Below are 72,089 nucleotides of genomic sequence, written 5' to 3'. Positions count from 1 at the left end.
CCATCACCCACTTGCAGTAAAATCTCGTTTGGCACCGACACCTGAACGTCTCACGGTCTTTCTTATCCTTCCAGATCGACGAGGAAACAGAGCTGATAGGCTATATTTTTTTCCCCCTATAGTTCAAATGTGAGTGCGGAGGGAGAGGAGAGATGGAGGGAGAGAGGGAGAGAGGAAGGGAGGGAGGGGGTTAGGTGACGTCAGGTCCCATGAGGCTGGCAGACCTCCTATTGGACCAGTGGAGGCTTTTTAAAAGAGCAGGCAGCAGCACCGGAGGCTCCATCTCCGCTCCAGACGCGCAGCAGCAGCAGCAGCGGCTCCGGCGGCGGTGGAGGAGGTGGAGGAGCCGGACTGACGGGAGCAGCAGCAGCGGCAGCAGCAGCAGCGACGGCAGCAGCAGCGACGTTCAGGTGAGCTCGGAGACTCCCAGCATGTCGCATTTTAGGAAACAGAAACAGATAGAAAGAGTGGAGGAGAGGGAGGGCTGCGGGAGACACAGCATGCATCTGAAGTAAAAAAAAACAAAACAGAGATGAACTCATCTTTTCCTTCTTCACCATCTGCTTCCTCCCTCGTGCTTTAGATACGATGATGATGATGACGGTGATGATGATGATGGTGGTGGTGGAGGAGACGCAGCACGCGGTGCAGCAGACTGAGCGGCCACAAATCAACAGGTAGGCTACGTGAAGCCACCGATCTCTACATAGGCTACTACACTATGAGAAAGTGAATTGATGTCAGTGTTGAGAGCAAGTATTGATTTGTAGGCGACGACGAGCCAATTAACAACAATAATGGCAACGTAATTAGATAAGAAGAAGAAAAAAAAGAAAGAAAGAAAAGTTGTCAGTGTGGGGCCCCTGCAGACAGAGCAGCGGGGCCCCTGCGTCCTTCACTCCCCGATGGATTATCAGCTCTCAGGTCTGGGCCTCCTGGGGTCAAATGACAACAGCTCAATGTTGAAGCCCCCCTGACTCAATCAATACGAGCCTGCCTCCTGCAGACTGCACACATGAGACAGACAGAGAGAGACAGAGAGAGAGAGAGAGAGACACCCTTAATTGGTCTTTTTTAATTCATGGAAACAGTGTGAACTGATAAATGCAGGTATAGAGAGAAGACGAAGAAAAAAAGGAAAGGAAGAATTACACCTGTAGTAGTTAGTTCACTTCCTGTGAACGAGCTGCCGGTGCAATCACAGCTTTTTATGAGCGTGAAAAGAGAGGGAAGAGGCAGACATGTGTGTGTGTGTGTGTATGTGTGTGTGTGTTTAACCAAAGGGCTGAAAAATGATTTCAGCACTGGAGCTGGGCGGACAGCTCCACACATCTGTCCAGTTGCCCCCAGCAAAGACTAGAGAGAGAGAGAGAAAGAGAGGGAAAAGAGAGGGAAAAGAGAGCAAGGGACACCACCTGAATAGGAAATAGCAGAAAAAGAAAAAAGAAGCACAAACACACACACACACACACACAGGAAGTTGTTTTTGTGCCTGATGTTTTGAGGAAGTCGATGTTTTCTGTCTCATATAGTCCTGGTTGTGATTTTTCGGCATGTCAAAAAAAGAAAAAGAAAGAAAGAAAGAAAGAAAGAAAGAAAGAAAGAAAGAAAGAAAAACTGACAGAGACCAGTGACGACTGTGTGAGAAGTGTGAGGGCCAAGATGTATCATGCATATGATTAATTTTTGTCAAAGTCCCAAATGATTGTGGGTGAAGTGAATTGCCTTGGGATGTGTCGGTGACAGGCAGCCTCCTTCTGGCGAGGTCTGAGGTGTCAAAATGGAAACTGGAGCGCAGCCAGGATTTCCTATTAACATACCCCCCACCCCCCCCATCCCCTCCTCTTTATATGAGCCTGCTAGGAAGAGAGAGGGAGAGAGGGGGGGGGGGGGGGGCAACACAATCTGAAGCCTACACACAGATACATACACCCACACACACACATGCACACACACACACGCACTACACCAAATGGTGTGACACAGCACATACAATCTGTAGCCATGAGAGAAATTCAGTGCTAACAGGTGTTCAAACAGGCCGCTCGGTACATTCTTCCAATTATTGCAATTAGATGCTGCCTGGTTACCACTCCATAATGTACAACTGCTGTGGAGGAGGAAGTGTGTGTATATGTGTGTGTGTGTGTAGCCTATGTGTGTGTTTGTGTGTGAATGACAGAGATAGACAGAAATAGAGGGAAAACAGCAGGAAAGCAAAAGCATAGAGAGAGAGAGAGACAGAGAGTGAGGCCTCAGTGTGTGTGAGATGGTTCCGATTGTTGCTTTCTGAAGGGAGAGAAAAAAGAAGAAAAAAAAACACACAAGCAAGTGTGAATTATATATTATTGAGTGAACACTCTCTGAAGGCAAAACTAATCCCTTTTTGCCCTGAGTCATTATCAGCTTTAGCAGATTGTCTAAAAACTGCAGGCTTTTTGCCTCGGCTGCAGACCACAACGGCGCTTGATTTCACATGAAAAACACAGACTCCCACGGTACAGTAGAGTGATCGGTGTGTTTCAGATAAACTGCTTTGTATCTATCTACTGCTTTTGTGTTATTATGTGTGTTATGTGTTATGTGTGTGTTGATGCACGGCACGGCAGGCATACTAATTGCAACGGGCCTGGACTTGAAAAGTAACGCCCGATTGTGTGAAATGGGAATTTTTTGCTTCACTTTATCGATTGATCTTGCGATAATAATCGATTATTTTTAGTCCAGGGTAAAACATTGTGTCATCTTGGTGATGTGTTCAGATGTTTTCTTTTATCTAAACCACGATGCTATTCAGTTTTTTAAACTATATAGCTACAGCAGAGAAAAGCAGCAACACCTCTCAAATATGCTTGAAAGGTGTTTTTTTTTATTTTTTTTATATAGATGTAGGGAAAACATGAGAAAGCTGAGAATGACAAGGAGAGTAAGTGTGTGATAGAGGGCGCAGGTATTCTCCGGTGACGGGGGGATGGGGGGTGGGGGTGGGGGGGGACATGTTGATTTGATGAGCGACTGACTGAGCTGTCACACTTTACAGAGAGCAGAGGGCAATCACAGCATCCGCAGTCTTATCAGAGAGCAAGAGCAAGAAAGACAGATAACAGGGTGCCATAAAGCGGGACAGCAGCGACGAGTGACATCTGAGCAATATCAGTTAGTGTGTCTGTGTGTGTGTGTATGTATGTGTGTGTGTGTGTGTATAGGTGAGCGTTCATGTGTGTCATATTAAGCGGGAGATGTTTGTGGCAGCTGTCGGCCTTGTTTGAACAGCAATCACAATCAGCGGCGACAGCAGCTGAGTGTGTGGTTGTGACAGCGCTGGTGGTGGGAGACTCTCTCTCTCTCGCCGTCGCTCCCCCACTCTCCGCCCTGCAACCTTCTGCTGCTCCTTCCTTCACTCCTCCTCCTCCTCCTCCTCCTCCTCCTCCTCCTCACCATCATCAACATCATCCTCTTCCTTCTGCACCCTCTGCTCCTCTTTAACCTCCCTCCCGCACTTCCTGTTGCTCCTACATCTTCACCCCTTTCTCTCCTCCTGACTGACTGACACTGCATCGCTCTTCCACCACAGCTGAGGCCGAGGATCTGGACTCGAGCTCCGACCTCTGCTCTGCTTTCTCCCGGCAAAAAGTTATTATAGCTTCAGATCTCTTTCAATCCAACTTCAAAAAGCTGCTTTGTAAAAGCCATGAAAACAAGGTGTCCCTCCTATTCCTGTAGTGTGGCCTTGGACGCTCTTCTTCAATACTGCGCTGGGGGAAGAAAAAAAAAAAAAAAAAAACATCTGAGCATCTGAGCTTCCTCTGTCGCCACCACTGCTGAGCTGCCTGTGATGAGAGTGACACACTGTGCAGATGATTTTATTGCATTTCAATGATTCTCTGAGGGGAAACTGGGCCAGTTTGAGCAGCAAAGAAAATGGGGTATAGAAAAGAAAATGTATAGGACAAACGAGGTGCAAAACATTTATCTTTTTAAATTTTTTTTAATCATCTACCACTCATATTGTCTGCAGTCTTATAAATAACTTTCCTTCCCTTTTCTATTTTCACCTTGACACCTTGTAAAAACAATTTGTCTCAATTTAGCATAAGAAATAATCTTATAATTTAGAGCGAACACAGTGAGATAAAGACGAAAAAATCATGTAGTGAGTGAATAAAAATAAATTTGACTCAAGAAATCAAAGTTAAAAGTTGATTAATTGGAAATCTCAGAAAAATATAGTACAGAAGAAGTAAAATATAAATGTACGTATACTTCTAGCTGCTTTTTAGAAAATCATGTGACTTCCTGTTTAAAATGTCACTTCTCTCTCTTTTTCTTTTTCTTAATGTGATTTGTGTTCGATTTCCTACTCACTTGATATTTGCTCCTTCCGTCCCTGTCTCTCCACACCTGGTTCTCCTCCACTCTTCCACCTATTTACCTCCTCCATACTGCACCTCCTCCCACACCCACACCCACAATCACACACCCCACCCCCCACCCCCCACTCCCCCCTCGACCCTCTTGTATCCCGGCTTCGTTTCTCCATCTTCCAATCCGTTGTTTCCCCCCTTCCTCTTCTTGTACTTAGGGAGGGAGCAGGCTAAATCCATTGTTTGATATGGCCTTTTCATTCACTGGAGAAAAGGAACAGAAGAGGAGGAGGAGGGGGGAGGAAGAGGGGGGAGGGGGGCAGGGATGGAGAGGTGAAGGAGGTGTAGGAGGGTGGAGGCCACTTGAGGATGATAGAGAAAAGAGAAAAATTACTGAGGGGGAGGGAAAGAGGGAGGGAAGAGTCCTGGAGCAACAGGCTTGTTAGTGTTTGTGGAGCTGCCTTACAATAAAATCCAGGTCAGGTTTTTTTTTTTTTAGCTTTCATGTATTTTTTGAGCCAGTGCTGTGAGAGATCACTGACAAAATTAATTGATTTACTCGTTTTGCTTTTTCTATTAAGGTTTTAGATCAAGCTGAAATCATCACCATTTGTATTGTATTTATTCTCCTATGCACTGTGCTCTACATTAGAAAAAGGTTCCTCTATATAGGTTATAGGTCAATATGTGATTTTTTTTTATGATTCGCTATCACTTCTCAGTCTACACAGATTATGATTTTATGGATTCAATCACACCCTTATTATATTTTAGATACAAGGCAGAAATGTCACTGACTAACAGTTACATTATCTGGGCCTGAAATGACTCCTATAGTCACCGCTCTGGCTATGTAACACTCAATTGTGAGGATTTGGACATTTACAAATCATAATCATCTCCGGTTGAGAGACTGTCATTTTCTATAAAATGCGTTTGGCCTTGTTATAGCAGAAAGTGCATCGCACCTCAGTGAGAACAGCAAACATAATGTGGTGGATTCGCTTCACGGGCAGATTTCAGACGCTCTGGTGAAACGGTGGAGGGTAAAACGTGGTGCACTACATTGTATAGTATAGTAGCTACTGTACATAGGGAGTTAATGACTAACAGCTTGACACACAGGAGCCACAGACTCACATTTGGTGAATGAACAACTGAACAAACACCCGCCAGAGAAAACTGCACCGCTAATGCTCGCTTGCAGACTAGCTAACTAATTAGCTGGGCCGCTATATATTTAAGTCGGTTTACGATTAGTATGATCATTATTATTTAATACCACCACTAACAAGACACTGTGCACTATTACTTTGTCCCTACATTTGACCACTGAGACCGAAATGCTGTCCAAACACAAGGCATGAGCACTTCCTGTAGCTAATATCTTCATTCTGATGCCAATGAACCGTTAAACTTAATGTAAATACCACATTTACATTAGATTTGATCACATGGGGTAAGTTTAGTGAAGGCAGTGTGATTTCTTTTTGTCTTTGTTCATAGCCATGTTAGCTATTGCTGATAAAATGCTGCTGAAGCTAAATACGCTTTACTTCTAGGCTACTTTACCTCTTATTTAAAAAAAAAAGAAAGAAAATAAAAAGCAGGACTGTAATCTAAATCTGCAACACACACAGACCAGAGAAAATTAAAGTCAGTCAATCAATAATTATCATTAAAAAAAAACCAAGTTTTTAGCCTCAGTATTAATTTTAACTTTGAAAATCAGTTAAAAAGTTGATGTAACTGAGCATTTAACACCTGAAAACTGGCTGCTTGTTTCTTCAGGTGTTTTTTTTTCTGCCATTATATTTTTCTTGGCACTAACAAAGAATTTTCAATAAACTCTGATTTCAAGTGGTTTGGAAAAACAAAAAAACACAAAAAAAAAACAGTGTAGTCTAGTGAACACAAGACACGTTGGATTGGGCTAATGAGCAGGAAGCCGATTATCTGTTGTGAGTGAGTGTATGATGAGATCAAAGTGTCATTGGGACTGAACCTCGTCATCTGCTCTGACAGTTGATCCCCAGCTGTGGTGGCACCATCATCGCTCTTCTACTTCTTCTTCCTCTCTAGAAGAAACGAGGCTAAAATACACATCGTTGTCAACTGACTTGATTGGCTGATGGTCGAATTCATAGTTTTTTTTTCTTTTTCTTCTTTCTTTTCCCAAACGCTTGATGCTTGAGTTGTTTAAAATGTTGCAGGAGAAAAAAGAAAAAAGAAGAAAAAAAAAGAGAAAAGCGCCGCTGTTTAGGCCGAGCTGTTCGCTCCTTGTGACATGCAGGTTGTGAGTCATGATTGGCTCGTAGAATAAAAGATGCGGCTGCTTCTCTCTCTCTTCTGTCTGTTCCCTGACAGACTACAACATCTGAGCTGTCAGGCTTGCCCCTCCGCACAATTATAACAAATGATTTATTTCAATAGCAATTACAAAGGGCTGTCAGCATAAAGGAAAATACAGATTCATGCAAATAAAGGATCATGCTTGAAAACTGGAAGGTCACAGACGAGATCTGCATTATACACACACACACACACACACACACACACACACACACACACACACACACACACACACACACACACACACACACGCCGCTGCCTCTGTGTGTTACTGCTATTGTTGTTATTATGCAAACATCTGGCTGCTTCTGCTGCATGTACAGTAGACCTATGTGCATGTGTTTCAACCTCCCAACTATGCATCTGTCTTGAAATTATATTTAACTCCAAAGAGCAGCAAGATAACACGTATTTCCAAGATAATAATAATGTGAGGGGAAATATGATTAAAGGTCTGTTGATTAACTTTCTCAGTCAGATGCAGACTATAGTTATCTTGTATTGTGATTGTGAACAGGCTGCAACTGGAGTTAGGTGTAAAATCTGGTGCTTTGTGCAGAGCAGCAGAGGTTAATCTATGCAGAAATGGCTGCACACAGATCTCTTTATGTGACCTTATCTGAATGCAAACAACACAGATTGTTGCCTCATTTACATTTCAATGCTTTAGACGTCGTGCAACGCCGTATGTGATTAAATATAGAGAACTACAGAGCAGAGCGCCACTCACACGTTCACACATCTTAATTGGTAACTATTCTCATTCCCATGTATCAGCAGCAGCAGCACGCCGCGCTGCTCGCATTTGATTGCGTTTAAACACTCACATTTCTATCAGGCCCATCAGTCAGTGGAAGATAATAAAAATAATAGCAGCGCTGATGATGCTGCGTTTTCTCTGTGCAGGTTTTTACAACTATTTTTTTTTGAGTGAATGACTGCTGCAGTTAACGATTCACGTTTCTTTTTCTCTTTTTCTTTTCCCACTCCAAGGTCGATGCTGAGTTCTGCAGGGAGAGGCAAAGTGCTGCTTCGTCCACCTGCAACACTGTGAGTAACCGTCAGCATGTCGGCCATCTGCCGCCTCGGCTTTCTCTCTCTCTCCACACACACACACACACACACACACACACACATTGAATTGTGTCGTTCCTCTGATTGTGTGTGTTTGGAGTCAGCCTACGTCGTTGCATGTATCTGTTTATTTTATTTATTTATATTTTTGTACTCAAGACCTTTTCTTTGCACGTTTTTTTTTTCCATGTGTGAAGTCTGCTACGAGTCTGAACGCAGGTGTTGATGATGATGAGCCACTACCTCGTTATGTGTGCGACTTTAGTTTAGTTGTGTGATTTTGTATGTTTTTGTGTCTCGGAGTACAGGTGCGCTTGTGTATTTGTTGAGAGTGAATGTGTGTGTGTGTGTGTGTGTGTGTGTGTGTGTGTGTGTACATTTATAGGTGTGTGGTACTTGCAAGCATGTGTGTTTCCTAAGTTTGCGTGTGCATCCATGTGTGTCTCCGTATGTATGTGTGTTTGTGTGTGTGTGTGTGTATCTACAATCCAAGGCCATTCAATTGCGCCACATGAATCCATCCCATATCCTAGTCGCCATGGTTACCAGGGCCACTTATCACAGAGGGTCCCGGCAGATCAAACAGGTGTGCATCCTGACAGTGTCTCTCCTCGACGACTGTTGCCAGGAACCTTTGTTGCACACAACGCACAGGTGCTTGTCGCCACCAGCGAGGAACCAACATGGTGCAAAAACATTATGTCCCAGTCTGAACTGGTGTGTGTGTGTGTACATGGAAGTGTGTGTGTGTGTGTGTTGTGAGAAACAGCGTGAGGTTTAGTTCTTCTGAGAGAGGATTTTTTTTGTGTGTGTTTTTTTTGTTAAAAGGACGATTTTGTGTGTCGTCAGGTTCAGACTGGAATCAGGTCGGGGTTAAACGTTGTGGTTTCAAATTTTAAGTTTCTTTTTGAAACACCTGAAGGGGGAAGGAAGTGGGACAAGTTCCACAACAAGACAGATTTTTAATTGTCCAAAAGTCCAAAAAAAACACTGTATTAGAGCTGCGCAATTAATGACCAATTATGTTCTTGAAATTGCGATATGGATTAGTGCAGGAACCAAACTGCAGGAGCTGCAAATCATTCTTAAGTCACAAAGGGACCAACTGTTTGTTTGGTACAAGATCGTCACTTCATCAATTTTTATAGATTTTTGAAGTGAAATGAAAAGGAAAAATTGACACGTTCACATTAGGCCTGTCACCATTGTTACGTAATTGCGCGACCACAATTATTTTTTGCATAATCGTTAAAATCTTTTACATTCAACAGAAATGTCACATTTCCATCACTATCTCCACGTCGTTTGAGGTTTGAATGGCGCTCTTTTAATGACATCATCACGTTGCGCACCTTTCTTCATCTTCTTCTATGGTTTAATAACACATGGAGCGCCACAAAACTGTTTATCTCGAGCCGCTTATTTTCTAATATTCGAAGACGGCATTTCGATGAGCATCTATTGATTGATTATTATTAGTATCATGGATTTAGTTGCAAAGCCTAAAGTCAAACAGAAATGAAATTTGTATTCATTCATTCATCAGAAAAAGACAATTAAATCGTTATATGGCAATTAATCGTCAACTAAAATTTCATGATTGCCCTAATCCACATTGAAACTCATATTGCAATATCCGCCCATAATCACAATATGATGGGTTTTTTTGCATATCGTGCAGCTCTACGTTAGATCCACCTTTTCCAATAACCCAACTCAATAATCAGTCACCACATAGGTCAATGTCCTAATTTCTGTCACCGTATATATATATATATATATTTTATAGAATTAGCAAAGACAGGGTTTTTTTTTGCTTCGACAGGCGACTACATCAGATTAACAAGAGTTTGTTGAGGCTGTATAACAAACACTCAGTGGAGTCATTACTGCAGGAGACATTTGTACTGTATGATTTGGATTTTAGGGTTACAGATGAAAAGAAAGTGACAGAAAGAGAGAAAGTAGAAAACAAAGTGAAACATAAAAAGGAAGTGTTAGATTGGAGGGAGATGTGCTGGCGCCGGTCTATTAGATGAAGCCTGAAAAGACTGAATTGTATAAAAAAAACGAGTGCCCAGTGAGGGTTCTTTGACTTGAAGACCCTGCCGAGCTCCCTCTCTCCCCCCTCCTCCCCTCCTCCCCTCCTCCTCCTCCTCCCCTCCTCCCCTCCCTGTGCTCACCTCACTCCTCCTCCCCCCTCCTGTGACTGTGTTGATGCCGCTGCCACCCTCACCCTTTCACCTAACATCCCGCTGTTCTTCACCTCCATCTCTCCCTCTCCCTCTCGCACCTGTCCCCCTCCTCCTCCCCCTCTTCCTCCTCCTCCTCCTTCCCCTCCCTCTCCCCTCTCCTCCTCCTGCACATCCCTCCATCCTCCAGTGCCCACTTGATCCACGTGTCCTCATGAGACATCCCGCTGTCGGTAAAACCCATACCCACGACAACGTCTCCGTCTCCCTCATCCAATCAGACTTCCCCTCCCCTCCTCCCCTCCTCCTCCCCTCCTCCCCTCCTCCCCCCACCTCACCTCTCTCTCCTCCACCATATACGATCTAATAAACCCAAAAGGACAAACATAAGCCCCCCTTTCCACCCCCCCCACCCCCCACCAAAAAAAACGCCTTAAGCTCTTGAACCCCCGACTCCACCTGGCATTAACATAGTCTCATGTGATTCGGAGCAGAGCTACATCTGACATTATAAGATACAACCTCCTCCTCCTCCTCCTCCTCCTCCTCCTCCTCCTCCTCCTCCTCCTCCTCCTCCTCCTCCTCCTTCCACTTCTCACTCAGTTTTGCTTTTCACATGACTTCCCCTGATAATATTTATGAGATAATTAATATTGACAGGAAGCACTTGGTCTTGTGCAGTCAGCTGTTCAAGTCGACAAGTGAATAACCCCCCCGCCCCTTCCCCGTAAATCCTTATTGACAAGACGACGTGGCCTCCTCAGTCTGAGCCGCCCTCCTCCACCTGTTTGTGAGTTTATTTCGGCGTATAACAACAATTGACGCGAGCGAGGCGAGGCCGACCTTCACTTCACTTCACTTCACTTCACTGTGCCCCGGGTGCGTTTACACCTGCGCTTGATCTGATTTTTTTTATTTTTTTTTCCTTCTTCCATCAGATCATGATTTTATTAGGTTGTAGTTTGGAGCCAGATGCAGAAGTGGGGAAGGGGAGGGGGAGAGAGGGAGGAGGGGGAGGGGGAGGCCACAAAATGAAATCTTTCAATAAAAGGGTTTCTTCTTCGTTCGTTCGCTCCCTCTTGTTCGTTTGCCGTTTTTCCTCCTACATGTTCGCCACCTCTCTCCGTCTCCCTTTCACCTTTTCCATATGTCGCTCTATCCCCCCCCCCACATTGCACCTTTCTTTTCTTTCGCACTCACTCCCCCATTTGTCTCTCCTCTTCCTCGCACCTCTCTTACACCACCTCCCTCACCTCACCTCTCCTCTCTCAACAACGCTCCCCCCTTCCTCCTCCTCCTCCTCCTCCTCCTCCTCTCCCTGGATCTCCTCTGCTCTCGTTCCCCTCTAACCCAATAACCTCAGCTCCCGAGAGCTGCCCTCATCTCTCCACCTAACCTTCAATACTGCTCCCCCCCCACCCCCACCTCCTCCTCCTCCTCTCCCACTCACTACCACCTCACATCTGGGGGTTGCTGTTTCCCCTGTGGCGATCCCTCGTCTCTGGCCGCCGTCTACAGGATGTTCCCTCGGTGAGAGGTCAGTGGTCTGGCTGTGTGTCTCTGGGCCTTTCATTTACTCTTGAATAAGCTCCCAAAGGGTTAAATTTATATTTATACATCCTGTTTTTTCATTATTATGATTTTTTTTTGTTGTTGACAGAACGTAGATTATTTTAGGCAGCTACATTCGGTGCTTTGCTTCAGATTTGTTTGCGTTTGTAATTGTAGTCACGCTGACATTGACTCGTAGCGTTTTTAAACATGAACACGGGCTCATCACATCAACTTTGAACCCTCATAATTACCACAAAACAATTCACATGACACCAGCGTCACTGGTGTTGTTACTGCTTCTCAAAATTAAACTCTCAATTCCACTTTGTGAGGCAAAAAGGTTTGCCTTTCATGCTGTTTTTCTCCATTTATATTTCTCTAGAGAATTAACAAAATGCATATATATGAGAGTAGATATGATATACATATAATATTCCCAATTTGTTCTCTTTTAATGATTAACTTGCAGGAAACATTTCGGTTTACATGACAAAAGACTTAAGATCAAAACGCAGCATTGCAACTTTAAGCCAAATCTGACTTTTTATTTTTCCGTTTCATCATATGAGAAGTGTGCTGTAGAAATGTGTAATTCATAGTATCTTACAATTTCAAAGAACTACACAAAAATCAAACTGCATTTTTTGGCTTTGGGTAAAACCAATTCAATTATTTTTCTGTTTCTTGACACACTCTAATATCTCTATAATGAGTTTACTTTATAACATGCAAACCACAATATCTGGATGTAATTATGACAAAGGAAAGAAAAAGTAATACAACTCCTACTGAGCGACAGCTAGCTCTATTTAGTAGAGCAGCAGAAAGTCGACAGTCGTCTCTGTAGAGTTCATGCGACTCATCTGGATAAGCAACATTTACATCACATATTTATTTTATCATATTATATTATGACATATGTTTGATTAAATGCAAGAAGATGTTGTTTGCGCTGCATTCTCCATGTGCTAGTCAAGCCAAAAGATACAACAGGTTACTGTTTTATAACACATCAAATGACGGTTTTGACTTTGGTTACACAGTTTGGTTTTCAAACTGTTTTTTCGGACCAATCCAGTTAAACCACATACTAGACTGAAATGTAAAATTTCAGCACCACTGTGTTCATGTGTTGGATACACCATGGTCAATACTGCCTTTAGTTTCTATGTATTATAAAAATACAGCTTCTAAATTATGATTACACATATTACCACTATGCTACATGGTTTAACCTGGGATTTAAAGTAAGCCAGAAAAGGTGGCGATACTTGAGGCAGAAATATAGGCCCTGTCTTGTCTAGTTCATCCTATAGGGCTAATTAATTTGTAAACCAATTTGAACACTTTCAGTTGTAAAGAAACGTTATCATTTATTATTTTCATCCCAGCTGAGAATGACCTGTAGCAAAAGAAAAAAAATGTAATTGCTGAACCTATTAATTTAACATTCATTTGTTTAAATGTACTTTTGCAAAAAAAATTAATCACAACATAAATTATCTCCAGAATTGCAAATCATAATGTATGCCGTTGTCCAGAGGACACAGAAATCTGTTCTGTCACAGAGCGAATAATGAAAATGTGTCATCTTGGACGAGGAAGGCAGAGGCCCACTGCTCTTCAGAGAATTTCATTTTCTAATTCTCTGACAGACGCAGAGGGGGAGCAGAACACATGTACCTCCCCCTCACATACACCAATTACCACAATGAGCAAATGAAAGGCTGTGTCCCATCAGGGCCACCGTAGGGGGTAGAGAAAGAGAAGGGGGAGTTATACATAATTGCCCCCCCCCCTCTCTTCCCTCCACACACGCGCACACACACACACACACACACACACACACACACACACACACACACACACACACACACACACACACACACACACACACACACACATACACATACACACATACATAACCAACAATCATCATCTGCTGTCACCGTTGTTGATAATCCCAGAGTTGTCTGTTCCGCATTCGTGCAGATTGGCTCTCCCTGCTCGCATTCGCTCTCTTTGTTTTTTTCTATTTTTTTTATTTCATTTTATGTTTTTGATTATTATTATTGTATTTCTCTGTCTCGCCATCAATTTCTTGTCTCCATTTCTCCATCATGCCGTTTTACCCACTCCAGCAGATTTTCCCCTCCTTGTCCTCCACATCAACTGTCATCGTGCTCGCTGACATTTTCACTCACTTAGTTTCTCTCTCTCTCTCTCTCTGTCTTTTTTTTTTTTTTTTTTTTTTTTTTCACAGAAATAGCTCTGACAAATTATATAGGAAGAGTCTGTCAGGTCAGTCAAGATGATTTCCAGCTTTACAACATCCAAAGAAAAACAATGACTTACAGTGATGGCTTTGGGAAAAAAAAAATCTATCGGTGCCTTCATTATTAATGCAGCTGTTGTTATTTTACCTTTTATTAAGGTATCAGTATCAATAAAGAACCTCTGCAGACTTGTGAAGTGAAAGCAACAGTGTTAAACTTAGAATATGTTGCTTCCTGTTTAAATTTTTCTCTGCGTCTCAAAGAGGCCACAACTTTAAATCTAAGTGTAAAATCTCAGCGCATGTTCTTCTCACTGCGGCGCCGAGTCTCCGCAGGCTAATTGAAGTCAACCACAGGGCACCGCTAATGATCAGCCTACAGCGACCCGTGATGGTCTGTCAGCTTTCTGTCTGCAGCCCTGCGTGGTATTTAGAGAGATCATGAAGGTGGAAGGAAAATGAGAGAAAAGGCAAAGAGTGAGGTAGAAAATATATATATATAAAAAGAGTGAGAGAGAGAGAGAGGAGAGGGGGAGGTTGTGGAGGAGAGGTGGAGGTGGAGGTGGTGGGTGTTAGACAAATGACCCAGGTGATGAAATGACCACCACGCTGTGCAGGAAGTAGCCACATCTGGCTCTGTGGACTTCCGCTCAGTGGCCATTATCCCTCCCCCGCTCCCCCCCACCGCTCCAAATTCACTAACACAGAATCGATACGAGCAGGAGGAGGAGGAGGAGGGAGGAGGGAGGAGGAGGAGGAGGAGGATGGGAGCTGTGGATGAGGTGAGAGGAGGAGGAGGAAGAGCAGGGTGGGCTGCACAGAGTGTAGAAGGAAAAAAGGGGGAAAGTCAGTAAAGGAAATAAAAAGGAAAGGTAAAAAAAGGGGGGGGAGAGGAGATAAAATAGGGAGTGAAAGTGGAAGGAAAGAGAAGACAAAAGGAAATGGAAAAGGAAATACAAACAAAAGAGAAATAAAAAAGGAGAAAGGAAGGGAAAGGAGGGAGGATAGGATAGGATAAAAGGGGGATAGATGAGAAGAAAGGAACGAAATAAAGGATTTTAAAGGACAAAAAAGAAGAGACAATAAGAAAGTAAAGGAAAAGGAATAAGAGCGGACAGAGGAATAAGAGAAAAAGGATTTAAAGAGAGGATCAGTGGATTTGTGTAAGAAGGAAAGATAAAGGACAAAAGACAAGGAGGAAAAGCAAGAAGACAGAAAAAGAGGGAAAGAAAGGCCAGAAGAAAAAGGAATAAAACAATGGATAAAGAAAGAAAGAAGAGCAGAGGATCTAGTGCACAGATCGGAGCAAGTTGTTTCTCCGGTGGTTAAATCAACAGCCTGACAGCAGAGCGTTTCAGACAGACGGTTTGTGCTGTTTCATCTCATCAGTGTCGGCTGTTTGTGTTTTACTGCGACGGCGCTCGGCCTCTCGTTTCCTGCAGCCGGTCAGATGAAGCTGCTCCTCTCTGCCACGTCTGCTCTCGTGGCATTTAGGTTTACGAGCCCCCCCCATCTGCTGGCAGTCAACCTCACCAGTTAGATATAACCTTAAAAAAAACACACACACACACACAAACAAAACAAGCACCAAGCGCTCAGCCAGTCAGATGCAGCAACGTCCTGTGCTGTGTTACTAAAGCAGAAGTGTCCATCCAGAGCTTCACAGAGACACAGACCATGATGGTTTACGTCCCTTTAAGTGAAAGGTTAAATCGTTGTATCACTGCTCAATTAGAAGAAGATAAATCTCCTCTTTCTGGAGTAAGAAGACTCTTTTATGGGTTTTTTTTACTGCAAAAAACAAAAAAAAAACTCTTAATATTTCTCAGTTAGGTCATATTTAATTTCTTAAAGATAGACGTGGACTGAAAAAAAAAGAGGAAGTGACTGATATAACCCATAATAACACCTGTAGAATATAATGTGAACCAGCAGAGTTATTAATCTAAACTTGATGACGTTTGTAAAGGTTAATTCTACCTCTTCTACATCTAAAAAGTTCATTTTCAGTGACGCAGAGTTACAGTACATTATACTATATTCAAAGGTATACTTATTAATTTGTCCACTTCCTCCTGTCCATGGTACTATTGCATTTTAAAGCACTAATGCACATTGACCACATTTAAAAAAAAAAAAAAGAAGCTTTGTCCACGTGAAGTGGGAACACGAATTAAGATAAGCTCCTATGGCACTGAGGAGAGTCTCTCTGCATCATTAACATGAAATCTTAGTTGAATTCATCATCATGAATGAGTGGTTAATGATTTGATTAGTCTACCATATATGTAAAGGGAAATTATTCACATTGGATATGATGGAATATGATAAAAGCCCCCCCCCCCCCCCCACCCCCACCCCCATCCATCGCTCCTCTGACAACCTAATTGAACATCAGTTTAATATAGACCATTACCAGAAGAGAAATGAAAGTCTACCAATTTGAACACTCATCAGCTTCATTGTGAACACTATACTGTCTTCTTCTCCCAGTTATTTCTATCTGTGGCTCTCAATGAAAGGACCTTCATCCCAAAGTGAGGAGCATAACTTAGCCCCGCTCTAATGACACAGAACTATTCAGCACGCCGCCCATAATTGTTGGACCAGGGCCGGGGGAGAATAATAGTCCCAAACCCCTCACGCTGCGATCCGAGCTTTTCTTCCACACAACTTTGAGAACATGGCAGTGACCTCAGACCTCCAGAGAGAGACTGAGAGACAGAGATAACTAGAGCCAGTAAGTTATGTGAACTATGGGGAGCCCATTATTTCTTAATATGCTTTTTTAATGTGAAAATTAGAAGCAGACTGGACGTGGAGCTAATTCTCAATGTGTCATTCTGTGGTTGTGAGTGTGTGAAGTGTGTGTGTGTGTGTGTGTGTGTGTGGGTTCATGGGTTTAACCAGGCAGCATGTCCTTGCGAGGCAATCTTCAATGTTCCTCGGCTAATACCTGTAACTCAGTGGCTGATACTGGACGTTAATGAGTACTGAGAAGGGCACACCTCGTCAGGCAGAGAGGGAGAGAGAGAGAGGGAGCAGATGAAGAGAAAGAAAGGAGAGCAGTGCTGGTCTAATGAACTCATAGCCGGCTTCTACGCTGTCACTCTCCTGCTCAGCGCTGTGACGTGGACAATGCCGCCACATTGTTGGGGCCCCGGCATTGTGCACATACTAACTCAGGCAGCCGGCAGCAGACCCATAGAGAATCAATGAGTCCTGTAACTTAAACTTGGTGGCAGCGCAGGGCCAGCGAAGGCAGATGTCATTCTCAGTATTGTTTGCCGATGACAGCCGCCTTTGATGAGGCCATTGTGAGGAGAGAAACTCGACAGAAAACTGCAAGACACGACTCGGTGTTAGAGTATGTGGAGGCTGCGAGTTCACCACAAGATGATAAAGACGTGTACTATAGACAGCTTCAGCAGCAAAGGGAACAGTTAAGGACAGCGATTATTAGTCAGGGGATGGGGGAGCGGGGTAAAAAGAGGAGGTTCGAGTCCGACTCCTTTAACGCACTTATTTTATTCTAGCTTATGTAGCTATTTTATTTTTTGCCTTTCCTTGATAGAGTGGCATAGATCAGGGATATGTAGTTCACTTTATCTATATTTCTATTTCTATTTTATATGTATTTGGATTTTGAAGTTAAGATACCATAGTTCATTTTTATGCAGGTGATAGCATAAATTTTGCAATTTTCAATGTTAACGTTTTGGGAATTCTATTGAACATATTCACAGCGTCGCCATCGTTCCTTACGTCATCACTCGGGGTGGGTAAACAAACAAACAAATAATTAGCCTACTGCTTCCCTGGCTGCAAGCCGTACAAACATCGGGAGTCTGATAAACTGCTTTCCTTTCATTGCTTCCCGGTTGATACAGATTTGAGAAAGGCATGGGTTGTTAACATCCGAAGGGACATGGGGCCATATTTCAAAGTAAAACAACATTTGGGTTAAACTGATTTGAATTAAGTTAGCAGGCATTAGCTGCAACTGCTAACGTTAACGTTATGTGACGGCGCTGAATCTTTCCGTTTCCGTCGGGGAGTTTTTCGGCAAGTAGGCCTAGTCTCTGCTTTTACCTCTAAAACAACATTGTCTCGTAACGTTCTGTTATTATCTCATAGTGTGGTGAATGTGCAGGTCACAACTTGTCCACCAGAGCGTTTTGGAGTTGTTGGATAGTGTATTTGATGAGTTTGATGAGGGAAACCAAGAAATGCCATGGGCCTCCGTAGCGTAGCTCTGAGCAGCTCACGGCTCTGCTCCGCCGTTCTAAAAATAGCTTGTACCGACAATTAAAGGTACTCCTAAAACTATAGGGATTATGGCAATGGGCCACTTTGCCAAAATGTTGAATTATCCCTTTAAGAGGAGATTATAGTGGATGAATGCATCAACAAATCACAGGAGAGCTGCGTTTGATTCCCATGTAAAACCAGCAGATTATAATTGTAACAATGACAATAAAGAGCCTTTAATATTAAAGAAGTTGTTATTTTAAACCATGATATTTTCCTAACAAAGTAGTTTTTCTTCTTTTAAAAAAAACAAACAAAACAAAGCAAGAGTGATCATTATTATACAGTAACCATGGTGATCAAGGCAGGTATGTTGCTGTCAGTTCAGTCTACTACTGTACATGTTTCTTATTGTAACCATGACAATCAAGGTCTGGTATTAGGCCTGTCGACCAATAGGAGGAGGGGTTGTTCAGGGGACAGGTCGACTTACCTCGGGCTGTGACAACCAACCTGCAGCAGATGGTTTTATTCAACCAAATGCCACGAAAAGATGTATCCAAAGGGCAATACTCAAATTGAAAAGAAAAAAAAAAGCAAGAGATAAAAACATGTCAGTCAAATTAATTTAATTTAATTTAATGCAAAACTGACCATTAGCCTACAACAAAAATAGCATATTGCAATGTCTGCTTAAATAATCTTTATTTATTTCTTTATTTTGCATGTTATAGAGTACTGTACAATTTCAGCTTCACAAAAGCAGCTATTAAAAGGATTAAATACCAAGGGTTTTACACATATAACACATTCATTGTTGCAGGATAATACACGACTACTGTATGTCAGGCTTTGGCACACAATAATTTGGTGTTTTGTTGATTGACTGTTATAACATTTATGCCACTTACTTAAATCCCATAATGTAAAGAGGTGCTACACACACACACACACACACACTCTCTTGGGCTGACAAATGATCTGAGGAAGAGTGGAGCAGAAGCTGATTAGCACCCAGGATGTGAAAATCAATTAAAGAAGAGACACAAGGATTTGCCACTTTTTTTGGAGGGGGGGTGGGGGGGGGGTGGGTGTTGAGAAAACAGTATTGTCCTTGTGGAAAGCTGTAATTTTACAGTAATCACACGCTTTTAAGCTTGTGAAACAGCAGCCTGGGTAATGGGTGCTTTATACTAAACACCACACATGCAGACCTCTGTGGTGTATTTTAATATGCAAACCAGAGAAATCCATTTGTCCTGTTGTGTCATTTCAGACATCAATCATCCATGTCACGACTAAAATAGGAACCTGTTACTTCATATCTGGGAGGAGGAGAGTGGGGGAAAAAAAGCCACTTCTCTGAGATATGAAGTTTTCCTCCAGTTTTAGCAATGTACAGATTTTAAATTATACATTTAGCAGCTCAACAGCCGCAGGTCCTGCTCCTTAATGGGCTTTAGACTGAGGGTTGATTGGGTCCTGTAGAGCCCCAACCCCAACAAGGAGCTGAAAGGCTCCCGGAGAGCAGGGATATGAATAGAGAGGTATTGAAGCAGGTATTGAGATCCTAAAGAGTCAGGTTTGTGTGTGTGTGTGTGTGTGTGTGTGTGTGTGTGTGTGTGTGTGTGTGTGTGTGTGTGTGTGTGTGTGCTCTATTCAGGTCTTAAGAGCCCTTATCCCCGAGCAGTAAAACATGGAGCGCAGCACTCCACGACCCTGTCGGTCATTTCATCTACTTCCAAATGTCACCGTGTCACAGACCTTTGTTGAGATCAGCAAGCAGGGCACCAGTGTGTGTGTGTGTGTGTGTGTGTGTGTGTGTGTGTGTGTGTGTGTGTGTGTGTGTAGTGTGTGTGTGTGTGTAGTGTAGAGTCGAGCACACATGAATGAACTGACAGACGAAGGTTAAAAAAAAGAAAAAATAGAGCAATAATAAAAAGAAAAAAGAAAAAGGAAAAGCCTTGAATTGACAACTTTATAGCTCTGCTGTGCTGCAGCTTTGTGACTCCTCTGTCACATTAAAAACCATCAGCCGGGGAAGATGGCCGCCATTAAACATGGAGTAACACATCTTTACCATCTTGGCCCCGTAATTAAAAAGCAGGAGTTCATCGAGGCTTGAAAACAGCTCGGAGCAGCAGATAAAGCCAATGATGGAGAAACATCACAAGCGTGTGTAGAAAGTCCACGTCTTCCAATACATTTTAAGAGGGGATAAGTAATTTTTTTGTTTTTGTTCCTTCTTTTCTCCCGTGGGACGGTAATGAGGTGGGAAAGCCACGTCGGTCAGTGTGTGGCATGGGACCGTTTACGTGGCATTAAATATTAATAGAAACAGAAGAACGGCGGAGAGGTCAGAGAGGCTGCAGCCCGGCGATATTAACAGGAAATAGGATGCAGCAGAGACGCTGTAGGCGGGCTACAGCTAAACAAGCCATTATCATTCATTTACAGGATATTTGTCATTCACAACACAACCTGCAACCCGCAAATAGTGTGTGATGTTTGGCTTGAATAACAGACAGCTGCTGTAAACGGTTATCTCACTGCTTTATTCTCACTCACATTTGCACTTTATTTTCCTTCTCTCTCTCTAGTCCTCTTATCTCTTTATCCCTTACTTACTTCCCTCGTCTCCTCTTGTCCCTCCCTCCTTTTCCTCCCTCTTTGTTATTTGTTTTCCTCCTCTCTCTGTTCTTTCCTTTTTCACTTGTCACATGTTTATTCTCTTAACTCTTCCCTCCATTTCTAGGTTCTTTCATTCCCTTCTCCCCCGTTCCTCTCCTCCTCCTTATCCAACATAGATCCAACTTTATTGACAGAGCTTTACAGAACCAATTCCAGGAGATTAAACTTGTGTCCTTTTTACTCTTCTGTTATTAAAACAGCCGCTCTCTCACAACTGCTCAGCTTTGTGTGTGTGTGTGTGTGTGTGTGTGTGTGTGTGTGTGTGTGTGTGTGTGTGTGTGTGTGTGTCAGCAGGGTCGCTCTAATAAATTAAATCATCAAGGTTGCTCCATCTCTCCTTTAGCATGTTGTTTCCTGTCCCTCACGTGTGATGAATGGATCACATCGCTGTCATTCATGTCACACAATGAAATAAAGCACAAACACATGGTAAATGCTTATATGTCATAAACACCATCAATGTTTAAGATTATTATTCTTCATTATTATTAATCAAACCTTTTCACAAGTTATTTTGCCTCCTGCCTTAGTCCTGTCGATAAAACAACATTTTAATCAAAGAAAAACGTCTCTTGTGAGGTCACAACTTACCAAAAATTAACAACAGCGACTCTTTTGTTATTCTCTCTGCGCTACAGTGTGACACGCTGTGGAAGACTAGTGATTTTGTTGTTGTAAACTCACGTTCTTGACAACAAGTCACAGTCTACCTCAGTGAGTCACGCCCACCACGCCTCCTCCACTGTCAGGTGTTTTCTTTCTTTTTCTGTATCCACCTGCTCCTCTGACTTCCAACGTCTATACTCTGGTTAACATCAGCTCCTTTATTGTAAGTACGTAATAGTGTTGCAAACGAGACTCAAACCGTGTCTTTGATGTATTTCTTTTTACTGTATAAGGACTTGTATGGGAAACTGAGGACTGAAGACTTCACCTTTAGGGTCACAGTAAGTTACAGAGGGGGAAATATTTATTCGATCCCCTGCTGAATTTTGTAAGTTTGCTCCCCCACAAAGAAATGGATGATCTATAGTTTTTATGGTAGGCTTATTTTAACAGAAAGTGACAGAATATCAACAAAACATCCAGAAATAATATCGTCATATAAAGGTTATAAATTAATTTTGATCAAGTGAAATAAGGGATCAAATGCTTATTTTCCCCACTGTACGTCCAGATTTCTGTTCAGTTTGACACATTTTACAATCAGTAGGGGGCCTGAAACTCGCAATGAGAAACACAACAGAGGAAGAAAAGAAACTGCTGCAGCTATATTTTTCTTCACGGACAACATAAACTCTATAAATGGTAACTAATCAGTGTAAATCTATAATGCCTTTATGAACTGCTATAAAAAGACTCCCTCATGTATGTTAAAGGTAAGTCCTCTCGTTTTCCTGCTTATTGAATCATGTATTGTTCTGTATGTAATTGTGTGATGATAGAATATATGGAAAACTAATAAAACATCTGCCGAACTCAAAGGAGAAAAAAAAAAAAAGAATACTGTCTTTCTTTACTGTCGCCTCTTGTACATGACTTTTGTACATACTGTATATGTTTTCAACTCAACTGTACCCTGAAATAAAAGCGACAGCCTGTAGCCGGGTGTGCGTGTGAGCTGATTAACGTGCTGCGCTCCGTATATTCCACCCCATTGTAAACCGCAGCCAGACTCCAACTGTGGCAATCAATTCAATCAGCAGCGCTTATGAACCCATTACAATCTCGCTGAGAGCAGACGGGAGCTGCATCCTTCAACTGGCCTCAGAGTAATTACTATTTAGCCAAGCCAAAAAAAGTATAGATGGATGGATGGATGGATGGATAGATTGATAGATAGATGATAGATAGATGATAGGTGGGTGGGTAGACTAATAAAACATGTCCATAATGACTCGCATGTGACTATGAATATGCATTAGAGCGATTGGGCAAAACGAGTGGGTGTTGCGTTATTTACACCCTACCTCCCCTCCTCCTTCACCCCCCCCCCCCCCCCCCCCCCCCCCCCCCGCTTGGAGGATGCGGTATCGGGTTGCCATGCCGACTGACGTTTACCATAGCAACCACGCTGAATGTTCCATCCCAATTCTGAAGGCCAGAGGTCTCGCAGCGCTGTGAGGACGGTCTACGGGCCTTGAGGGCATAATATATGATGTTGGAAATTCACCGCGGCCGCAGTGCAGAGGCAGAGGCAGTGGCGGCGGCCCACCACTCTCACCACATCGTGCATAATTACAGGATCAGCTCCATCTGCACAAGGAAAGGGATTTTTAAAAAAAGGAAAAAAAGAAAAGAAAAACATGCCCTAAGTTACATTTTCAAGCAGGTATTTGAACCACTAACCTCTGAACAGCCCAGCAGGGATTTCTCTGTCACCCGACTGGGGAGTTGCAGTGCTGCTGTAGAGTGTGTGTGTGTGTGTGTGTGTGTGTGTGTGTGTGTGTGTGTGTGTGTGTGTGTGTGTGTGTGTGTGTGTGTGTGTGTGTGTGCTCATAGCATAATGGTCAGGGGCCTTATAATCACTGTTTGTTTTTAAATCCCTCAACCTCAAGTGTTTGCTCCTGCAGCAGCGGTATACATTTTGTACAAGCTTCGTCTGAGAACTTATCACAGGTTAATTTATATGTTTTGCATCATTTTGTGTAACATTTTCCACAGAACTCTGCACATTTGGTTTTATTTTGTTACAGTGACAGAGCCCTTTACACCAACAATTACATGCAAACCGGCCTTGACCACAAACAGCCTCAGGTCAGGTCAAAATAAATATCACATTACTGCTACATTCTTGCATATTTGGAGACCTCTGTGTTTTTACATACCAAACATGATCTCATGCTTCTGAGAAACAAGCTCAAGACTTGATGTTGATAAATGACACAATGCATCAATTTTAATGTGGCACTAATTGAGCAAACTGAATAATAAATAACTAACAAAGGGGGTTATGCTTTCATTTATAACCGTCACTGCTGGCACAAAATGAAGTTCCCTTGCTCAATAAAACATGTTAAGATCCATTCAATTGACTTGACTGAGACAGACCAGCTTGTGTTATAATAAACAGGGAATAAAGATCAGTTTTGTCGTATCAATAAGTAACAGTTTCCTTGAAAAGCCAGAGTGCTCCTCCGGACGGATAACATGATTATTCATGGACTTTGAGACAGAAGCCATTTCTTAATCTTCTTAATCCGTCTTCTCATCTTTATAAAGCAATTAGAAAGAGGACATTTAAGTTACTTGTAACAATATATATATCAGACATGGACAGACAAACCCTCCAAATTAACAAGAACATAAAGATTGTGAATAAATAGCTATGACAAGGTGAGGCAGGTTAATTCATAGCACATCACTCAGACATGGGGTAATTGACAGTGCTTTACAGTAGCGATTAAAAAAAAAGCATATGACAGCGTTAAAATTGCATTAAAAAACATTTGAATAAATAATAAACATCTAAAATAAGACATGATTGCAATAAGTCAGGTAAGAAACTTTCTCTCTATGATGACAACTTGTGTGTGGACCTCAGCACTACACAACCTCTTTCCCCCACAGACATAAATGCACCACAGGCTTTGATTACAGCGGGGTCAACCTCCGTCTGCTACCCCAGAACATTTTCCCTGCAGGTAAAAATCACACTGTGGGCTTTTTATTCTTTCTTTAAAAAAAAAAAAAATCTGTGTCAGAAACAACCCAAAGTTGCCCCAGCAATAACCACCCTCTTTGGTGGTGCTGTGGGGGGCAATGCACCTCACAGTGTTTTCTTTCATATTAATCAACCAACCACTGATATCAATACTTATAACAGCATTTTAAAGTACGTGCTGAAGTGACAAAAGATTTTAAAGATTTAAAAAAAACAAAAAACTAAAGCATAAAAAGCTGTGAGCTGACTGAGGCAGCTCTCTGCAGACACGACCCAATTTTAAAGGTGTTTCATATGTAATTTATTATAAATAAAAAGTTATGCTTTATGTCCTGATTTAAATAAGCTGACAGGTTCAGCAGGAAGTATAGGGAGCTGCTTCTTTACAATACTGAACTTGTTCCTGTTGGTTTCGTTGATCCAGAGTGTAATGTCAATGAAAAGCTGAAAAGTGACTATCACGACCAAAAACTTGACTGTGGGGAAAAAAAAGGACTTTAGGTCTAAAAAGTGAATCCAATATTGACGTTTAACCCCGCCCTTCATGATTTTATTGGTTTAACTGTCAGGTTTGGGCGCAGTGAAACACTGACTGTGATTGGTTGCTAGTTTGGAGTGTCACGTGTACGATAACAAAGTCCTTAGTTCATAACATTGAAAATCTCCAAAGCTGGAAATACATATTTATCATAGCTACAACGGGAAATTCAAAAACTAATTAGTAACCATAACTATCAGATACATTCAATGAAATAAAAAATACCTTACAATGTTAAGGGGAAGTTACACATTTACAGTTTTGTAAGTGTAAAATAATTGGAAAATTAAATTATTACTGATCGTCCACATTTGCAATCACTATTGTGATTACTATAGGCTTACAGTAGCCTACAGAATTTGAAATGAATAATAATAATGAAATTCCAAATCTTTTTTTTTATTTCCATATTTTTGAATTCTCATTGAATAAATGAAAGAAAGAATTAATGATACAGGGATTCACTAACATGCACATGTGCAAAAGAAATTAATTTAAGTATTATATATTGCCAAGGGTTTTTAACTTCTCTTCTCTGGTCAGGGAACCATTAATACACTATAATATATTAACCTAGAAAACAGTTTGCTGCCATATTATTCTTTAAAATCTCAATTTACACAACTTTATATATAAGAAAGTGGCTAAACCCAAGAGGATCCTTCATGTATTAACCTAAATGTCTGTCGGTGCTGTGAGGGTAATGAATCCAACCTCCTCATGCCCTCTGCTGTACAACCACTGCAACACAGATGAGTACACCACAGTCACACATATAGGCTACTTCCTTTTGAAAACTGCATTACAGTATGTGTTTAGTATATAAAACAAACTGCTTCATCCCTTGTGGAAAAATAAAACATGTCTGTATGTTGCAATGATCAAGAAGCACTGGTTAATAGATTCATGTCACCTTAAGAAATGCTTTTATTTCTTATTTTATAAAATCATATTAATTGATTTAGTCATGTTTTTTGCTCAGTTAATACAAATAATAAAATATTAACCTGATTATTACCATGTTGTCTCACCAATAGGGTCTGGATTGATAATATGAGCTGACAGATCCTGAGTTTACTGAATTCATGTTGACTTGCCTCTCAAAAGAAAAGTTTTTCTTTTTAGCTAAATTTGTGCCATAAGACTTTTTTTTTTTTTTTACTATTCCTCTTTAACATGATGAAAACTATAATGTGAGCTGGGCCAAATTTGCATTGGATGAGGAGGATCCATACAATTACAACATTTATGCACTTCACGTCTGACAGCGAACACACACCGCTCAGCCGTAAGGTTAAAACCACTGACAGATGTAGAGAATAACGATGATTATCTCGTTACATTGACACCTGTCGAGAGGTGGGAAACGCTAACCAGCAGGTAAACAGGAGGCCAAGTGTGAGGTGCTGAGCAAAATTTGACAAGGACCAAATTGTGATAGGTAGACGACAGCCAGGTCAGGTGGGGTCTTCTTGGTATGGATTGATTAATATGGTTGGTGCATATATGTCATAGGTCATAGAGTGAATGTAGCACAAATTGCTGTGAACCTTAGTGCTAGTTAAGACGTGAAGCTGTGAGGCTGCAAAGCTACAGAGCAGCTTGATGTGTATAATGTGGTTACTGATCTTTAAGGCGAGATACTATAGGCAAAAACACTCTTTTGCACCAAAACATTTTGAGATTTTGAGCTATTTTTCTTCCTTAACATGTATTCTTTCAAAAAAGTCGAAAGAAATAGTAGAAAGTCCACATTAAGGTGGTTATTTTAGTTCATTTTGTCTTTTTCATCTCTAGATTTCTCCTAAATGCACCAAAAGTTAACATATGACATACTGTGCTGTACCTGTTGTCTGACCCATGTCATATCATAATTATGTAGGCTCCAAACATTGTCATTTCCTCCGTATCCACGACCATAAGTAAAAGTATGATTTACATTAATGATCTATGGAATTTTACAGTACAAATCTTTGGAGGCCGTTTTCTCAAAATTAGTTTTTCCTCAGACTCTGAGCTAGAAATCTCCACTTCAGCAGCACCTACAGACACCGAACCTTCCAGTTTTATTCCTGTCTATATTCTGAAGGTTTTTACAGACGAGTTTGTTGATATATCATTCAAAGCCTGATTTATACAACATTTTATTCCTAAAAACATGGCAAAATTAGATTTTTTTTTTTTTTTTGGTTACAGTATTTTCTCATTTACAATGTAATAAAAAGAGATATCCAAAATCCCCTCTGTAAAAAGTTCTGACTCTGATATGTCAACAAAATAAAACAAAGGGGCTTTATCCATTGTTCAGATTTCTGTTCTGGAAATGTATGCACATTAGCACATATTTCATTAGATATTGCCTCATTTACATATTTAAACATAAAAATAAAATACAAAAAATATTTGTCTTAATGTAAGTGATGAACTTGGGAAGTTTCATGGTGATATCATTTTTTAATTTAAAAAAAAAAGTATTTAAAAGTGCAAGAAATGTGTTACACATACAGAGATTTCCCAGTTTCCACTGTTTGTTGACAGGACATACCACAATAATCACTTGGTGGTACATCAGAGAGCAACCATAGCACCATTGGTGCTTGAATGTTTTTGGGGGTAAGTGTTACTGTTTCATTCAGCGTTTCAGTTCATAAAGTCAGAAGACACAAAGACACTGACCAATCTGATGCTACAAGGAGACGCCTGCTGAGTTTACGGTCTCCTCCAAACCTCATCCAAATCTGTATGTGGCCTCCAAAGCCTTTGCACTCACATTAATTGATTTGCATTGTGTATGTGCTCACAGTTTGCCCACGCTCTTTGTGACCTGCTGCACTAACAGGTCATTTATCGGCCGCGTTAAGCAGTTAACTGTCTCTAATCCAGCTCGCCTGTGGGAGGAAAATTATTAAATAACGAGACACACAAAATAAAAACAGATCGAACAATGATTTGCTTATGGATGTATTTTAATAAAAATAAGTCTGTCAAAATTAAACAGAATACAATATTTCTTCTTTAACATGTTTCCAGTACATAGGTTTTTTTTTTTCAATTATCATTTTTCCTTTTTTTTTTAATATCATTTTAAAGGTTTTAAAAGTCATGCTAAGTAGAGGGTAACTCATCTCACAATTGGTTTTTTTTCTTTCTTTTTTTTATAATTTTTTTTTCATTTATTTATTTTTTTTGCTAAAACTCAAAAGTCAAAATATGAAATTAAAATTATGATAGAAGTCAACTGTGCACAGCTTGTCTGTGATACCTTAATCCATTTCCCCAGCCTCTCCAAGAAGAAGTCCATGTGGCTTCAGAGGCCTCGGGGCCCATTTCCAAAAAAAGTTATTCACATCCCTCCAGTCCTTAAAACAATCACTGATCACATCAGTGGCTATGTCTATGCAGGGAGTAGAGGAGGGGGTGTGTGTGGTAACAGCGCTGAGACACAACCCAGGCTCAAACACGAAGGACAGCTGGGAGACTTGTTCCCTACAGGTATGCAACAGAGGTTGTTCTTTCACGTACAGGTGTGTCTTTGTGTGTTAAGTCAAGTGTGTGTGTTTGTGTAACATAAGTCCTTTACAGCTGTAGAAGCAGATGCCAAGTGTAGTTCTGTGTAGTTATTAGAATAATTCCTATTATAGCAGAAGGTGTGTTTATCCAAAAAAAAAAAAAAAAAAAGAAAACCCAAAAACAAACAGCCTGGTATAAAGTTTGACCACATACCCTGTAGTAAACCCCACACTGCATACACACATCTCAGGTATTATATATTTCTCTACCTTAGATGGAAATTCTCACATAAATGGAAATATACACTTCAGGGTGGATCCATGAGCCATTTTCCCAGGTCACAACAAAGCAGCGAGAGTGACGGTTTGCCACTGGTCAGACAACATTCAGTCATTGCTATTTGGTTGAAAATAGGTCCTGTGTAAAAACAAAAGTAAAATGCTTTTGATAGGCTAAAAGTTGTGGGATGGAACATTTTTTGTTTTTGATTGAAACCCAATTAGACTAATGATTCATATCAAAAATGGGGGTGCAGTCGAGTCAGAGGTGTAATTTTGCCACAAACCATAATCAGTTTACAGAAACAGAAAGCAGATGATGATGATGATGATGGTGATGATTTTGACCTCACAAATTAACAACTGCTTAGCGCTAACATGAGGCATACACAATTATGGATTAAAATGCCCAAATTATATGTCCAATATTAAATAAATAAACACAACATTATGAAAAACCACAATTTAATATTCAAAAGAAATATTTTTTTCACAGATCAAAACAGAATTCAGGCTCTTTATCGTCCACCTGGCTAGCTGGATAACTCCTGTTGGCTACAACAACTTTACCATTGAACGTTATGCTTGTTTTATCATAAAAAGTGTGTTTGTGTGTTTGTTAATGCATCAAATCTGTGTTTATGTCATTCATAGAGCTGTCTGACTTTCTCTGAGGCTTGTTTTACATACTGTAGTCACAACACAGCCAAATTAATATTAACCCGCTAACATTAGCTCTAAATGCTAAATAGTAAATCCAAGCTCACGCCAGCCCAGCTAGTTAGCCTGCTCATTGGGGGGCGTGTATAGCCTTGAGACATTTAATTTAAAAATAATAATAATAAAAAAAATGTGTGTTTACGAGCAGCAGCAATAACTAATTGGTCAACTTGGTCTTGCTACAAGCAAACAGGAGCTAGCTAGCTAAACCTCAGATAGCTGTTTCTGAGCCTGAGCTGGGAGTAAAATAAATGAGGGGTTGAGTTACTCTAATATCATTAAACATTGTATTGCATTAGTTTACAATTTCATGGTTTGGTTATGTTATTTCAATCCATCATTTTTGTATGGATTTATTTTATGTCCTAGTTATTGAATATTGGAGCTTTATGTGGTTGGTAGTTTCGTTACCACTGATGCGACTCTAAAATACAAACTCCTGCAGAAGTGACGTCTCTCAACTTCTTTGTAAATCTCATAGTGGCCAGCAGCGAACAATGAAAATATCCTTCTTTTTCATGTTGCATTCATGTTAATATACATGGTGGAAAAAAAAAACATTCTGGGGACAATCTTGATACATTGGGCTACATACAACATAATGGGAGAAGTCATAGTCAAGTTCGTAGTTGTTAAGAGAAATGGAGAGATCTCTGTCTAGGAACAAAAAAATGCATTTTCCCTCACAAACAGGACTAGATTTGAGTGGTTTGAAATAAAAAAAGAAACAGAGACTGTGATTCAATTATCACAAAGTGCACCCTACAATTAAAAAACCTTTTTGTTTGGCAAATTACTTTTACCTTTTTGAAATTCTAATTGCGACAGCACATGCACAGAGCAGGTCAGACTGTGGACGATATAAAAAAGGGGGGAAAAAATTAAAGACTCCTGGAGTGGATTGACTTTTTAGCCACACAAACACTTTGCTTGTTAGTCTGCCTTTGATACTGCTTCTCTCTATGCTGGCTTCAAGGTGACCGGGGTAATAGTGCCTCAGTCCTGAGAGCAGGTGTTGTAGATGCAGCTTGGGCTGAGCTCTGCCACCTGCAACCACCTCACTGATTGGTCGACGCTGTGGAATTCACAGCAAAATTAAGGCTTCAACACTTCCATATATATTTTAGTTCAATCACTTGCCATCACCCTTTTCCCCTTGGTTACTGGCAACGTGTGCCACTTCAATTATGTTACACACAAGTGATGTGTTTTTTAGGAAGGGTACTTTTTTCTTTGGCTACTCATGTGTTAGCTCACAGTATAACTATATATTAGAAATGTTCAACTTACTGGAATAATTGGGGGCTCAAGTTATGTTTTACATCAGTTCGGTTTCCATCAACGTTAGTGTTAACAACTGCGCTGCACTTCACCAGAGCTAATGATCTGCTCCACTCAGTCAGAGGTGTTTTCATGCTGGCAACTTGTTGAAATAAATGAATGCACTTCCTGGTAGAAGTTGAATAAAAAGCTCAGAGTTTGTACTACAGAGTCGGTCTGTCTTTTTTATTTTTTATTTTAGTTTTTTACATTTTATTAAAGATGATGTCATTTACATCAGGTTCTGTTAAGCCTGACCTGCAGTTGTGGGGGTCACTGTGGCAACCAGCTGTGAGTATTGTGGTCTGTGATATGGTGAACAACAACAACGATGTGAGTAAAAATACTGATTGTAGGGAATCAAAATCCACCCATTAAAACAAGAAAAAAGAAAAGAAAAGGGGAATTACAATTTGTTTTGTCCAGGATGAGCACAACAAACTGACAAAAAAAGAACTAAAAAAAAAAAAAAAAAAGGCTAGATAAACAGAATAATAATTAATTATCTTTAAATAGTGTCACACGTTTCTTTATTTGATAATACTAAATTAAAAGGAAGCTTTCTTCTCTCTTGCTCTTTCCTCCGCTCCTCTGTCTGTGCCGCTGACTTGGTCTGACGGACAGCCAAACACACCAATCACACGCATGCTCTTTCCTCCGTCGCCATGACAACTACCTGCTGGACATGCCTTCTCTCAGTGCTACTTAACATTAACCTGTGGAGAGACGGGGTATTCATCTAAGCAAGGTAATGACTGAATGCAGCAGGATTAAAACACTTTGCATTTATATTATTTATGTACAGCATAAATATCCTGTTTTGTTTTTCACTTTGTTTGTTTTGGAGTAATTGACCTCTCGCCACAATGTGGAGAAGAAAAATAATGAATGAGATGGTCACTGCTTTACAGTAGCATCGTCATTATTATTATTATTATTATTCCATTATCGTCTATTGTGGACACCCAACAGGCCAAGTGTCACACGTCATTTACCTTGGAAAATAAAAAAATGAAAGCTAAAAAAATAAATTATTTAATGATAACAGTCAATAGAGCAACCATTTGTAATTGTGTAAAGCATCAATACTGTTGCTATGGTTACTTCTAAATGCCTTCAGTTGATGCGGAGCTGTGATCGCTGTTGACTGACACAACACTGGGCCTCATGCGATTAATTTTTCTCTTTTCTTTTCCTCATCCTCTCTGCATTTTTCCATCATAAATTCACAGCGAAAACTGCTTGTTTCACCTTGATGAAAGCTGAGTGCATAAGATTTGATAATTAGCAGAGTCACCTCCCTCTAATTGATGCAATGTCAACTAATCTGCTGATGTGCGGTTTCAGTCACAAAAACTCTCACACTGCAGAGTGCTGCAGAACAGACAACACACATTTAACAGTGGTCATATCAGAGGAGCTGAAACAAGCAAAACCAATGATGGTGTAGCTCACATCAAAGAGCGCCCGATAGCACCACAATTAAACTTGTGGCTTGTTTGATATTAAATCAAATGAAATGGTAAAAATGTCCATGACATAAAGAGGTGGTGGTCAAAGCAGTGTGACACTTATGCAGATGGACGAGAGAATATATTCCATTATACATTAAGTGACAAATAGTTTGTTAGCTTTTTAGTTTAGTTGATAAAAAAGACTATTATCTATGAAGTCACCATTATAATATAATTGTTGTAATTATAAAAATCATACAAGTGTTTCCTCCTGTGCATAAAGGCAGACTATCTGTACATGACCCATGTAACAGGTCATTTCTAACTTGAAGAAAAAGCTAATTTCTCATACATGCTACATAATATGAACAAATCTGTATGAGCGGTTAAAGCATGAGACCCGTTATGTGTGCGATATACCTCCCTAGCAAACAACTGATAGCTAAGTGTTTTCCATTGTTTAAAGTGACTCACCTGGACCTGGGCTAGTGCAAAAAGTTGTCTACTCTGGCGAAGGAGCAGGAACCGGACCGGACTCGGGCCATGAGCTGAACACACTCTGTGGCCTGACCCAGTGCTAACATCAGTGGAGGCTGCTTAGGCAGGTTTTGGGACTCTAGATCAGAAAAACACAACCAGGTGGGGGCAAGATGCAATTGTTAGGGAGCGACATTTTACTTGCTTTTTATGTGTATGTGTTTGTTTTTTGTTTTTTTACGGGTGTATTTGCCATGACCATTGCAATGCTTAAGTTCACACTAATCATATTTTTTTCTTCACTGTTAATAACCGATAATTTGATTAATTTTGTATGAATTTTGTATAAATTCAAATGTGCGACATTTGTTAAAACTCATCTCTTTCTTTCTGCTGCATGTTTGTTCATTCACCTTCAAGTTACAGTAAAAGAAAAACCTGCTGAGTTTTTCAGCCCCACTCAAAAGTAGTCAGAGACTAGGGCTATTTCCCTCTCAACAGTGTTAGTCAGAAAGCTAATTTTACCATCTTATAAATCTTAAAAGGTTTCTACATTCAAAGTGTTGCCAAGGGAGCTGGGGAACGTATTACATTTAGAGAAAATCAGGTACATTATGTCAGCCTGGCAACCTTTTCTCGATTCAATGCCTGGAAGTTGACCTAATGCTAACCTGCCACTGTGCCATTATCGGTGTCCTGTTTGTCACACGTCAAAAACCTCTGTCAGAAAACTGCACTGTTCTCTTTATAACCACCAACTACAGCTGCATCTCAATAAGTTAGAATATCATGGAAAAGTATATTTATGTCAGTAGTTCAATTCAAAAAGTGTAATTAATACATTATATAGATCTATTACACAGAGTGAAACATTTCATGTCTGTATTTATTCAATTTATTTCAATTGTAATGATTATGGCTTACATTTAATAATGACCTAAGTCAGTATTCTAAAAAAAAATGAATATTACAAAAGACCAATTAAAAAAAGCATATTTAATATGGAAATGTCGGCCTCTTGAAAAGTATGTCCATCTATATGAACTCAATACTTGCTTTTCCATGATATTCTAATTTATTGAGATGCACCTGTATTGTGAACATTTGTCTATTCTTATGTTATGCAAACAATAATAAAAAAAAAAAACATTAAAAAAACTCTGCTTGATGTGAGTGTAAGACAATATTTACCCAGTATGGCGCTGTTGAGGGCGGAGCAGAGTGCTTCTCTCTGCGTGGGATCTAGCTGCTGGCCAACGGGACAGTTCCATGGATCCGAGTACGCTAACAGGCTGAACGCATCCTACACACAGAAGACGGACAGACAGATGTTTGGTCAGTGTAAATGAGTATTTTAGCTTCTTTCAGCTCATTGTTTTGGTTCTTGAGGTGTCAGTTTCCAATACATAAACCTAGACTGTACATTTTCAGATGTTCTGGTGTTTATGATAGGTCAACATAAGACACAGACACAGATACTTTTACAGTAATCAGATGGCCATGAGTCACTGGGCAACAACGTACTGAGCTCCTACTGCACCACTGTGCTCTATGTGAGGGTTGAAGTCTTTCTGCCACCTGGTGGTTACTAACTGAATTATATCCCCTTTAAAAATGTGTCCATTTCTATGGGTCTAATTTGTTGTGATGGATATTTTGTTATTGTGTAATGCTTATGATATTAGAAAATAGTCTACAGTTTACAGAGACTAGAAACAAGCCCTTTGGTTATAACTTCATCATTATAATGCGGTTTGTGTTGTTTGCCAAGGCTTATATTGTTCTCACAGTGGTTGCTTATAAATCACGGACCGCTCTGGAACGACTGTGCCACTTGTTGTAAGATCGTTGTGACTCTATTCGATTTATTTACAACTTCATTACTGGAAATAAAACATTGTTCCAGTTCCTGCAGAGTGTCCAGAACACCAGGATTTTAACTGGTGCCAACATGAAACCTTTTCAGCTCTGGCACCAGTTTCTATTTTGTTGTAGCACAGCTGTTGGTTGAAGTTCAGCCCGTGTGCACATGCAGTTATGTGTGTGTACAGTACGTGTGTGTGTGTGTGTGTGTGTGTGTGTGTGTGTGTGTGTGTGTGTGTGTGTGTGTGTGTACCTGTAACATCTTCTTGTGTGCTGCGTTCTTGCCGTACTCGCGGCACAGCTGTTCACTGAGCGCCTGCAGCTCCCGTCCAAACTGGATCATCCTCTCTGTGGCTGCCTGGTTCCCTCCACAAAGCTGTTTGCTATTACTACAACCCTCATCTGCTGGCAACAGAAACACGCATGCACACACGCACAAACACACACACAAACAAACATAGTTACAATACACACACGCAGAATAAACCTGCTGTGAAAATGTAGTTATAATAAACTGGGAATAGGAGAGAGAGAAAAGTGGGGAATACAATAAAGCACATTAAAATGAAAACAGTAAAAGGGAGAAATTAATAATAACAGCAGCAAGAAAGTTTCAGGGGTTTGTAAAGCTGTTGTCTATATATGTGTGTGTGTGTGTGTGTACCCTGTGTACCTGTAACCCCATTGCCAATGCTGTTGTCGTCTGGCTGAAGGATCTCTTCATGTTTGTATGTTCCATTCATGATCCGCGCTGAGGAGCCCTCAACAACCCCGTTGGTATAGTGCTCTGCTTCTATCTCCATCTCACTGTCACTACACACAAAAGCACACACACACACACACAGATAAAGAGACAAAATACCACGCAGAAATAGAAAAACACGAAGGCCGAAGTTTCACAAGACAGCACTGTAAACAACCTGTTCAAAAGGGCTTTTTGTGTGTGTGTGTGTTTTTTTGTTTTCTTTCTTTTTGCCACTGAATGTAGTTTCCTGCTGAGAGTGGGTGGTAAATGATTGTTGCCTGACAAGAGCTTCAGCCATCGTTGTGTTTACAGGACAATAGTCTTTATAGTCTTCAGGTCGGTCAGTGCAGAGGCTACAGTGAGTTGCTATTGGAAAATGGTGAGAGCAGCTGGGGCTAGCTGGTTAACATGGCCGTTGGAAAACTTACAAACAGCTCCTGTAACACACAATACTTCATGTAATTTGGTCATCAACTCATCAAGACTCATCAAGAGTCATCAAAACGCTTTTGGAGTTCCAGGGGGGGTCCGGCTGGCAACGGATTTTCATATAATGGCGGCGTATAGTGCTCACTTTTGAATCGTCCAAAACATACACTATGAAACATCCAAATACCTCCATACTGCTCGTCCGTACTGACCCAAGTGTCCTGAAGCCGCAACATGAAAAAGTTGTTTGGAAAAATACATTTGATCTCTGTTTTTATGTAGCCTTGTTGTTGTAGCAGTAGCTCCCAGTGGCTGCGCGAGATGCGTGAGACTTGCTGTGAGATGTTCTTCCGTGTTTAGATCAAACATCCAATGGTTTACAACGACGAACGAACATCTCGCAGCAAATCTCGCGCATGCGCAGAAACATCAACAGAGCCACTGGGAGCTACTGCTACCACAAGGCTAAAAACAGAGATCAAATTCATTTTTTCCAAACAACTTGGGTCAGTACAGATGAGCAGTATGGAGGTATCTGGATGTTTCATAGTGTGTGTTTTGGACGATTCAAAAGTAAGCTCTGTCCGCCGCCATTATATGAAAATCCGTTGCCAACCGGACCCCCCCCTGGAACTCCAAAAGCATTTTGATGGCTCTGTAATAATGTACTATGTAAAAATATCTTTATTAGTTCCCTCCTTGGATCTTTTGGCCATTGTTCCTACAGGCAATAAAAGTTACAAGCTACTCAATGAAAGTAACTGGAAGTAAATGTTGCTGCTGCTCAGGAGAAAGTTTCTTTTTCTAGCTTTTCTTGCTTTATGGTTTGTTAGTTTATTGTTTTTGTCTTTTATGTTTGCTACTTTTAAGTTTTTGCCTCTGATTGTAACCTGTGTAAACTTGGGTTTGATTGCAAGGTAATATTCAAGAGACTAGAATCAACATAAACCCTGTAAGTGCCATTGCTTAGGTTAATTAGTTGAAATATTCAGGGCAGTGGAGAAGCGAAATGCTACAGTGAATGACTGCGGTAATGATTTATTAATGACGAACCATCCATCCACCCATGTGGTCCATTTAATGATCAACTGTCCATCCTTTGTTTGTGTGTAGTCATGTTGTCTAATATCATCTGATACCAGTAGCAGCAACCAGATACATATCCTCCTGGTTGGTTGTGACGGGCCTTCTCACCTGGTTTCCTGGGTGCTGTTGGCGCTGTGCGGCTGGCTCTTGGTGGAATCAGAGGAGTTGGACTCGGAGTAGTTGACTGAGGAAGGGGAGGAAGAGGTGGAGGAGGAGGCGGAGGAGGACGCACTGGGATATTTGACACTGCTGCTGCCAGTGGCGCTGTGGCTCTTTGACTTGTTGGGGGGGGTGACACCATTACTGCAGGTAGGGCTGTCTGCTCCTGGGTGTCAGAGATCAATCAATCAATGAATCAATGAAATCGTTGCTTTTTTATGGTGACAACTCTGTCAGTGTGTGTTATGTTGCGTGTGTTACCTCCAGTGTGCAGGTGTGTGTTGCTGGCTCCGTGGCGGGGGCTAAGGCTGGGTGAGCCGGGGTAACTGTCCTGGGACTTAGGGGAGCGAATAGTCAAGCAGCGAACCTCACTGTCTGTACCGTTCACCATCTCCACAAACTGACGACACCTAAAGGGCAGAGCATACTGGTGTTACACTGCAAAAACTCAAAATCTTTCCAAGAATATTTGTCCTATTTCTTGTCAAAATGTCTAATTTCTAGTCAAAACTAATCTCTTTCCACTTAAAATAAGACTCATCACCTAAAAATTAACTTGTTTTTTAGATAATTTTCACTTGTTTCAAACAAAATTTCACTTGAAATAAGTAGAAAAATCTGCCAATAAGAAAGAACAACTTGCTCAACTATCAAATTTTTCTACTTATTTCAAGTGAAAATATGCTTGAAAGAAGTTTTTAAAAAAGTCTCTAAAAATAAGCTACTTTTTATGTGATGGGTCTTATTTTAAAGGGACAGTATGTGAGATTTACCCCCATCTAGCGGTGCGGTTGCATGTCGGCACGTATTCTTGCTGTTGCGTTTACGTAAACTCGGGCAGAAGTCAGAAAAACAACACACGCTGCATGTATCAGGATAAACAAGCCTCTATGTAAACAAACGGTCCGCCAGCACGAGGCAAAACAATACAGGCGCGACAATATGTTGTCATGGTGATGTCGTATTGTTTACCTGACCCACGTTTTACCGGCTTTCTCTCGTCGAGTAAAATAACATCCAGTTGGTTTGCCGACGGCGTCACTCACGGCGTCATTCAGGTGTCTGACTGCACCTGAAGGCAACACCAGTGCCTCCGTCCTTCCTCACACTAGCTACACGGTGGTGACAGTTTTAACAGGCGCTGTCTGGAAAACTTTCTCCCCGAGCCGAGAAGCTCCGGCGGCCCGAGTTTGAGGTTACTTACAGCCACGGTGACACTGAACGTAAAACATGGCGATTCAACATGGCAGAGAAGGTTCGGTGAACCCCCCCCTGTATGTTTGTAACGACTTGTAACATCTCATTCTAAGGTACGAGAAAGCGCTCGTTTGTATGCGGGCGCGATTCCACTTCAGTGAAATACGTATTTATGAAAGCGATATTTGATTTTTGTCAATAAAAAGCCAATAAAGTCCCATACTGTCCCTTTAAGTATAATGAGATTTGTTTTGACTAGAAATGACATTTTGACGAGAAATAAGACAAATATTCTTCTAAGATTTTGAGTTTTTACAGTGATAAATGGGAGATAACATTGATTCAAGCTAGAAATAAGATATTAGATCTGAATCTTGGATGCGTGGCCTCGCTGACTTACTTCAACATGAATAGTAGGTTGGGGTTGTGTTCTAACAGGCCGGGATAAAGCTGCTGAGTCGCTTCTATGGCTTCTCCCACCCGTCCTGCCAGCACCAGCTTCTGTATTCCTATTACATGAAAAAAAACAAGATGCTATTCACAGTGTATCGATCAAAAAGGAGCCATTGCTTTCACAGCATACATTTGATAGAGGCCAGTGAGACCACAGGTCATCAGGGCCAAACAATTCCCATAGTATCTAAGTCTGGCGCTGTTAAATGACCTCATGTATAAAGTATGTAACATTTGCAACAAATCAAATGAAGATGTGGGTGTAACTGGTTTCGTTCACTCACTCTGTCTGTTCTTTATAGATGTCTGGTCCTCTTGTATCATAGTCTCTGTGGCTCTGGCGAAGGCTGTTGCGGTGGCACAGTACCCATGGTGCACCAGGTAGCTGGACACCATACTGCAGACAAAACATAAAAAAAGTTGGCCATTGGAGCTTATTTATCCCACTTCACAAATTCAAATTCACAATTGATACAATTTTACTTGTTCTCTTGCTGAGTGTTTTAAACAGAAAACCAAGATTGCAAACTCAGGGTGTGAAGGACACGTGTGTTGATGAAAAAGGGGTATGTGATAAAAACTGCATTATGGGTAATGTGGGACCTATTGTTTTGAATCTTGACCCATGGCTGTGATTAAAACCCTTATAATGGAAGAAAACACAAAGATAGTGATATACCGTACTTATACTAAGTGGTAGCACAATGAGCTTTACAATTTTAGAAAACAAACATATAAAAACAGCAGTGATATCAACTTCCTTGGTTTGACTTCAGTCCTAATTTTCCATTACTTTTCTACTCATCACTTACAAATAAAGACAGAACATGCCAAATAAGTACTTCTGAGCATTAAATAAAATTATTTTTCAAAACAAAACAACAAAACAGACATATCCAGATTTATTTCAGAAGCATTAGATGTGAGTTATCATGTTTTCATCTACTGCAGAGTTTTTTTTTAGCTGTAGACTGTCTGTTCTCCCAAGGGAACTCTCTGCAGTCCCTAAATGCAAATTCAGAACAGTGACATGTTTTTGCAGGTTTTTAATTTTTTTTTTACATTGCCTGATCCAGCATCGCTCCCCTTTGCTACAGCGTCATTATCTCATCTTTGAGACAACAAACAGGTGGTGTTGATCATTGTCTTTACAAGATAAGAGATTTTAATGGGCCTTCTGTGCCGTGCTTCTTCATCAGGGGCAGATCGGGGTTACAGTTATCGGAAAATGGGAAGACAACTATAATAGAACAGTGATCTATATTAGTGAGACGTATGCAGTGCACACGGTTGTGATGAATCTTACTTCTGCAGGACGGCCTGCCATTCTCCCAGTCTTTCTCCTATGGGGAAGCGAGCGATCATGCCGTGGATCTTGGCCCGCCATTCGCTCATGTAGTCCTCGATGTCGAAGACAAACGGCTGCTGGCCAAAGTTAGCATCTACGATCTCACCCGGGGTCTGAAGCCCCACCGTGGGGTACAGATTGGGCTGGAAGAAATTAAAGACTCCTTTATTATAGTGTTACAACTGTACAGCACTTTGGTCGACTGAGGTTGTTTTAAATGTGCTTTATAAATAAACTGTAACTTGACTTGAAAGACAAGAGAGAACAAGATCAAAACCACAAGATAAATAGATCCTGTTTCTTACAGTACATGCTTTATTCACAAATATTTCAAAGTTTTATCAGGTTTGATGGATGTGGGCGGTAAAGTTCCTGTAGTAGAAAACTGTTGAATGGATGAACAAATTGGCTAATAGCACAAACTGTAAAGAAGCTCTTTAGTACTTTGTCTCTTTGGCATATGCAGAAGCCACCAAGCAGGACATGAAATCAACCAACACCCAGCTGAATGCTGTTTAGCTTTGACAGGGGTTGGTAACTCCATCTGCTCCTGCAGCCACTGTGGCCGGCAGCCAACTGAGGTTTTGACTCTCTGTTTCTATTCTTACCACCAATTTGGTTGGTAAAACCGTTAAAGTGGCTGTTTTTTTTTTTCTTTTTTCTTTCAGGGGAATGTTCCAGTTACTGTGGCCACTGGACAAAAAAGAAAAATTAGTTTCCAAGCCAACTGCCAAGAAAAGCTGCAATTAGATATGGACCTGCATGGCTGATATCCAGTTATTCAGTATGTCACTTTCTACAGTTACAGGAATGATATAAAAGGGATGATGTGGGCACTGGCTCAAAGTGTAGGACACTGTATTACATGTGTATTTGAGTATTTTTAAGGCATCAAGTAGCTGCAGAATCATAGCGGAAATCAGGTCAATGAATTAAAGTTAGTCATTGGTACTTACAGGGAGGTCTGTGAAGGCAACACCTAAAGGAAGAAAGGAAAAACAGTCAAAGTTATGAATACAAAGAATACATTTTTACTAGTGTGTGTAGTGTGAGTTAAAATGGAAAAAGAAACATACAGTACTAAAATCTCAACTCATAATATTATTACATATTGAAAACAATTTTGAAAAGTTGAGTTTTGATTAGGATTTCTCTCTGATGAGACTTCCAGTGGGAAGAGGCAGCTACTGTACAACATTTTTTTTTTAGTATCTATTCAAACATCCCATCCACATTCATCATGTTCACCAACCTAAACTGATGCCATTTTTGGTGTAAAAGCATGTGTTGTTGATGAGGTTAACGCAGCAGCCAATCACATCCCCTGTGGTGAACGTCGGGCCGTATGGTTGGCCGGTCCCAGAGGAGCAGAAGGAGTGGCCGTCATCTCCGTGGTAACCGTATGAGTGCTTGTCCCATCCTAAAAATAGAACAAGGATTAGGATTAATGTTTTACTTTATACTTGACCTCTTATGAAAAATGTGTTGCTAGTCAACCCCCCCCACCCGGGATGAACGGCACAGCTGAAGGCTGATAAATATCCGTGTTGTTTTACAGCAGTAATACTGCACACATCAAGCGGCAGCAGCTCAGTATAAACAGTTTGTAATTCCACTAGAGCATTTGAGGTGAAGTGACTTGCTGGAGGTTACTTGTAACGGTGGCTTCTGCCAAAGAAAGGGAGACAGTTACTCATTGACTTCTTGCTGCTCAGATTTTCCCATCTGACTAGCGCTGCCTGCAAGGCGTCTCATGAAAATTCACACACACACACACACAGACACACTTTGTGACTGTTTGGCATGTGGTGCAGTGCCGTAGATGGCCACCAGGAGGACCTTGTCTATGTAAAGAAACTGGTGAGTCACTGCCGTCAGGAACAGCAGCAGCAGCACAGGAGGCTGAGCCAGGGGAGCACAGAGGGAGAGGAGAGGATGTCAGGATTTGCTCATTAAACTCCCTCATTCCTTGTTCCTGCAGGTGCTGATGCACTCAAAAGCAACTTGTAAACACAACAGTAGTATGGATCCAACATGTTCACACTGACCTAACTACTGAGTACTCGGTAGTTACTACTACATTATACATGGGTCAGTCCATCTAATCCTTGAACTATTTTTAAACTCAGCAACACACCTGTAAAGCTTCATGACTGTGTCGTCCACGGTCATTGGGACAAAAATCGATCAACAGACAAGGAAACACCTGCCAAAGTACTCAGACCAGCTCTGTGGTACTTCCTGCTACAGTAGGTATCTCCATGAACTCATTCTTTCAATGAGGACCCACACATTGACTCACAAAGTAACTATGCGTTGCACAAATATGGTACTGAAGAAGAGTTCAGAGTATTTCCATTCTATGCTACTTGATATTTTTGAATATCAATTTTTACTTCTCTACATTTACTGTAGTTGCTCATTGCATTTCAAATTAAGATAAACAAAGTAGGCTATACATAAAAACAATTTTCTTTCCCAATCCATGCACAAAGCAATAAACAACTATATTATAAATAAAACACTCAATAAAAACAGGGGCTGAAAAAACAACACTCCCATAAATCTTATGAATTTGCAATGAGGAAACACCAGAGGCAGGATAAAAAATGAAAAATTTAAGATAGCAAAAATAAGTCCGGAAGTGAAAAGTGAAGTATGAAAAAAAAGTGATAAAATACAAAAAGACAGCAGATGTTTGCAAGTGAGTAAAACTGCTAATAAAGGATACACCAACTAGCGAATCAGCCTGAAACAATGAAAAGAATCAAATTCTGTTTTATATGAAGAACAAATAAAGATTTAAATGTATAAATTGTGCAGTAACATGGTGTCAGCAAGTGATGTTTGAAAGAAATGGAGGGTGAGGGACAGAGTTAGCTTCTGGACAGCTACTTTAAATAGTTGACAGCGCACTTCCTGGTGTCCAGAAAACACTCAGAAAGAGAATTATCCACATCTTAGTTGTGTGTAACATCTTTGTAACAGAGAAAAACAAAACAGGCTTTAATTACTTCAGTCTAGTGAATCCAAACGGGCCGATTCATCTCTGGTCAAACAGACGGATGGATGGATCTTCAAAGAAATCACATCCCTGAGCAGACAACAAGGCAACGGCTTATGAAGTCTGCAGCGGGATTCCTTTTACAGTTATTATAGGAAACGACTACATCAGAGAATTCACACTCGGCTATTTGAAGGGCCGGCCCGTTGTGTTTTAAGTTCTATATTTATTGGATTTTGCAGGAAATTCCTCCTCTTGTGGCGAAAGCGGATCTGAACCTGACAGCGCTGAGCTTCAGCTCGATGCCGATCTGTCAGAGTTTCTCCTCAATCGCAGCTTGTCTGTCGTTGCCAAAAAGCAAAGCGGGGTTAGTGAAAGTAGGTCGTGGGTGAGCCGAGATATTAGATGTGTACTTGTATAATGTGTGTATGTGTTGTCTCTGAGCATTTGAAAAAAAGAAAAGAAAAAAGTATTAAGTATTAACCAAATACAAAACGTAGCCAAATGTTTGTGTTTATTTCTAGTGCAGTGGTGTGTTTCTTTTAAACCTGAGAGTTCACCGTTCTCGCTCTGTCCATGCACTCTTTTCTGTAGATGTGTACATACTTCAGTATGTGTGTGTACGCGTGTTTGTGTGTTGAGGTATTAGATTAATCTGCTGACAGGGATATTGCCTCTAAAGCCAGGCTCACTGCTGCAACATGCTAATGAAATGGGCAGGCCTCCACAGCAGGATCAGACACAGAGGTCAGCAGTGGAGAACAATGTACTGTTAAGGAGCACACATACATTCATATACATACACACATATACATATACATACACACATGAGTTCATTGCCGTATGCAATACATGTGCAAATGGTCATAAAAGTGTGTGCACACAACAGAAAAGTGGGAACAAACACGCACAAGTACACTCACACAGACGCAATCAGTCAGTCCAGGACACACACAGATAAATCCACAGAGTTCGGAACAAACACACACTGGCACACAAACACACTGAGTCAGTCAGTCAGAGTTAAGGCAATCAACAGTAATCTGTCTACCAGGGCTACAGACCATCTGTGGTGGAATCCTAGCAACCGAAAATATTTTCATAACTAATGTGTGAGCAGGTTTTTTTTGGAAAACATGTCTGTCCGCGCACACACACACACACACACACACACACACACACACACACACACACATGATGACCACGACGACGACGACACAGTTCCACACTGTTCCACCGTTTGTGTGACATTCGACACATGTGAATCAAGAAGGGAGGGGAATGAAAGATCTTTGTGTGTTTGTGTGTGAACGAGAGAATGAGAGAAAGTGTGTATGTGTGTGTGTGTGTGTGTGTGTGTGTGTGTGGATCTAGGGTCTGCTGAACCGGCTGCCCCAGTGTCCACAGCATTCCACAAACCACGGTCACTGGACAGATCTTGACTGGTCAATAAGCAGGCCGCACGGCCCCAGACAGGCCTGGAAAACCCCACCATGTGATTGGTCAGAGCAGAGCAGTGGTCTGATTGGCTGGTAGGAGGCAAAGGGGGCTTTAGTTAGGCTCTGGGGCTGCTATATGGCTACTACGCTTCCTCCTATGTCATCAGAGACTGCTGAACCATTCACAGATGTCATTGTGTGTGTGTATGTGTGTGTGTGTGCTGAGAGAGTCTGAACGGACATGGTGGGCCTATGGGCTCGAGGCCACAAGAAGAAAGATAAGAGAAGAGCCTGAACATAAAGAGGAATATGTGCTGTTGAAAAAAAAAGGGACGATACTCTTTAAATGGCACGACCATGCGTCCGTCTGTCTGTCCGCTCACTGTTCACATCAGTTCATTCATCTGCCTCATGTAGATACAGTATCCAAAACTACAACCCCCTCAGTTATGTGGGAAATACATTCACAAAAAAAAGTCCTTGAAACAAAAATTACATTTCTATGTAAAATACTGAGCGGTTGCTACAAACTGAGAAGCAATGTCCGTCTTCAGTTGGATCAGTCGAGGTCAGACACAAGCTCCAGTTAACATCATCTGTCGCTGCTCGGTGACATGTCCTAACATGTTCTCTCTGCAGCGGCCTGACTATTCAGACCAAATCCACATTCATACCCCACATACAATTACTATAGCAACGCTGCACATCCACATCTGCTTCCTCCTGCTTTCATCCCCAAAATCTCTTACGACTAGGCTACTTTCCACAAAACCCACGTTTTTGACACTTTCTTCGTTCCTTTCATTTACCTTTATATACAGTATTCCCTCGGTAAACTCCACAAAACTATCACCCATCCAGAGAATTTATCTCAGAATAATAATCCAGCTCCAAAAATATCTCAATGAAAAACCATGAATTAGAGCTGAGCTGGTATAGTCAACTCTTTTCCGGTATTCACATTGTTGATAAGAAATCACCCCATTCTGTGATGTTAGGTCTAAAGTAAACCAGATGCATTCACAAAATTATTAATGCTTGATTGTAATCTGAGCCAATGGGGTTGAAGGGCTGGAACTATAGGCCAATAAATAATTAGGAATGTTAAGGGTCAAGGTTTTGGCCAGCCCCCTCTATAGAGTTGCTTAATTGTACTGGGCAGACTGTCCTGTGTGTAACCAAAATTGAACAAAAGGGGAAAGCGCTGCAGGATGTTGTTCTTCTCAGCTTGCCAAAGCTGCTGGTCCGATCTGCTAAGTGGCTGAAATTCTGGCTCCAGACCAGCGAGCCAATGCTATTGCTGGATGTTGGCGTGATGAAGCACTTGCCATGATACACACTGTTCATGTCCACTAACCTTGGGAATCCTTATTTCACCCCCATCTCGCAGATTGTTCCAGCCACAGATCATGTTGTTGTTTCTGCCATCTCTCCATCAACAAATTCTGACATCCACCCCACCCCGTTGTAACATCCTTAAATTAAATTCTGCATCAGTCTATCACACAAATGTCCACCTGACACATCATTCACATGTTACTCACCAGGCAGCCTGTTCATGTTGACCCCCTGGGCGGACAGGCCGATGCCCATGTACCTACAGATGAGAAAAAAAAATTCAAACTTCAGTAGATTTTACATATTACACACAGCAACACACATTTAAACACATCTGTAATCATTAAAGAGCATCGGCTCTCTCTGATCTGCAGTAATTCAGGTGTTTTGCTCTCATCTCAGGTTAACTTTGAAGAATATTCAAATAAAGCTGTGGATCAGAGTTTGATGCGTGTCAGGCAGAGGTAACTTTTGAACATAATGGTCTTTGATCTCCTTTCAAATCCAAAATGTGGAGACTAGTTATTGCAGAGTGAACTGCCTCCGAGGTAGAGTCTAAACTAATAGTGCGTTGTTGAGACTTGGAGCTCAGGGGTCAGCGCTGGCATCGTAAGTCTGTCACACCAGGATGGGTGGTTGGCAACATGCACTCCTTTCAAGACTCAACTGAACAATTGATTAATTTTGTCCGTTGAACTCGGATCAGTTTGGCAAATGCTGATGTCAACGTTCAACTCCCAGGTTTGAGATGAATGGGTGTGGGATGTAGGGGGGAGGAAAAGACGTTGGTATCACAGCAACCGAGGCTGTGGACTGGACGATGCTTTGAGTTCTATTTCTGTACCGATGTGGCGGCGAACCAACCACGACACCCATACTACCATGAAATGAAACATATGCTGAAAGAGCCCGTCTTAAATCCTCCTGTCTTTACTACCCCAGACTTTTAAAAGGTACACTGGGATGTTGGGATGAACCTGGTGTTCACTGGAGAGTGTCAGAACAACAGCAATGGCGATTTTTATTATATCACCCACTTAAATTGTTTTGATTTTCCATAGACAGGTTATTAATTAGCCTGGCCAGATAAGTAATTTACATGCTTATCTGGCCCTGTGGCCTGGGCCTTGTTAGCTAAACCAAAATACATTTCAGGGCAATAATATTTCAACATACATAACACTGAGTGAATCAAATGGAGATTTGCATGGCCAAACATTACACTGAAGCCAAACAGGCTTCATTGTGTTTTGTTGGTCTGAAACAGGCGTCAACCCTAAAAGGATACACAGTATGCTACAGCACTGTATATGGTACAGTACTGTGTATACCAGCTGTGATTTGGCCCAATAAGTTAAGTTTTGGTCGCTTGCCATCACTACATTCAGCCCAGATAAGGACAGTTGCTAAATGCAACTTGGAAAACCGGAAGCTGGATGATACTTTGACAGTACCTAAATAACATAAAGGAAAAGTAAGGTATGTAAACACTAGCATTCACCAGCAAGGCCAACTAGATTCCTGTTTCTGAGCAGATGCTTGTTAGACCAGTTACCTAGCTAATTAAAACATGACGGCATGACGGGTCCTCCCAAACGCTTCCTCTATAATCTGATCTGTTTATATTTAATTACACAAGTTAACTCTTTCGCGACCACACTATTTCTTCAGCACATCCGCTCAGGACCACATGTTTTTGGCTATTTGTTTACCTTTTATCTCACGTCGAACCGAACTATGTACGTCACCTAGAAACAAACGGTCTTCACTTGGTTGAAGAGTGACTTTACAACGTGCTTCTCGAAAAAACGGCGAGTTTTTCTGCCGTTTCGTTCGTGAGTAAGAAGGAGAAGAAGAGAGCTGGGTTTCTCCAAAAACGGAGCTCCCGCTCTAGTTTCAGAGAAAAACGCACTTTTGTGTCAAGTGGCAATCTGCTCATTTTACCGCTACTCTGCAGTGTGGCGTCTCCCAAATCATTTCTACGGCTAAATAAATATATTTGTAGGTAAATCTGGGGGGTGTGGCAGCCTGGAGAGCAGCGGGGCAGCGGTGTGGGTCTCTGGCCGCAGCGCAGCAGCTCCGGGACACTGCTGTGTGACTGGCCGGCGATGAGTGCTCTGGGGCGGGGGGCGGCCGGTCACAGCCCCCGCTGCTCAGCGCCCGCTCCGCTGCACCGAGAAAACAGCCGTGATAACGGGCTTTCAGATCCGAGTCTCCAAACCAGAAACGTTTGTAAACAACACCGGAAAAACTCGCCACATTTGTCGTCGGTCGCTTTTGTCAAAAGAGGGTTTGGAAAGTCGCCAGATTCAGCGAGAAAGTTGCAACACTGTAGCCGACAGCCGCACAGCGCTGCACGCTGTCCCCACAGCAGCATTCAAGGAGAACGATTACTCAAACAAAACCAAGATCACACAGTTTATAAAAAACATTATGTTTTGGTTTTAGTTTAAAACAGTTTTACATATCAGAGGACTACCATATTCACACACAGGGTACCTCAGAGTGTCTATTATCGTAATCTGTAAAAAAAACGGTTTTGACGAGTTTGCTCGTCAGTGGTCGTGAACGTTCGGCAGGCTGTGACGAGTTAACTCGTCAATGGTCGCGAAAGAGTTAAAGAGAATTTACTCAGTTGTTGTCAAATAAAGTGTAATCTGGGGCCATAGTATAGAGTCGGAGTTTGTTTTTGGAGGCCAGTACTATATTTGGATTTACTTTGCATTTCAGTGATGCATCTGAGAAATACACTGACAATACATGTAATTATAGTGGAATGTCATGGCCGTGTTTCCAGCCATACTGCGTCCATCTGCACCGTAAGAATGAAGGGAATGTCAGTACTTCGTGCTGAAACTTAAACATGAATTCAATGTGTTGTTGAGTTCTGCTGCCAGGCCAGTCAACCACGCGGTTCCTTACACATGGTCACAACGCTGTTTGGGCGTTTCAGCTCCAGCATCTAGGTTGAGTTTGGAGGACTTTCCTATTTACAGTCAAGGTAGTAGTTACACACAGACACTCCCACATAGCAGTTGTCTTTTACACCACTTTTTCTTGTTCAGTCTCACACTGAGCTGCTCGACTGGAGCTGTGGAGTGTTAACAGCTGATTACGTAACCTGAGGCTTTTATTGAGGAGAATTGGAGGAAAGTTGGTTGAAAAGGTAAGGTAGTAATCTACAGGGCTCCAGACTAACCTTTTTTTTTTTTTACTAGGGGCACAGTGGCCCTTAACTTAAAAACTTAAATTTTTAGAAGCACAAAAAGAAAATTTAGTGGCGCACACCGTAAATCAACTTGCAAAGCAAATATTCACATATCCTTTTCATTCATGATCCTCACACACATTGGTCTGACTGTAATGGCAGACTCCAGATTCTTTGAGTTGTCCCTTGCACATTTCACCAGTGTCAAAAAACAAACAAACAAAAAAACGCAGCAAATTTACTGGTTGTACATGATGTGCAAATAGATGAAAAATGTTGTCTCAAATTTTAGGGACAGTCTGGAGCCCTGAATCTAAACACCTGGCAAAATAATAACAGTGCCACTGGTGCTGATCAACAATCCCAACAGATGCTTTAGCTTAGGAACCGTAATGTAGCTTACTGATACGAGTCATGACAAGTTATCCATATTGATTTTCTGCACCATTAATTTTTTGACTTTCTTTTAAAACCACAGGTAGATGACATCGGTTACTCAGCAGCCTGTGAAACTCTCATTTAAGTTTCCTCCCAGAGACCCCTGGGAAAAGTCACTGTGGGTAAATCAGGACTGCAGTGAAGGAATCACCTCAATGTTAAATCTTATTTGAAGCCATTTCAGCTACTTTTGGCAACAACTTCAGTAACAGTGCGTGGTGACACATATTCTGGGTGCCATCTTGGAGCAAACAATGCCTGGATTGGTTTAATCCTGAGGAAATAGTTTGTACTCGGTGTACCCGGGTCAGTAAACAGAAGCAGGAGTATAATAAAACTGTGTCAGCATTAGAGGGGAGAGAATGTGTTTTGTACAAGAGCCTGCAAACTTCAGGTGTTTTAAATTGACAACTAATAAAAACATCTGTGGCAGCTAAGGTGATGCATTTTGATTTCACAGCTGCATCAGAAGCTCGTCGTTCAGGTTCTGCCCCTCAGACCGGACGAGTCACGGCTTGTTAGCTGACTGAAAGCTGCCAGTTTTGGGTTGTAACATCCCCGATTTCTCTCACACAGACAGCAGATAAACAAAAAGTTTAAACCTCCACCACCACTTGGCTGATGCAACTCTCTCTAGTTGCAGACAACATCACTGGGAGCGTGATGATGATGAGTGATATCTTTGGAGACATTGTTGTGCTGTATTTGGCCAAGTGATGTAAAGATTGCTGTTTTCGTGCAGAGTCAAGGTGAGGGACATGCTGCTGAAGCAAGTTTGCAAATTTGCAACCCAAACAAAGTGACCCAGAAACGTCTCCAGCTTAGAAGACCAATCCCACGAAACATAAATGAGTAAAGATACACTCATATCATCAAAGACTATAATAATAACAGAACTACAGGCTTAGTCACCAAGGCCTAAGGATGAAGACATTAGAATACACATGAAATAATAATTTGAAGCGGTGCAGATTTTCCCCTGTGGCTTCTGTCCTCCACTCCCTCATGTCTATTTAAATGTCTATCCCTCTGTCTGTGTGTCTGTGTGTGTGTCTGTGTGTTGTGGGCGTGGTGCTGCTCTCTGATCAGCCTGTACACCTGCACATCATTTACTCATTAACCCCCACGGTTCTTCATCCACCCGTCGCCACGTCTCTGTTAAAACCTGGCGTGGTCGATCATCACATTCTCAGGCCACTTAGAGCCGTGCACTCTGAGCTTTCGACTCTCATCATGTTGTTTTGATCACTGAACTAATCCTTGTCTCTCTGTGCCACATGCCTGCCTTTTTCCTGCCGGTTTTCCCCGCCTGCTCATCATCACTCATCCCACCACGCCGGTCGGTCCAACCCCGCCTTCAAACCCTCTCTGCCCTGCTTTGTCAGCCACCGGCTTCCCCTCGGCCCTCTTCTGCCTTCACCTTCCATAATCCTCCGTCCACCTTCACTCTACGAGAACAGACAATTAATATGATCTTATCCGTGTCCTGAGTTAATCATTCGGCCTACAGCGGTTATGTGGGAAATCTGTGAAGCCGTAAACATTTTCGAGTGCGTGGCGTCTTTCTGGTTGACTCCCAGTTCATAGAGTTGTGTTGTTTGTTGGATTTAGCACATTTATATACAAAACATTTGAGTTGTTGGCTCATTACCACACCAATGTTAGCATGTTAACATACTTGTCTGGCATGTTAATATTTAGCATCGTCAGCACATAAACATGCATACCATGAGCTTTATAAATGTCAACATGCTAAACATTAGCATGCTGACATTTGTCACTGTAACTTACTGACATTTAGCATATTAGCATGCATCAACCCTCGTCAAGGCCGACCAAACAACCTACAAAGCCTTAACATAACTTGAGGGAAATGATTTCTAACAGATGATGACTTATTATTTATTGCTGAAAGTATTGCAGAGTGACTCCAGGACTGATTTTGTATATATTTGATACAATTAATGTTTTCATCTTGTCTCCTAATAGGATAATTTAAAGTTGCAGCTGCATTTCACAAACTCTGATTTGGCTCATAATGCTCTGAAAATCAGTGTGGGAGCAGGTAAAACCTTTCTTTAGATTGCCTCCTTCGGTAAAATTGTGAGTAAACTGCTGATGCAGTCCAGTCATCCATCCACAGACTTGAACATGAAGCTGAGGCTTCACTTAGTACGGACAAATAAAAGCTAATAGCAGAAATACTGCAGGCTGATGCAGTTTTGGTTTTCTTTTTTGGCCCAGTGACCATGTTATGAGACAAATACTGAGTGATCCAAAGCTTTAATGGGTTTCCATAGTGTCATGGCACTCATGCACTGAAGCTTGTCCTGAGTTTGTTCTGCTTACCCATCTCGACCTTTGCTGACAATCTTGACTTCAAAGTAGTAGATCCCACAGGCAGCGGGGATTGGGTGTGTGGCTCGCACTGATGCTGCGTCCTTGTGGTTTTTACCATGACCTGCAAGAGAGCAAACACAAGGTGATTAAAAACATACGACATGCAATTTTATGTGACGATTAATGCCTCGTTTCCATTACGTGGTACCAGCTTGACACGACTCGACTCAGCTTTGGTACCAGGTACTGTTTTGGAGATTGTTTCCATTACAGGATATTACCACTATTAGAGTAGAGAGTATAGACTGATATACAATATGTATAATTACATAATACTAATCTGTTCATTTTAAAACATTTATTTATGTGGTGATGTCTGTAAATAGAGCCCCCGAGGCAGCGTTGCTGTTCTGTCCAGTACAAACATGAAGCTTCACTTTACATTCAGACAAACTAATGTGGCTGCCACAGTTGTTAGATTTCATCTATTAGACCAACATTTATCTTGCAAAAGTAATTATATCAGCCGTTGCTAAATACTCTAAAGAGCTGCATGTAAATTCGTCAAATCGCTTTCTCCCTGGTATGACCACGACGGAGGCTCAACCATCTCAGGAGACGGGCTGCTAGCCTCTGAGATTCTTGACCAATCAGTGGTCTGCATTCTGCAGTGTTTTCACGTCACTTTTCAGTACCTCTTCACCCGTTTTGGAACCTCAGCCAAGGTGGTACCAGAAAAGTATAGTACCAAGTAACAGATTCCAGGTACTTTTACCTAATGGAAACACAAAAAGGGCGAGTAGAGTCGAGTCAAGTGGAGCTGGTACCTTGTAGTGGAAATGCAGCATAAGTGTTCTGTGTAGGTACGTAGCATCATCATCAATGCATCTTTCATGCTGCCGGAAAATGCAGTGTAAAGCTTTGAAATACCTTTCAGCTCCCTTGAAAAGAGCAAGGTCCTCATGTACGTAACCCTAGCCTGCCACTTCCATTATTATTTAACCAGTAAAACCAGTCTGTATTGGACTACTGATACTCTACTATACCAAAGCTGGTAGAGCAGACAAGTTCACCTAAGAGTTTGGTTGGATACCAAGCGTTGTTCCTAAACGAGCAGAGGTGACGTCAGCTGCACAGTTTTATTTGTTTCTAATGGCACCAAGGAGGTGCTAAGTAGGGCCGGGCTATTAACTGCACAATTACCAAAACCAACATTTAGAGCCTTTTGCCGACATAATCTTGATCTTGCTCTTGCTGGTCACTTGCTTTATAGTTTCCACAGTGTGAATATTCATAAACTGTTCCTATGACCTTGTATTCACTCACATGACTCTACCCTATCCAACTAACATTAGAGATTCAAAGTCGTATTGCCCAGCTCCAGTGTTACTTGTCTTAAAAATGGCAGAGTGATCGGATCTAACAGCATGCAGCAACCCTGTCTTCCCAAGTGTCAATTCCTTCCTAAGAACTTAAATATTGTATTTTCTCCATTTTCAGAACATAAAAACAAATTTGAGACTTAAATATGTTGTCTCTCCACGGACTCCTTTTACACACAGACCATCTATTGATTGACTGCAAACTGTCCAGAACTCAGGCTGCCAGGTTTTTTAACCACAACCAAAAGATGTGTGTCACATGACTCCTGAAGGCAGCATGTTTTAGAATTGATTTCAGGATGTTGCTGATTATTTTTAAGGGTCTTCATTACCTCGCACCCTGCTATAACCCTGACCTTTTGGTAGAAAGGTCCCTGAGGCTCTGGAACGATCTACCCGAGGAAATCAGGTCGGCTGACTCAGCAATTGAAGAAGCTCCTTCTTAAAAACATACAGTACAGTACAGTATCACAATCCTTTCCTGATTTAACTTGAGTTTAACTTTCTCTTAACTCTCTTTTTACCTATTTCACTTCCACTTTACTTCCACATATTTTTGTTGTTTTATTTATCCGATTTTAACCGAGTTTATTATAATCCTTTTTCCTTTTAAATGTGATGGTTTTATGACTTGTCTGCTATAAGAAGAAGATGCTACCTAAACAGAGATTGTATTGTACTTTATCTGAGTTAGGCCAAAAATGACAAATCGTAGGAGTAGGGCTATAAATCAGCCTACCACTTGACAAAACCCGACTGCCCTCTATAACCATATGATGTTATGTGTGGGCCATGACTCCTGTAGTTCCATCAGCTTTTATTTTCCTCATTTTACAGTTCCCCCAATGCTGTGTGATGAGTAAGTTCCTCTTTAGTCATACTTAGTTTTCTAGTACATCTCAATCCACATGCACACAATCTGTCACTTGATGTACTGGAACCTACAATGATAAATAGCCATCCATCCATCAGACGACACCTAAACAGCTCTGCCTTTCTTCCAACAAATAATAATTTTGTTACTGTGACTTTATAATTAAAGAATTGATTATTCTCGTGTGTAAAAACAATGCACTGTCAACAGTGTGTGGTAAACATGTAAACAGGGTCATAGGGCTCCAGTATTGTGTCTGGACCAATTTGTTTCAAGCACAGAACTCATTACTGTCTGTCATTCTATATTCAGATGGCTGCTTATGCAATCCCCCGGGTCCTGAGAGAGAATCTGTGTTCACTAGTGTGTTGTATAACTGCAATTTAGGCTCGACTGTTAGCATGTGTATCTGTTACATGTGATCACACCACTGGGTTTGCTAGTTGTGACAGTTAACAAGTCACTGTGAGTTGTGTGTGTGTGTGCTGATGTATGAAATGAAGAAATATGAGCTAATCTAAGATATAGGCTAACCTTAAACCCAGCAGCTGGCTTTCAGCAGACACACTGAGGTTCATTTGTTTTTGTGTGTGTGGGAGACAAACCACGCATGGAAGCTCTGGCCACTCATATACAGCCAACAGTGATCAGGACATGTAACAATGATTTAAAAAGCTGCGCTTGGTGATCTGATTCTGGTCTAAAATTGATTTTCCAGTTCATGATCAAAGTTTTTGTCATTAAAATACACCTTAATATTACGACAGTGCATTTAAATTGAAGTTCACAGCTGCTTGCAAGACATCTCAACACATAGAAATGCATGTATGTATGTATGTATGTATGTATGTATGTATGTATGTATGTATGTATGTAATGCATGCAACATGTACATCAATGTCATCATGGAAATCTGACCTCAATCTCTCTCAAACATACTATACAGTAGTACAAGGTGTGTTATTACATGTTAAATGATGTGACCACCAAGCCTGTGCATGTGTGTCTTGCATGTGTGTGTTGCAATTGTCTGGTCCAATGGTCGCAATAGCATTCATGCCATCTATTTTTAGCTTCTCCTCGTGAAAACAAGTTGTCAGTAGGCCAACAGGTCTCTTTACAACTGCATAGATGGGTAGGAGAAACGACTGGCTACTACTTTTAACAACCACCCTCCACCCCCCCCAAATGACACTCCTAAATTAGACAGAAAGTTTACATTCAGACCATGTTTTTGTGTAAGGTGATTAGGACAAATGGTGTAACAGAGACGTACTGCAGCAGCTATTGCCTCAAAATTATAACTTGTATCCAACATTTTCAACAAGTTATTTAACCAAAATACTGAGACAAAACAGTTGTCTGAGAAACAGCAGTGTCACTACAGACTTCAGCTGTTATGTGACTTGAAACTTCTCCACCAGAGGTCAAGGATCAAAGGTCAATGCCCTGTTCTTCTTACCCCTACAACACAGTCTTTAATTGCTTGCTGGGTAACTAGAAGTCCCACCTTAGGTTCTATCTTTGTCCACAAAAAGGAGAAAGTACAGAATAGCAGTCCTGTAACAGTGAGTGCAACCAAAGTGACACAATGTGCCTCGATGCCCTCTGCCTCATCAGGTCAGCAGCAGTGGAAGCAAAAGAGTGAATAGTATTACATTTTAAACTTAAAAGTAAAGACCCATAGAGATCTGTGGTGGCTCTGGTGCAAAGAATCATTCAAATGGCTTGAAGAGGAGATGTTGAATATCACACACAGTAGGTGTCAGTGGTGGTGAGATGTATGAAACTTTGTTTTTACCAGTATAATGATACAACAATGGTTTGCTTTGCTTCCACTCAGTCATACACCAGTCCTTGCATGTCTTACTGTAAGAAGCATCTTAGAAATAATCCAATTCATACTGGGTTCGTTCCATTGAGCCACTTCCATTTCAGGCTTGTTGTGTGTCCTGGCTCACTGGGAAACCGTCATGTTTTACTTGACCGTTTAAATAAAACAGAGCCATTGTTAATGTTACTGGTAATCAGTGCTTTTCCAACTACGATAGGTCAAAACGTCTGTGATGACAAAGGCTAAATTATTTGGTTTATAAAGTAGATCGCTCAAACCACTGAGTTGTAACTGCTCACAATTAATCCACATCAAGAATAACAAAAACCTTTTTCTCTTGTGACATCAGTCATGATTCAATGTGCCAGACTGGAAAAATCTCTGCATGTTAGTCCGTTGGTGATTACTGTAGCTGAAGGTGCTGTTTAAAATTTTCACCCAGTTAATAAATTATTTCTCAAAGTCAAAGTTTTGCATTGAAGAGATAAGAAATGATCAATTAACCATGTCAAAAGCTTATTCAGCCTTTAATTCAGCAATGATAGTTTGTTCTTGTTGTGATGAGTAGTCCATTATGTTAAAGAGTCTACGTGTGTTATTGGATGAGAGTCTGCCTTTAATGAAGCCAGTTTGATCTGGGTGGATGATGGATGAAATAACTTTTTCTATTCTATGGGCGAAAGTTTTAGCCATGATTTTGACAACGTTAATACAAGAGATTGGACAGTAGCTTGATGGTAATGATGGATCTTTGTTGGGTTTAAGAAGCAGTGATATTGTAGCTGTATTCATGAGTTTTATGTTTTTTTTTAGTTCTGTCTTATTTCTGTTATGGGTCTCTTGAAAATAAAGAAAAATCTCTTTAAAGATTTTATTAAAAGAGGTTATTCATAAGTGATCTCTGTGATAGAGCCTCAGATTGGAGGCTACACTAAGTTGTTATTATCGGGGGCTAGCTGGTTAGCATGCTAGTAGAAGAAAAGATGTGACAGGGACTTTTGCTTGCTGTGAACAGCTCATGGTGAGTAAAAAGGATGATGCAGAACGTGCAACATTTCTTTGAGACTGTTAATGCTAACGTTGGCTATAGAGCAAAAAAAAATTGGATGTGGAACAGTTGCTAGTACTGTTGGATTTGGTGAATGCGAACAGGTGTGTATCAGACCACCACTTTTGTCAATTACATTCAACACTCTCTACCTTGTGAGTCGACATGGCCCCTATGTTAGTTTGTGCAGTTTAAATTACACAAAGTGACCATACCAGAGAACATACCTGAACTCTGAAAGGTCAACTATCAGAAAATATTAATGGACTTGTGTGAGAGAGCAAGGGAGTTTGATTTTCAGATACATAATATAAATAAATGATTATGTATGGAACTCAGCAAACTTGGGACGGATGGCAGAGGTGCCAGATTTTCTGTTCATTTCAGTGATGGTGATTGATGGACTTGAACTGGTTCAAGGTGACAACTCTGGGATTATGAAGTGTGGGGCTGTTACTATGAGCAATGAGGTCCTTGCATAACTGGACTAAAAATGTTGTCTTCATCATTGGCACTCTGTCCAACTTTCTCAATAGATGGAGTCCACTGAGGTTGTGCTGTGTCATTAATTCAGTTTTTTTATTTTCAAGGACAAAACTTTAAGGCACAGCCAAGGATTGGAGGATGTCCAGTCCCTCTCTGGTGACCTCAAGATTGCGTGTCATATTTTCGCAGTTGATGTATTTCTATTAGCTTTGTCCGGCAGTGACCTACATCACTATTGGGATAAGGGACAGCACCTCATGGTTGCTGTCAGAAGATGGTAAATTATCCCTAATGGCTGTGGAGTAAAGTGCTGCCCCAAGTGCAGAAGCCTAAAGCTGCTGTCACTGAAATTAAACTTCTTGATTACCTACAAGTTGGTGCAAACTGCCTGTGTCCACCCTAAGATTAATGACACAGATGGTATGCCCCAGTAAAGACCAACATTGAAAGAGAAACATCCTTATTCTGCCGCATACTGGCTTCTCTAAGATTCAAATTATTCTGTCCAAGTTATGTTGTTTAAATAATGTAATTAACTTTGTCTTGTTTTTGTTTTGTTTTTTACAACTTTTAGATTGAAAACAGTGTTTACGTTGAATGTGCTTTTTTTTTTTAATAATCAGTAGTTATGGGAATAGATGGAAGATTAAGAGTGAACATAATAGACCTGACAGATATACTGTAATAGCAGAATAGGTTTCTAATATACTAAATGAAAAGTTATATTTCTTTAATTCCTGTTAAATTTCTTTTAGTTTCTCACAAAGTCCTCAATCATCTTAGTCATCCTGGAGGACAATGAAAAGATGCAGTGGATTCTAGACGATCTATAACAGCACAAACAATGCTACAGGGTATGCTGCATACAGAATATTTTACTCCCTATATATAGCCCTACCTGTCAAGCAGCTGTATTTGTCTTTCCATTTATCGATCCTGAGGGCCTATTAAAAGAACAATGAAATCATCTCTGCATCAGAATAAAGCAGATGTATCCTTAACTGACCCACATTCTGGGGTTTCAGTAAAAAAACAAAAACAAAAAACATAACATAACTGAAATGGTGTATTCATAGACACTATGTCAAAATGTATTTATATAGGGTCTATTTGTGTATCTACCTGTTAAGACTGGGTAGATTAATATGTGTCTGCACACAACAGGACTAGGTAGACACTGTGTGGCCTTGAACAGAGAAAATTGGCACACTGGTCAAAATAGCATCCAAACCCCAAGGGTGAAGGAACAGAGCTGGAGCTAGAACAACCAGGAGGAGAAAATTATCCTACACACTACAGAGTAGACCTACTTATATTGTCATCCCTGAACAATTGTGCAGTGTCACTTAATCTGTGCCACTTTCATAGACATAAAGACTCAGTGCTCTACATAAACCCAACATGAGATGGCATATCTTATCTTAAGACACACATGGGGCCATTCAGCATTTTGTGCCAATGTCACAGCTGTTAGCATTTCTAGGCAAGGATCTCAGTAACTGGTTTGTCACACCACAGAAATCAACATGCAGCACAACAGTATCCACAAAATATGCAGTATTATGAATACCCTTTGTAAAAAACAAAGTGTGTGGGCTTATATCAAATCAAACCACAGTTCGTATCAACAGCAGCATCCTGATCAATAATGCATTAAATAATCTGTGGGTTATTTCAGGCTATCTGCCAGTGAGTCTTAAATTAAACAACAACAAAAAAATGTAGCTTTCCTGTTATCCACAAACAGCAGGACCATTACTACGTATGAGCCAAATAAGATTTTCAAAATGGGATACACAGCCTGCCTGCATCCTCTCATCCTCTGCATGTTTCACTGATGTAAACAGCCAACAGGGCCCAAAGTGGCCTTGCAATGCCTCTGTGGACATTTTTCATTGCCTGAGATGCAGGACTAGCTGGCCTGCGGGTCTGCCCTGACGTGTCGCCTGACGAAAAACAACAGAGCAGTCAAAAGACTGAACACAGGACTTCACACAGATGTCACTTTGTTTTGATTTAGGGAGCTGGATGCTAATATAATCCATCTGACAGGCTTGGTAGACCATACTGACAGTTAATAGGCAACAGAATAATAAGGGACTGACTGCGGCCATCTGACGACGAGCAAAAGTTGCTGTTATTGTGAAATTGCCAGTCTTTCCGATACTGGAGATTTATTAAGATCGGTACATCTGGCCTAATGCAATGCGCAGAGGCCTCCTCACTCACTCTCTCACTCACTCACAGCAGCAGCTGTTGAAAACAAGCTGGCTGCCTGGCTGGAGGTTGTACATGAGACTGTTGTTGTGCTCAGGACACATACATATACATACATACACACACATGTGAATGGAGCTGGACCGGTTGCTTCCAGACTGGCAAAAGAATATTTACGAATTCTGGAAAAGACTTCTATTCTAGAACACTGCCACTGAAATCACGCGATGCGAACACAACAATGCCATTTTTATTCTATTTTTGTTACTTGCTGTGGTTAAAAAAAAAAAAAACTAAAACAACTGCAGTATATCACAGGCGGTACTACAACATTGTAAATGGTTAACAAGTTTGGCACGTGTCCATCTTGTGCCCAGCTTATCACAGTTTTCAATACAATATTAGTCACAAGGAGCAGCTAGGTTAGGCTAACGTTAGCTTTGCTAGTAGCCGCACAGCTAACTACTGTACTGTACTTGCTTAATAAGAGGTAGCCTGCTGTTAGCTTGCTGCTCCTGTTTGTTAAAATACCATTTAGTAGTTAGCTTATTGGTAACCTCCTGACTGCGTCGTTATCGCCATCAATACACCTCTTCCAGTACAAACTAGGGTGACCGTCAGATGTGAATGTCAGTTTTTTTTTTTTTTTTACTGGCAACAAAATAAACGTTAACGGGCCGTTAAACGTTAAAAATAAACAAAAGACAACCGAAGCTTATTGAAGGTGAATTTCAGTGTGTGGTAAATAATAAGACTAACAACTGTCAGGGTTAGCGAGTCCACTGTCACTCATTTAGGCATTCCTCTGCTCATTTGTGCAACAAAGCAATGTTATAGGACAGGAGGAGAAGCAGCTCAGACTAGATTTACCAGGACTGCACACACACACACATACACAGTCAACATAATCGCATACCGTGTGTGTGTGTGCGTGAGTGTGTGCGACTGAAAAAGAAACCCCCTCCCCGTATAACAACAGAACAGTGACAGATTTGAGCTGAGAGACCACTGTGTGCTCTTTGCTGCGACTCATCAGACCATTAGGGTCTGACCCCCCCTCACACCCCCCAAAGCTCAGCTCTCTAACCTTTATAATGGACCCGCAGGTTGTTCTGTGACAGCCCAATATAGCTGTATTTATCCTTGGGGCTCCAGGATCGGGGTAAAGGGGTCTCGTCCTCGTTCACAGCCGGGTAGAGCCGTTTCAGTCGCTCGTTCAGTTCGTGCTCCTGGTAGTTAAAAGCAGGATCTCCTAACGGCAGGCTTCCCGCTCCGAGCTGCTCTGCCATTTTCAATTTTTTTTTTGGCCCTCTGTTTGGTGTCTTATTCTTCGGTTCCTTTCCTATCCAAAGCCCTGTGTCAGTCCTGCTGGAGCTGTAGGCTGAGAGTGAGAGGGACTGAGGGGAGAAAATAGCAGCAGCAGCGGTGTGACATCCCCGGATAAGCAGCAGCAGAATGTACTGTAGGCTGGAGCGGTGCCTTGTGGGTACTGTAGTCCAGCTGCTCGCTCGTTATTATGCTAATGCATGTGCTAATGTGTCTAGAAATGACTACACAGCTCCACCGCGGTGACCCTGGTCCACAGCTTCCACTGAGAAAGGAAGCTAGGAAATGTAGTTTTTTTTTTTTTTTTTTAGCTATCAAACTGGGAGACAGTATTATTATTATTTTTTAAATACACGAATACTTCATTATATTTAACTTTTTTAATTATTTATTTTATTTTCCATCTCATGTTTTAAACATTAGAGAAAGTGGGACATAATAATAGTTTCTACTTAAATGAAAATAATGGGATTAGTAGTCTCATCATTTCCAGAACATAAACAAAAGTGTGATGTAGCCTGTGTGCCAATTTCTAATGAATTATAATGATGTTTTCAAGTTATTATTATTATTATTTTTTAATCTTATAGTGGTTTTTTTTTAGCTTATGTTTTGTCGGCTACAACCATACATTGTTATTTCTGGCAGTTCCTAATGATATTCATGAAGTAGGTTACCTGTTTGATTATTTATTATCATATTTGCAGCCTTCAAAGTGGCTCATAAATAGCTTGTTAAACAGATCCCCAGCGGACTGTCTAAAAACTGAATTGTGAATAAAGTAAAAATCGACACTTTCCAGTGGGTAGAGAGTTTTCTTTTCTCGATCTGAGAGGGAAGTTTTCATCAAACTAGTTAGGCGCGCCGCGGTCCACTCTGTGGGTCTTGTTGCGTCGTCATCGTTTCCATGGCAACGCTGCTACAGTGCATGGGCTTGCCTGGCTGCAACCTGTGATGCCAAACTCAAGTGAAAAACACCAAGAGCTCGCACTTCGGAGATGTCACCACACAAATATGTTAAATTTCCACCTTTAACGCCGTCGCAAAAACAAAGGCAAGTGACAGAGCTATTGCTATATAAAGTACTGTAGCTAACCATTGTATTAGGCCTATTATGAATATACTGTAGAGTAGTTAGTGTAGTAGCTAAGTAGCTGGTTGAATTGTTGTTCTTTCTTTTCTTTTTTTTAAGACGTACATTTGACCATAGTGTTCAAAATGACACTATCCAGAAGTCAGAGGAGGGGAAAGAAGAAGAAAATGTCCATCCAGCTGCAGCAGCGAGACAAACAGACCAGCAACAGGTTCATCAAGCCTGTGATGATTTCCTGGTAGGCTTACTTTATGTTACTGTTTGTCTCCTCTTAGTGGCCTTTCCACTGTCATAACAAAGATGATCACTGGTTTTGTATGTGTGTAATAAACCCTACCCTGTTAGCTTCACCCAGCAGGCAGCAGTTATATTTATGCAGGCCTGGGGAGGAAGCCCCAACTGCTGCTGCGCCTGGAGAGATATGTGAACAAAGAGCTGCTAACTATCAGCCCCCAAGAGCCAAACTCCCAGGAACTAAAACTGCAGGTGCACAATGAAGCATATTTACATATTTTTTTTGTTTGTCTGTTTGTTTTTAATTCATATCTTCTTCTGCTTTGGCCACAGGTCTACCGTGATGTCTTTGGTCATTTCATCAAAGAGTTCAAAACCTACCAACCCCTTCTCTCTGCCATCAAAAAGGAATATGAAAACACTTTAGGTCAGAGAGACAGTTGTCTAATTTATTATTTTTAACAATGGAAAAATTGTAATGTTTTTTTTTTCTCCTTAAAAAACAAAATGACAATCATGAGAAACATTTCAATTTAAAGTATCGTAGATCTTGAGAGTCTGGCATTTTTTAAGACTCAAAGTTGGACTTAATTCCAATGAAATGTATAATTAACTCCTCGATATAGCTGGCATATAGTAGACAAACAAACAACTTACAAATATAATCTTGCAGAGGCTAGAAATAGTCATAACATCGTCTTGATCCAATTATTCAGTTGTTCTTATTTCGACGGCTAGAATACCCTAAAGGATCTTATTTGCAATTATACTAAATGTGGAAAATAAAACAGAATGTAATCTAGTAGTTTAACAATAGGTGTTTCATTATTCATCTTACATCTGTTCAGCGTATCAGCGGGATCAAATCCGAGAACTGGAGCCACTGCGATCCAATCTGAGGCTGGTGACGGAGGAATGTGACAGGAAGATTCAAGCTCGCTGGGCAGAGGAGCAAGCTGAGATTGGAGCCTTGAAAAGGGAGAAGCAGCAACTGCGTAAGGCCATAGAGGCCATGAGGGAGAACGGAAAGGCTATGCAGGCATTGGTACATGACATACTTATAAAGCTGTGTTTTAATTGCTTTCTATATGAATTTCCTGATCTCATACCTGTGCATGAAAAACTTTGCTTACTGTCTAAAATCCAAAACATGTTTGGTCTGAAGCTCTTTTCAGATCATAAGGTTGATGGTAGGTTATCATTATCTAGTGCAAGTCACCGATTGCTCCATTCATCTTCAGGTAGAACATCTGCAGCATGAACTGTCCAACCAGTATCTGCAGTACAGAGAGGAGTATGACGCCCGCAAGTTGCTGATCTGGCAGCTCAGTGACCTAACTAGTGCCTCTGTGAAGGAGGAGCACCCTGCAGATGAAAACACAGGTGAGCCAAAGGGCGGAAACAGATTTCTTTTGTACACTTGCACATAACAATTATGTTAATAATTTATGAAGAAGTACTTTTTGTTCTGAAATGTGTCTCCATTGTAAAAGAAGAGGCCAAAGACCCAGTGGAGCTGCAGCTCGCCCTGAAGGTGTGTCGGGAAGACCTGGCTAAAGCCCAGGAGGAGCTCAACAGGATGAAGGCAGAGTACTGGGATGTGGTACCAAGGTGCAACTGGGAGACACTGGAACAAACACACAAACAGACTCTCCTGCAGGTGGCTCATACAGACAGATGAACTGTATACACTGTGTACTTACAGAATCCACTATTTAAAGTCTAACTCATTCATGTAAAATATTAACTATAGTCTTTGCATTTGTATATTCTTGTGTCCAGATGAAGACGCTACAGGTTGACTTTGATCAGGTGAAGAGTGAGTATGACACCCTGCTAGATCTCCATAAAAGAAGCAGCATGCAGGCTGAGACACATGACTCCAGCACTTTGCAGGTAAAGTCCATCACACCCATTTTTGTATTGAATTCTGTTCCTCCAGACTGTACAGTTAGTGTAGTCATATTTGACCGACCCCAAGAGATCCAAATTACCATTAATATTTGACCCTAGACAGATTATTATTTCAGTAAGTTATACTGACCTTGCATAAAAGAATAGTTCAGCATTTTGGGTTATATGCTTATATGCTGTCTTTGTCCAGCGATAGCTTGGCTTAGCATTACGTAAGACTGGAAACAGGGGGAAAAAGCAAGCCTCAGTTTAAAGCTGAAAAAAAATCTCCTCACTGCTTTTATGGGAGGTAGTAAGTTTTTGAGGGTATAGATATCATCTAAATGTATTAAACATTTTATATTACATTTAACCTTTAGTGAGTCTTTTTAAGCTTAAGACTGGTCCAAGCTAGCATTGCCCCCTTTTTCCAGACTTTATGCTCGGCTAAGATAATCATCTACTGGCTGTAGTTTTGTATAGAAATGACAGACATGAGAGTGGTGTTGATTTTCTCATTTAGCTCTATGAACAATGAACACATGACTTTTGTTTACTTCGCATTTTGTTGTTTTTTCAGATGGACGCGAGTGGGTCTCAAGAGCATGAGAGCGACACAACCACTATCCAAGAGTTTAGGTGACATATACATCGTGATGCACGAACAAAAGCACACACACAATTGTAGTCCAAAATCACAAATATGCCTCAAAGAGCTTCACAATCTGTACAACTTACAAAGGCCACTACTATTAGAGCCTTAACTCAAACAAGTCATTCTCTTTTGCTATAACTGTTTCTATGTCATAAGGGAATTGTTTGTGTGTATGTATAGGGCAGAATTCCCCCTGAAGTCAGATGAGGAAGTAGACACACTTGTGACCTCAGCTCAAAGTGATCTAGACAAAGGCAATGACATCATCTCCACCCAGAGCCTCAACAGCCTGGTACGTACCAGCAGGGTTTCACCATCTCAGTCTGATGTTACGTGATGCACTTCACAGCCTATGAGGTGTAAAGTAATTTTATTAAGCACAGTCATTGTAACCACCTACACTAATGAAATGAAATGTGAAATGTGTTATGTTAAATCAAGTTTAGAGACTAGCTCTCTCATCCTTTATAAAACTTTGCTCTTTTAACTTTAATGCTCCAACAGCCTGCAGAATCTGGTGGCGCTGCCTTACCTCCAGCTGATGACCAGACAGAGGAGAACGCTGTTGTCAAATGATCTCCCAGCCAGCAGCTGATATAATGTTGAAGAATTCATTTTTTGTTAAAGTAGACCAGCTTGCCAGATTAATGACATGTGGTTAAAAAAAAGTGAATGTAACATTAATTCTTGAAACACAAATAATTCAATGTCCCTACACATTTGTAACAGTTCTTGATATTCAAATATTTGCAGATGTATGTACAGTTATTAGAGTATGATTTAAAAGAAATGTCCTTTGTGAAAATACCAGAACACACACCTCCACATCTTGCCAAACAAAACTGAAACAATATCATGTGCACCTTGTAGAATGGTTTAATCTCAACCTGTTAATTGTAATTTGTCAAAATACAATGTATAAATAATGATTTTTGGACATTTAGGTGGCTTTTTTGTCTGACATTCATACAGCGTCAATGTAGTTTAAAGGGGAGCAAACAAACAAAAGTTATAGTCAGTGCACCCCGGTTAAGATACCAACTTACCATGAACAACCTTCAATACATATTTCAATTCACAAAACAGCGAGTGTGACAATTTTCTATTGACATGACCCTCCCAGATCCACAAGTCAAGCCAACTGGATTGGATGTGGGTTTGTGGTAGAAACACTGTTTGACTGGGCATTATGCTTTTATAAGGGTACAGTTACAGCACAAAGCCGGTAGTCATTGGAGGCCTGAGTTTTAAACTAATCTATAGCAGCTGGTGAGTCATCAAGGTCTGTACAAGAACATTACCTTAGTCTGACAAAGTCCAGTTGCACACAGACAGTATTTGTATTAAGATGTTTATACTGGGTGACTGACATTGCTTTCAGACTTTATATCTGTCTTTACATGTGGATTTACTCTCACTGAAACACTAGCACCTCATACTGAACACACTTGTGGGCAAAAAGGTATAATTCAAACATAACTACATACTTTACTGTATGTATTAGTCACTGCTTGAGTGCAGAAAACAGTGAAGATGGTACACAGCATTCAACTGTATCTGCATGAGAAACGTAAGGGACCCGACTGGCCCTTTGAGTACAGTAGGTGGCCTGGTGGCAGAGATTAATGAATGTCCTGTTACTGATAAAGTGGTTACCCTCGATGAACTCCTTTCAGACATTTACAGTAATCTGTAAATGCCAATTTTACTGCACATGTTGACGTCATGTGCCCTCCTTTTTCTGCAAAAGTGGCTCAAGAAAGCAGCTTACACATTGCACAATGTAACACTGAATCAGAGAAATATCAGGACATGTGGGAATCATTATCATTCAACAATTGTAATGACCTGAGCAAATGAACACACTCACAAACAACAAGAAGAAACTGGTTTACAACTCAAGGGCGAATCAAGTGACTGACTGACTGACTGACTGACAATGACAAATGACAGACAACGCATACCTTTATATTCACTCTGAGCTGCAGAGATCCCGTGTGGAGGTGGGAGCATAGAGAGACATGTTGAGAGGTACAGCCATAACTGCAGCACTTATGGAAGCCTGTTCTTAATGATTGGAGAAAAAAAAAGAACACACACATCTAAAGGACTCTCAGACTGTGAGAAATAAGAGTCTCTGGTCTGATGAAACCAAGATTGAATTATTAGGCTTTACTTCTAAGCATCATGTCTGGAGAAAACTCAAATGTGGTTGTCTCTCTGGAATAAAATAAATGTTAGAGGATTTGAGGATAATGAGGATTTACAACAGAGTAGATGTAGAAAGTCATATAGCACGGACATATTACATAATAATGAATAAATAATAACTTAAAATTAAAGCCGCAAGCGGCTGTGACGGGCCCTCGTCCCACGCCACTCGGCGTCTCGCTCCCACGCCCCCGGTCACCGCTACCCCCGGGGCGCTCTTCGAAACCCCCGCGCGCCACCGGACGTGGGCGGCTGCGTCGAGGGCGGTCCCCTCATCGAACACGTGAAGTTTCGAGCAAATCGGACAATGTACGATGGAGTTACGGCAAGTTTACAGTTCGTCCACCAGGGGGCAGTAACGGGATGTGGGTCGTTGCGTTCAGGGTCGTGACCTCATCACACATGTGAAGTTTCGAGCAAATCGGACAATGTTGATGTAAAATATGGCATTTCCTGTGTCCACAAGGGGGCGAGTTGAGCGAACTTGCATACGAGGCAATAGAGGTGTAGAGGGCGGGTGTCTGATCACGTACATAAATTTTGAAGCAGTTCGGACGAAGTACATGGGACATAGAGCAGCTCGTATATGCATGGCGAGGCATCAGAAATGGCGGCGGCCACAGTGGCCACGCCCTTTGACCGACCGACCTGCAGAGCACAAGCTGTAATCAGGGCGGTCTGAGGATGATGTGTAGCGAATATGAAGCCAATCGGGCGAAACCCCTGGGAGGAGTTCGTTTCTGATGGACCGCAATACGTGGCGCGGCCACACGGGGGCAATTAGCCGTAGCCTCAAAGCGTTCGTAATGTAGCTTCACCGATTTGTTTCACATGTATCAGAAGTGGAACGAAGTTGCTGGGGTGAACTATGTACGATTAATTCATGTTAGCGTAATCTGTGTTGACTTCCTGTTACCACCGGGGGGCGCTATGAGTAACGTGGAAAGTTAATATGTCAGATTGTTCAGGAAGGACCCATCATCATGTCCACCAAGTTTGAAGCGGTTACGATCAAGTATGTCGGCGTGAGAGCCGTTCGAAGTGAAACGGCGCCGAACACGAACAGTCGCCAAAATGTCTTGCATCATAGCAGCCACGCCCTTTGACCTACAGACGCGCGGAGCACAAGATAAGGTCAGCATGGCGTCTCGATGGTCCATAGCCAATTTGAAGTCAATCGGACGAAATCTCTAGGAGGAGTTCGTCCAAATACGTCAAAATTTCAATCCAAAATGGCCGACTTCCGGTTGGGTTTAGGGCGTGGCTTCAAGAGGATTTTTTGTGTGTCTTGCCAAGTTCTACAACCCTACCAAATTTCATGCATGTAGGTGAAACACAGAAGTGGGGCTCGCCGTTTCCAACTTTCTAGGGGGCGCTATTTAGCCATCTTGCCCCGCCCACATGTAACGTTGCCAAAATATCAAATGTTTCGCCAGACCGGATGTGTGTGCCAAATTTCGTTCGTTTTTGAAGATGTTCAGGCCCCGTAAAACGCGATTCACTTTTGGTAAGAAAAATTATAATTAAAGCCGCAAGCGGCGATGGCGGGCCCTCGCTCGCCCATGCCACCGCGGGGCCTGAGGCACGCCGGGGCCGTGGCGCGGAGCAGAAATGGAGAAAAAACCTGGAAGGAGGCCAAAAATGCAATGTTTCGTTCATCCACCAGGGGGCAGTCACCGCACGTGGTGTGGTGCGTTCAGGGGCCGCCCCTCATCACTCGTGTGAAGTTTGGAGTGAATCGGACAAAGCATGAGGGAGTTATGAGCAGTTAAAGGTTCGTCCACTAGGGGGCAGTAATGGGATGCGTGCAGGTGCGTTCAGGGTCAGCCCCTCATCACACATGTGAAGTTTCGTGGAAATCGGACAAAGCATGAGGGAGTTATGAGCAGTTAAAGGTTCGTCCACTAGGGGGCAGTAATGAGATGCGTGCAGGTGTGTTCAGGGTCAGCCCCTCATCACACATGTGAAGTTTCGTGGAAATCGGACAAAGCATGAGGGAGTTATGAGCAGTTAAAGGTTCGTCCACTAGGGGGCAGTAATGGGATGCATGCAGGTGCGTTCAGGGTCAGTCCCTCATCACACATGTGAAGTTTCGTGGAAATCGGACAATGTTGATGCAAAAAATGGCACTTCCGGTTTCCACTAGGGGGCCACATGAGCGACACCCCTATCAGATGGAAGAGGTCTCCACCCTGGACCTGTGTATCAAATTTCATGATGATACAAGTTCATTAAAGCCATCAAAAAGCCAAACGTATTTTCATGGCGAGGAATTGATGGTAGCCACGCCCCCACAGGGACGCCATTACTCGTAGCTTCACAGTCTTCATAATGTAGCTTCACCAACTGGTTCTGCATGTTTTACAAGTGGAATGGAGTTGATGGGGTGAACTATGTATTTTTAATGAATTTTAGTTCACTTCCTGTTACCACCGGGGGGCGCTATGAGTTACGTGGGAAGTTAATATATCGGGACGTTCAGGGCGAAGCCATCATCATGTCCAGCAAGTTTGAAGTTGATTGGATGAAGTATGTGGGCGTGAGAGCCAATCGTATTACATGGCGAGCACGCCAAAGTTAATTGAGCGCTGGAAGCCACGCCCTTTGACCTACGGACTCACGGAGCACAAGATAAGCTCAGCTAGGTCTGGAGATGTGGTGTACCTAATTTCAACTTGATCGGGCGAACGCTTTGGGAGGAGTTAATTTTAGGCGGGAAAAATCAAAACCAAAATGGCCGACTTCCTGTTGGGTTGAGGTCAAAAGGTCAAGAGGCTTTTTTGCATATCTGGGTATAATACATATGTGTACCGAATTTTGTTTGTCTACGCCAAAATAAGCGAAATTGTCTATGGGACTTTTTAAAATTTGTAGGGGGCGCTATTTCGCCATTTCGCGTCGGACATGCGCGACGACCCAAAAATATCGAATTTCGGATGAGGCCGGAGGGACATGCAAAGTTAGACAACTATTCCAGTTTGGGAAAGGGGCGAAATTGGGGAAAGAAAAGTCGCGTGAATAATAATAATAATAATTAAAGCCGCAAGCGGCGATGGCGGGCCCTCGCTCGCCCATGCCGCCGCGGGGCCTGAGGCACGCCGGGGCCGTGGCGCGCAGCAGAAATGGAGAAAAAACCCGGAAGGAGGCCAAAAACGCAATGTTTCGTTCATCCACCAGGGGGCAGTCACCGCATGTGGTCTGGTGCGTTCAGGGGCCGCCCATCATCACTCGTGTGAAGTTTGGAGTGAATCGGGCAAAGCATGAGGGAGTTATGAGCAGTTAAAGGTTCGTCCACCAGGGGGCAGTAATGGGATGCGTGCAGGTGTGTTCAGGGTTAGCCCCTCATCACACATGTGAAGTTTCTTGGAAATCGGACAAAGCATGAGGGAGTTATGAGCAGTTAAAGGTTCGTCCACTAGGGGGCAGTAATGGTATGCGTGCAGGTGTGTTCAGGGTCAGTCCCTCATCACACATGTGAAGTTTCGTGGAAATCGGACAAAGCATGAGGGAGTTATGAGCAGTTAAAGGTTCGTCCACTAGGGGGCAGTAATGGGATGCGTGCAGGTGTGTTCAGGGTCAGTCCCTCATCACACATGTGAAGTTTCGTGGAAATCGGACAAAGCATGAGGGAGTTATGAGCAGTTAAAGGTTCGTCCACTAGGGGGCAGTAATGAGATGCGTGCAGGTGTGTTCAGGGTCAGCCCCTCATCACACATGTGAAGTTTCGTGGAAATCGGACAATGTTGATGCAGAAAATGGCACTTCCGGTTTCCACTAGGGGGCCACATGAGCGACACCCCTATCAGATGGAAGAGGTCTCCACCCTGGACCTGCCTATCAATTTTCATGATGATACGAGTTCATTAAAGCCATCAAAAAGCCAAACGTATTTTCATGGCGAGGAATTGATGGTAGCCACGCCCCCACAGGGACGCCATTACTCGTAGCTTCACAGTCTTCATAATGTAGCTTCACCAACTGGTTCTGCATGTTTTAGAAGTGGAATGAAGTTGATGGGGTGAACTATGTATTTTTAATGAATTTTAGTTCACTTCCTGTTACCACCGGGGGGCGCTATGAGCGACGTAGGCAAATAATATGTCGGATCGTTCAGGGTCTCGCCATAGATTTTTGCACCAAGTTTGAAGCGTCTACGATCAAGTATGTGGGCGTGAGAGCCAATCGTATTACATGGCGAGCACGCCAAAGTTAATTGAGCGCTGGAAGCCACGCCCTTTGACCTACGGACTCACGGAGCACAAGATAAGCTCAGCTAGGTCTGGAGATGTGGTATACCTAATTTCAACTTGATCGGGCGAACGCTTTGGGAGGAGTTAATTTTAGGCGGGAAAAATCAAAACCAAAATGGCCGACTTCCTGTTGGGTTGAGGTCAAAAGGTCAAGAGGCTTTTTTGCATATCTGGGTATAATACATATGTGTACCGAATTTTGTCTGTCTACGCCAAAATAAGCGAAATTGTCTATGGGACTTTTTAAAATTTGTAGGGGGCGCTATTTCGCCATTTCGCGTCGGACATGCGCGACGACCCAAAAATATCGAATTTCGGATGAGGCCGGAGGGACATGCAAAGTTAGACAACTTTTCCAGTTTGGGAAAGGGGCGAAATTGGGGAAAGAAAAGTCGCGTGAATAATAATAATAATAAGAATAATAAACATTACAATTTCAATATAGCATTTTTCCCCCTGGGTCTTCCATACCACATGATTACTTCACTACTTGATTACTTTGGGGTCACTTGCACATTGGGGTCACGTGCACGTTGGGGCATGAACGAATTACAATAGGGCTTTCGCTCTGCGACTTGCAGTCGCCGCTCGGGCCCTAATTAAAGCCGCAAGCGGCGATGGCGGGCCCTCGCTCGCCCATGCCACCGCGGGGCCTGAGGCACGCCGGGGCCGTGGCGCGGAGCAGAAAGGGAGAAAAAACCCGGAAGGAGGCCAAAAACGCAATGTTTCGTTCATCCACCAGGGGGCAGTCACCGCATGCGGTCTGGTGCGTTCAGGGGCCTCCCCTCATCACTCGTGTGAAGTTTGGAGTGAATCGGACAAAGC

At 41.7% G+C, this 72,089-nt stretch overlaps 2 protein-coding genes across 3 annotated transcripts; one reads left to right on the top strand and one right to left on the bottom strand.

The window, feature by feature from the left end:
• Positions 1-30,414: 30,414 nt before the first annotated feature.
• Positions 30,415-61,047, bottom strand: ranbp10 (RAN binding protein 10). 2 transcript variants are annotated; one of them, XM_083973687.1, is made up of 15 exons: positions 60,690-61,047; positions 51,771-51,882; positions 45,982-46,034; positions 41,247-41,414; positions 40,951-40,973; positions 39,953-40,137; positions 38,931-39,043; positions 38,594-38,702; positions 37,258-37,406; positions 36,946-37,162; positions 35,251-35,390; positions 34,831-34,979; positions 33,906-34,017; positions 32,712-32,853; positions 30,415-31,499 (listed from the first exon to the last, which is right to left on the bottom strand). In XM_083973687.1, the coding sequence occupies exons 1-14, from the start codon at positions 60,889-60,891 to the stop codon at positions 32,723-32,725; spliced, it is 1,863 nt and encodes a 620-aa protein (XP_083829813.1). In that variant the 5' UTR covers positions 60,892-61,047; the 3' UTR covers positions 30,415-31,499; positions 32,712-32,722. The 2 variants fall into 2 exon arrangements, with proteins under 2 accessions (XP_083829813.1, XP_083829812.1); XM_083973686.1 differs by having other exon boundaries at positions 34,831-34,982; positions 60,690-61,012.
• Positions 61,048-62,188: 1,141 nt separating this feature from the next.
• tsnaxip1 (translin-associated factor X interacting protein 1) lies at positions 62,189-65,379 on the top strand (the record flags this gene model as incomplete). Its single annotated transcript, XM_083974350.1, has 10 exons — positions 62,189-62,245; positions 62,367-62,507; positions 62,589-62,682; positions 63,104-63,300; positions 63,497-63,638; positions 63,749-63,915; positions 64,038-64,151; positions 64,729-64,787; positions 64,984-65,095; positions 65,308-65,379. The coding sequence occupies 10 exons, from the start codon at positions 62,189-62,191 to the stop codon at positions 65,377-65,379; spliced, it is 1,155 nt and encodes a 384-aa protein (XP_083830476.1).
• Positions 65,380-72,089: the final 6,710 nt, after the last annotated feature.

Source organism: Trachurus trachurus (assembly GCF_905171665.1).
Source record: "Trachurus trachurus genome assembly, chromosome: 6".
In the NCBI taxonomy this organism is placed as follows: domain Eukaryota; kingdom Metazoa; phylum Chordata; class Actinopteri; order Carangiformes; family Carangidae; genus Trachurus; species Trachurus trachurus.
The sequence above is the reverse complement of the archived record's forward strand: the minus strand, read 5'-3'. Positions and strand labels throughout refer to the sequence as shown.

Bases quoted from the DNA above. Each gene is read 5' to 3' on its own strand.
- ranbp10 (XM_083973686.1), bottom strand. From the start codon at position 60,891: ATGGCAGAGCAGCTCGGAGCGGGAAGCCTGCCGTTAGGAGATCCTGCT. The intron at 40,974-41,246 runs GTTGGTGAACAT...TTCTTCCTTTAG, and splicing joins CAAAAATGGCATCAGTTTAG to GTGTTGCCTTCACAGACCTC. The intron at 34,983-35,250 runs GTACACAGGGTA...TTCTGTTGCCAG, and splicing joins CATTGGCAATGGGGTTACAG to CAGATGAGGGTTGTAGTAAT.